General features: G+C 56.2%; 18 protein-coding genes across 18 annotated transcripts; 8 read left to right on the top strand and 10 right to left on the bottom strand.

Moving 5' to 3' along the window:
* Positions 1-312: 312 nt before the first annotated feature.
* LTHEOB_4795 (ABC transporter-like protein) lies at positions 313-4,694 on the bottom strand (the record flags this gene model as incomplete). The annotated part of the gene is made up of 2 exons (XM_035513868.1): positions 313-688; positions 760-4,694. The coding sequence occupies 2 exons, from the start codon at positions 4,692-4,694 to the stop codon at positions 313-315; spliced, it is 4,311 nt and encodes a 1,436-aa protein (XP_035374237.1).
* Positions 4,695-5,943: 1,249 nt separating this feature from the next.
* Positions 5,944-7,123, bottom strand: LTHEOB_4794 (Inosine uridine-preferring nucleoside hydrolase; the record flags this gene model as incomplete). The annotated part of the gene is made up of 4 exons (XM_035513867.1): positions 5,944-6,287; positions 6,342-6,405; positions 6,465-6,596; positions 6,653-7,123. The coding sequence occupies 4 exons, from the start codon at positions 7,121-7,123 to the stop codon at positions 5,944-5,946; spliced, it is 1,011 nt and encodes a 336-aa protein (XP_035374236.1).
* Positions 7,124-8,027: 904 nt separating this feature from the next.
* Positions 8,028-9,198, top strand: LTHEOB_4793 (alcohol dehydrogenase; the record flags this gene model as incomplete). Its single annotated transcript, XM_035513866.1, has 4 exons — positions 8,028-8,206; positions 8,255-8,340; positions 8,391-8,498; positions 8,549-9,198. 4 exons carry the CDS (start codon positions 8,028-8,030, stop codon positions 9,196-9,198), a joined length of 1,023 nt encoding a protein of 340 aa, XP_035374235.1.
* Positions 9,199-9,457: 259 nt separating this feature from the next.
* Positions 9,458-10,270, bottom strand: LTHEOB_4792 (Transmembrane protein; the record flags this gene model as incomplete). Its single annotated transcript, XM_035513865.1, has 1 exon — positions 9,458-10,270. The coding sequence occupies one exon, from the start codon at positions 10,268-10,270 to the stop codon at positions 9,458-9,460; it is 813 nt and encodes a 270-aa protein (XP_035374234.1).
* A 746-nt stretch (positions 10,271-11,016) lies between these two features.
* Positions 11,017-11,958, top strand: LTHEOB_4791 (uncharacterized protein; the record flags this gene model as incomplete). Its single annotated transcript, XM_035513864.1, has 1 exon — positions 11,017-11,958. One exon carries the CDS (start codon positions 11,017-11,019, stop codon positions 11,956-11,958), a length of 942 nt encoding a protein of 313 aa, XP_035374233.1.
* Positions 11,959-13,188: 1,230 nt separating this feature from the next.
* Positions 13,189-15,198, top strand: LTHEOB_4790 (C6 finger domain-containing protein; the record flags this gene model as incomplete). Its single annotated transcript, XM_035513863.1, has 2 exons — positions 13,189-13,248; positions 13,303-15,198. The coding sequence occupies 2 exons, from the start codon at positions 13,189-13,191 to the stop codon at positions 15,196-15,198; spliced, it is 1,956 nt and encodes a 651-aa protein (XP_035374232.1).
* Positions 15,199-15,750: 552 nt separating this feature from the next.
* Positions 15,751-16,786, top strand: LTHEOB_4789 (Het domain-containing protein; the record flags this gene model as incomplete). The annotated part of the gene is made up of 3 exons (XM_035513861.1): positions 15,751-15,825; positions 16,409-16,726; positions 16,769-16,786. 3 exons carry the CDS (start codon positions 15,751-15,753, stop codon positions 16,784-16,786), a joined length of 411 nt encoding a protein of 136 aa, XP_035374231.1.
* Positions 16,787-17,110: 324 nt separating this feature from the next.
* LTHEOB_4788 (BRCT domain-containing protein) lies at positions 17,111-17,817 on the bottom strand (the record flags this gene model as incomplete). Its single annotated transcript, XM_035513860.1, has 2 exons — positions 17,111-17,405; positions 17,762-17,817. 2 exons carry the CDS (start codon positions 17,815-17,817, stop codon positions 17,111-17,113), a joined length of 351 nt encoding a protein of 116 aa, XP_035374230.1.
* A 3,254-nt stretch (positions 17,818-21,071) lies between these two features.
* LTHEOB_4787 (uncharacterized protein) lies at positions 21,072-21,705 on the bottom strand (the record flags this gene model as incomplete). Its single annotated transcript, XM_035513859.1, has 2 exons — positions 21,072-21,109; positions 21,171-21,705. The coding sequence occupies 2 exons, from the start codon at positions 21,703-21,705 to the stop codon at positions 21,072-21,074; spliced, it is 573 nt and encodes a 190-aa protein (XP_035374229.1).
* Positions 21,706-23,243: 1,538 nt separating this feature from the next.
* On the bottom strand, positions 23,244-26,116 carry LTHEOB_4786 (Adenosylmethionine-8-amino-7-oxononanoate aminotransferase; the record flags this gene model as incomplete). The annotated part of the gene is made up of 3 exons (XM_035513858.1): positions 23,244-23,476; positions 23,586-25,547; positions 25,912-26,116. The coding sequence occupies 3 exons, from the start codon at positions 26,114-26,116 to the stop codon at positions 23,244-23,246; spliced, it is 2,400 nt and encodes a 799-aa protein (XP_035374228.1).
* Positions 26,117-26,703: 587 nt separating this feature from the next.
* Positions 26,704-28,347, top strand: LTHEOB_4785 (8-amino-7-oxononanoate synthase; the record flags this gene model as incomplete). Its single annotated transcript, XM_035513857.1, has 3 exons — positions 26,704-27,550; positions 27,673-27,815; positions 27,880-28,347. The coding sequence occupies 3 exons, from the start codon at positions 26,704-26,706 to the stop codon at positions 28,345-28,347; spliced, it is 1,458 nt and encodes a 485-aa protein (XP_035374227.1).
* Positions 28,348-28,655: 308 nt separating this feature from the next.
* Positions 28,656-30,054, bottom strand: LTHEOB_4784 (Biotin synthase; the record flags this gene model as incomplete). Its single annotated transcript, XM_035513856.1, has 2 exons — positions 28,656-29,564; positions 29,704-30,054. 2 exons carry the CDS (start codon positions 30,052-30,054, stop codon positions 28,656-28,658), a joined length of 1,260 nt encoding a protein of 419 aa, XP_035374226.1.
* Positions 30,055-31,011: 957 nt separating this feature from the next.
* On the top strand, positions 31,012-33,133 carry LTHEOB_4783 (Flavin-containing monooxygenase; the record flags this gene model as incomplete). Its single annotated transcript, XM_035513855.1, has 5 exons — positions 31,012-31,323; positions 31,374-31,390; positions 31,441-31,750; positions 31,808-32,564; positions 32,679-33,133. 5 exons carry the CDS (start codon positions 31,012-31,014, stop codon positions 33,131-33,133), a joined length of 1,851 nt encoding a protein of 616 aa, XP_035374225.1.
* A 4,438-nt stretch (positions 33,134-37,571) lies between these two features.
* On the bottom strand, positions 37,572-38,619 carry LTHEOB_4782 (Aldehyde reductase; the record flags this gene model as incomplete). The annotated part of the gene is made up of 2 exons (XM_035513854.1): positions 37,572-38,428; positions 38,499-38,619. The coding sequence occupies 2 exons, from the start codon at positions 38,617-38,619 to the stop codon at positions 37,572-37,574; spliced, it is 978 nt and encodes a 325-aa protein (XP_035374224.1).
* Positions 38,620-39,495: 876 nt separating this feature from the next.
* Positions 39,496-42,215, top strand: LTHEOB_4781 (C6 transcription factor; the record flags this gene model as incomplete). The annotated part of the gene is made up of 4 exons (XM_035513853.1): positions 39,496-39,596; positions 39,654-41,421; positions 41,490-41,991; positions 42,160-42,215. The coding sequence occupies 4 exons, from the start codon at positions 39,496-39,498 to the stop codon at positions 42,213-42,215; spliced, it is 2,427 nt and encodes an 808-aa protein (XP_035374223.1).
* A 541-nt stretch (positions 42,216-42,756) lies between these two features.
* Positions 42,757-44,355, bottom strand: LTHEOB_4780 (Acyl-CoA thioesterase II; the record flags this gene model as incomplete). Its single annotated transcript, XM_035513852.1, has 2 exons — positions 42,757-43,860; positions 44,131-44,355. 2 exons carry the CDS (start codon positions 44,353-44,355, stop codon positions 42,757-42,759), a joined length of 1,329 nt encoding a protein of 442 aa, XP_035374222.1.
* Positions 44,356-48,448: 4,093 nt separating this feature from the next.
* Positions 48,449-48,754, bottom strand: LTHEOB_4779 (uncharacterized protein; the record flags this gene model as incomplete). The annotated part of the gene is made up of 1 exon (XM_035513850.1): positions 48,449-48,754. The coding sequence occupies one exon, from the start codon at positions 48,752-48,754 to the stop codon at positions 48,449-48,451; it is 306 nt and encodes a 101-aa protein (XP_035374221.1).
* Positions 48,755-51,753: 2,999 nt separating this feature from the next.
* LTHEOB_4778 (C2H2 transcription factor) lies at positions 51,754-52,660 on the top strand (the record flags this gene model as incomplete). The annotated part of the gene is made up of 2 exons (XM_035513849.1): positions 51,754-52,530; positions 52,589-52,660. 2 exons carry the CDS (start codon positions 51,754-51,756, stop codon positions 52,658-52,660), a joined length of 849 nt encoding a protein of 282 aa, XP_035374220.1.
* Between the last annotated feature and the right edge of the window lie 1,192 nt (positions 52,661-53,852).

Below are 53,852 nucleotides of genomic sequence, written 5' to 3'. Positions count from 1 at the left end.
TGCATTATAATCTATTCTGTGGTCGCCCCATAATGCCTAATGGCGGCACTTATCTTTTCTCTGTATCTAAAAAAGCACGAGTCCGCTCCACAAGCCCAAGCCCCTCCCTCTATGGCTTTTATAAAAGGTATTTATAAAGAAGAGACAAACCAGCCTCCCGATTCGTTCCAAGCGTAACGAAAAAAAAAAAAGAAGTGAAGAGAAGAAGAAGCAAAACATCCACCACCACGAAGGAGATCCCCTCATTAGTCATTCATAGGCAAATTACTCCCGTCCCCTCCCTCTAAAAATAATTTGAAAGAAGACATCTCTCTACTCTGCCTTCTTGGTCGCCTTCGTCCTCAACTTCATCAACAGGTACACAAGCGCGTAACTGCTGATGGCGAAGATGACGACAATGGCCGAGTCTCTCCAGCCGTAGTAGTAGTCCTTGATGTTCAGCGTGCCCAGATAGTCCGAACCGCTGCGGTACTGGCACACCTGGCAGCCGGATGTAGCATCCGGGTTGACGAGGTGCGATGCGGAGCCCATGCCCTGCTGGTATGCGCCGAGGTATTGCTGGCACGTCTGGTTGGCCGGGGGATCGAAGACGGCGAACTCGGACTTCGAGCACGTCACGTCGGCCTCCCAGGTGGTGAAGGTGAGCAGCGAGCCCATGAGGTAGTTGAATGGGTTAAGCCAGTACATCCTATATTGAAACAAGGAGTTAGAAAATATGTTAAAGGAAGGGGGGATGCATAAGAGGGGGGGGCTACTCACCAGTATTTCCAGAATTCCTGGATCTGGTCGTATGGCACCATGACACCGCAGAAGGACACAAGAGTACCGATGACAACGGGGTTGGCCAGGGATGCGAAGACGGCGTTGGGAGCGTACGCGGCAATCATCTGACCGATACCAGTGTACACGAACTCGTACATGAGCATGACGAAGAAGGTGCTGCCGGCGTATTTGGACGCGGTCGGGAAGCCGCAGGTGTAGTACCAGCAGACGAAGTAGAGGACAGCGCAGATGATCAGGTACGGGATCTCAGAGACGATGAGGCCGGTGACGAAGGGTCCCCAGTGGTACATCTTGCTCTTCTTCTCACGCGTCTCGTAGATGTCGCGACGGTCGATGAAGAGCGGCTGCAACTGTGCGATGACACCAGGAGCGACGAAGATGAAGTTGAAGACGCTGAAGAGCTTGAGCTGCAGGTCGCCGACGCTGTCGCCGATCATCCAGAAAGAGAAGCCGTTGAAAAGAGCTGAGCCGATGTGCAGCGCGAACTTGTTGTTGACATAGTCGGTGTTGCGGTACAGAGAGACGTTCATCCTGTGCGTGACCAGCTTAACCTGCTCCCACATGGGAGCCGCGAACTCGTGTCCGTCATCGACGGTACCCGGAGGCTTGGAAGCGGCTTCGGAGATCATAGCGTCCAGTTCCTTCGTCACCTTCTCGTGCTCGGGCGACTCCAGCCATACCTTGTTCCAATCGCGACCTTGTGAGAGCTGACCAGATACCACGTCGATCATGTGTTCGGCAGGGTTGGCTTCAGGCGGGCAGGGCGCACCGTAGCGGCCAAAGTACTCCTTGATAGTGGCAGCGTTGTCACCGATGTCGCCGAAGTAAACGGTCTTGCCACCCTTCGCCAAGAGAAGCAGCGTGTCGAACTGAGCGAAGAGTTGGGCGGACGGTTGGTGAATGGTGACCAGGACGGCTTGGCCAACCTCGGCCAGCTTGCGCAGGAAACGGACGGTGTTGTACGCGGCTTGGCCATCGAGACCGGAGGTGGGTTCGTCAAGGAAGATCAAAATGCTAGGCTTAGAGACGAGCTCGACGCCGATGGTCAGGCGCTTACGTTGTTCCACGGACAGACCGGCACCGGGGCGACCAATAAGGGTGTGCTCAAGATCGTGGAGCTCGAGGAGGTCGATGATGGTGTCCACATAGCGGAGCTTCTCCTCACGCGGGGTCTCGCGAGACTGGCGGAGCAGGGCGGAGAATTCAAGGGCTTCACGGACGGTGGCAAGAGACTCGTGGACATCGAGCTGCTCGACGTATCCAGCGGACCTCTGGAAGGAGACAGGGAGAGGACGGCCATCGACCATGATGGATCCGTGGATCGTGCCGTCGGTCTTGCGCTGTGCGAGGACATCCAGAAGAGTGGTCTTACCAGCACCCGATGAACCCATCAAGGCACCAAGCATACCCGGCTTCACATAGCCTTGGACGTTATCGAGGAGCACGCGATCGCCAGAAGGAGTCTTGACGGTGTAGGTCAAGTTCTTCCATGTGAAGATGCTGGTGTTGCGGATGAGTTGGTTGTTGAGGGTGTTGTCAGAGTTGTCGGAACTAGATTGGCCAGCAGGCTTCTCGGTAGCCTGCGACTCCTCGTCCTGGGGCTGCAGGTGCTTGACCATGTGCTGCTGCTCGCGAGGAATGAGCAGACTGCGGCCACCCTCACCCATCTGCTTCCACTTTGTGGTGAAGAAAATGGTCAGGCCAGCGAACAAGACCCACCAGGCCCAGGTAATGCCAAAGTTGCGCCAGACATGGCTGTGGCTGTAGGAAAGAGACGCGAGGTAGTCGTCACCAGTGACGCTGGTGGCACCAACCGCGGCACCACCAACGCCGGCGCAGGCCTGGCCGCCTTCACCGGTACCGTATCCAGGTCCTCCAGGTACGATGTTGACACCAACGCATGGAATGATCTGGCCGTGGAATTCGTTTGCCAGGAGGGCCTCGAATCCGTATGCGAGAGGGTCAATCCAGAAGATCCAGACGAACCATGGATGCATGTTGGGCTTGCTGATCATGTAGCCAGTGTACATGATAAGCGCCGAGATGAGGAAGCCAGACACCTTTGAGGCAGCATCGAAATTGGGGAAAGCAGCGCCGATCAGCCGGAAGAGCGCTGTCATCGCCATCGTAACCGCAAAGTTAAGGATCCAGTAGGTAAAGAAGGCATCAGCTGTCGACTTCAGGCCAACCATAAAGTAGACGACAATGCCAAAGTGCGTGATCTGGAAGAGCAATACTGGGATATCGGCTGCGATCTGCGCGATACAGAAGGCCGCTGGGTGGTACAGAGCAAATGAGCGATGCTTGGCCAGAACCGGTCTGCCAGAGAACGAATCCGTGACTTCCGACATGGCGAGCAAAGAGTTGTACAGGAGAGAGAAGAACAGAGCACCGCCTTTGACGAAAAGGCCGGCCGAGTTACCGGGGGCGTCGTAGAAGAGGGAACCAGCGATCAAGGCCTGCAAGAGGGTCGAGACTTGCTTCAAGATGAAGGTTGCCTTGTCACCCCATAGGATCTGGTATTGACGGATGACGCAGGCTTTGACTTGAGTGAGGAAACCAGTGGTCAAGGGTGAGCTCTTGCTCAAGCTCTTGTGCTTGTCCCGGGCCGTCATCTCCTGGAAGTCAACCGTATTCTGCTTGGCGTCCTCAGTCTCTGGGTAGTTGTATTCGGCGATCATCTTCGGTTTAATGGGCGAACGTTCGTAGGCAGCACGGACTTCATCGGCGTTTCGCGGGAATCTGTTCTCGTAACCAGGCGCAATGCGGCGCTCAGTGGGGACGGTGACACCGGTCAGGAAATCGGCCTGGTTGGCAGAGGGGTCGCAGACGAAGCCCAGCTCCTCCATGAAAGGGACAGCTTCCTTCTGCGGGCCGTAGTAAATCTGCTTGCCCTCATCAAGGATGAGGACCTTGTCAAACTGGTTGTAGATACCGTTGCCTGCCTGGTAGAGAGTCACAATGGTGGTAAGTCCGAGGATGTCGGTCATGGCGCGCATAGCTTTCGTCCATTCGAGGGCCGTGCTGGCATCAAGACCACGCGTCGAGTTGTCCCAGCAGAAAACACTGCCACGGGTTGCAAGACACTCAATGATGGAGACACGCTTCCTCTCACCACCGGAAACACCGCGGACGAATTCGTTGCCGACCTTCGTGTCGTGAGTGTGCGAGATGCCCATGGATCTCATCAGGAAGTCCCTGTTGATGGCGGCGTACTCTTCCTTAGTCTTGACCTCGGGCGGGAGGTGGAAAGGAACCTTCATGCGGGTGGCAAAGTCCATGGTTTGGGCGACCGTCAGCGTTGGGAAGAAAATTTCCTCCTCAGTATTCATGACGATTTGGCCACGGTAGGCCTTTGCTTCTTTGTAGTCCATGGTGCCGAATTTAACGTCGCCGGAGATCTCAGCGTAGCCAAGCCTGCGATTCGAAAGCATGCTTAACAAGGTCGTGCATCCCGCGCCGGGGCGTCCGAGCACGAGCAACATCTCTCCGGGCTTGACACAACCGTGCGAGTTGTCGACGATGGTCTTCATGGGAACATTCTTGTCGCTTTTGCCGATGGGGTTGAATTGTGAGAGCACGTTCTCGTTGAAGGTGGCGTCGCTGCTGATGCCCTTGACAGTAAGGTTTTGCCAAGTGACACCAAGCTTTCTTTGTTTCCCTCCGTCTACTTCGTCGCGTCGTCGAATCTCTTGAACTTCTTGCTCCATATGCCATCTGGAATGGTCTTCGTGGCCCTTCTCCTCGGACTTATCATCCGCATCATCGGAGCCGAAGTGCTCACTCCTGGAGTCGGCATCGATGTCCTGCATTTGTCGTTCTCGTCGTGACTCTCCAGATAGAGTTCGGACAATCTCCTCACCAATACCGGCAGGGTAGGAGCCTACCGAGTGGTCCTGATGGTGAACCATGTTGGATGGATTGCCTGCTGAGAGGCGGGGGCCAAAGAGGAGAGCGAGGCTGCCGTATGGGTTGTCGATCAAGGACTTTGGACAAAGAGAAACCCAGCTCGGCGATGGCCTCTTGAAGTTTGGGGTTTGGGGATTGGAGGAGTTGTCACAGTGTGAGAAACAGGGAAGAGGTTAAGTATAATGTAAAGAAATACCAGGTGCGCGTACGGCAACGCCCTGGCCTGATACGGAGATTCCCAGAGAGCCGGAAGGACCCTAGGTCATCGTCCGAAGGCAGCAAAGCCCAAGTCGGAGGAAAATGAGCCCGACTAGCAGTCCGGAGCGGACGCTAGGATGTTCGCAACATTTTCTCATTGAGCTAGGGGCGGGCATGGGGCACCAGATTGGCGGGACCGTTGATACGCAGCGCGGAAATCGGACATTTCGCGCCACGCGCACCTCCGCCCTAACAGGGACGTGGCCAAGGGCTAGACCTCATAGCAAGCACGTATCTCGGCCGATGTGGCTGAGACGTGTTGCATTTTGCGGATGATGGAAGATATCAGTCCCGGCGCGTCCGTCGCAGCGTTGCTGAGCAGTTGCGTGCTCTTCCCTCCCGTTCCGAGCCACCTCGAGACCTCCCAAGCTCAGAAACCGGCCATGTCGAGACGAAAAAGATGACAGCGGTGAGCAATCGTAGCCCCTGGCTACAACGCATCCATTATCTGAAAGGTACACGTTGACCCTGGCGCATTTGCGGCTCTGACTGTTGTAGTGCACCATCTGTGGACCAGATTGATGATATGGGTAAGTACGCCGCATCAGGGGCCAGCATTGGCCAGGCGGCGGAGACATGTTCAAGATACCGCTTCGGCTTCGGCCTCAAAAGGGCGAGCTGACAAAAATCCGGGGCCAGAGGCTCGGTTTGGATGATCATGGAGGCAGCGAATGTTGTGTTGGTGGTGCCGGGGTTTCGGACTTTTCGAAATCACCGACCAAACCCGGAAAGGTCCGCATGTGTCCGGGGTAGACCAGGCGGATCCCAAGTGTTTCCGCCCCGGGTCCGGCTGTTACAGGAAACTGCCGTGAAGTACCGGTTACCGCCGCTAACTGACTCCGGGAAGTGCAGGCATGGTTGCAGATGGCAGCGGGATTGACGTGCGCCCAGCGCCATCTGACGTGTGGGGGCTATGCTCCGCCGTGCTTCACGGGGCTGAAACAGCCGTAGGCGGTGAATGATGGAATATGATTACCCTGATGGTCAGCGACTTTAACTAAGTGCGGAGACAGCTCCCTCTAAGTAAAGACGGTCCAGCTTCCGGGCAACCGTCTCATTATCCACCTTCAATTGCAACCAATGCTGGTTCGTCGCCGTCTCATCGTAGACCCAGTTGTTGCTTCCGTTCGGATGCACGTGGTTGTAGCCGAACTCGTTTGCATACTCGAAGAGGTCGGCCGTCCCTTCACAGGCATAGAGAACGGTAAGAGGATCCCAGCTGAATCGCGAAACATTGTATCCGGTGTACCAGCGGTAAGCGGCGGCAACTGGGTCGCCTGCAGGAGCCTCGACAGTCAGAGAGGCGCCAGACGTCACGTTCCCGCCCAGTTCGCTCCCTGTGGTGGTATGAGCAATGCACAAATGGGGCGACCGTGGCGACAGTGTCCTACCTGAAAACGTCATTTTGCCCGGCCAGTTATTCACCACGTGTGCAGTCAGCGAGCTATTCGAGCCCTGTGTAACCTCCATTCAGCCAGGAATACGCGGATCGAACGGATACCAGTCGGACATACCCAAAAGTTGTATTCATAGCCAGATGGGTATCCGCCGCCCATAATGACGAGCTCCGCAACTTTACTTTGGACGAGTTCGAGACCGGAACTGTTGGAGTACGCGTCGGCGGTGGAGTTCAGCAACCCGGAAAGCTACGGGACAAAGTTAGCAGGCCTATCTGGCACGAGGGTCATGCATTGCCTCGTACGTTGTCGAAGAAACCAATGGACGCAATGGTCACGCTACTGTCTTCTTGTTCGGCCAGGACTTTCCTGTAAAGCGAGACCGGGTCCCAAGCAGAGCCGGCATCACCCCATGACAGCGATCCGCCAGACCAATGGTAAGCGACCTTGCTTGCGTACTCACCCAGCTCAAAGTAGAAGTCGTCGAAGAAGGATTCATTGGTCAGGGGACGCATGACGCCAACGGGAACATCCTCATGGCCGTAGTGGGCGAGGATGGCTGAGGCAGCCAGGGCTGAGTAAGAGCTGGGGTAATTGACATTGACAGCAAGGAGGTTCACTTTGCTGGAGGTAGCGGCCAGGAGAAGCGCGCCGGCATCGTCCACGTCGGAGAACAGATCGGTGTCGATGATCAAGTTCTTCTTGGCTGTCGCGACGGAGGCCAGCGGCACGGAGGCCAGCGCAAAACGCAACAAACCACGGGGCGACACCAACATGGTGAGTAACGAGGGAGTTTTGAGGGCTGCAACACGCGCGCCGCGAAGATTGCGGCGGTCTTGGCGACGCGCCGTATCGCCGGCGAATGGGGGGCCAGCTGCTATTTCGTATGGTTGGCGAGTCGTGCTTTCCCCCCGCCGCGTCCGAGCACTGACATCATAATCCGCTCCGCCCGTACTGTCAGCCTTCCTCCCCGCCCTATTGTCGACAGCACCCCGCATGCAGCTCCGTTCCTACTTCGCGAAAATGTCGCTCACAGTCCACCTCCACCCTCTTTCAAGCAATTCGACCCTGAACCTCCACCGCCCCGACGATGTAGAGAAGCCGCTGGTTTGTGTACGGAGAATTCTCCGTGTTGCCCGTCCTGTATTTGCGTCGATCCACCTAATTCTGCTCGCGGCGGGGCACATTTCCCCGTTCAGGCTTGTCTGCGACATTTGCGGCGTTCTGGAGGATTGCTGACTCGTCAGATGCTGCCGCTTTATTGCTCCAGGCGACTTTTATGTCGGGTACCGACCTTATCTCCGTTCCGTGGTTTCAAGAAGGCACAATGCACAGGACTTTTTCGTGTCCGGTTTACTATTCAGGGTGCATGTGCTAGCTGACAATAACATCCTATGCGTTTAGTCAACATCTGCCCCGCAACCATGGCGTCAAAGAAACAACCTTAATTGGCGCTACCACACCCTTATCACCCCTCAGAGCCTGTTCGAGGCCCTAGCTTGCATAAGGGCCCGGTATTAGCGGCCATGATAGCGCCGTGTCGACGTCAGCCTCAGCCTTGGTGCTGCAGCTCCAGCTGGGAGAGCTCTTTTCTTAAATAGCCCCTCGTTCGAAGCAGAAACCAAAAAGCAGCAGAAACCTCCCCAATTCATGCAGACGATACTGAAGCATATCCCGAAAATGTCGCCCAGTCTCCCCAAAACCTACAAGGCCGCCGTTGTTGAAGAGGCCAATGGCAAGCTGAACGTCAAGGACGTCCCGCTCAAAGAGCCCCAGCATGGTCAAATCTTGGTCAAGGTCAAGGCTTGCGGTGTCTGCCACTCCGACGAGGTTGTGCGTACTGGCGGATTTGGAAACCCGTACGTTGAGTTCCCGCTTGCGCATTTTACCGCTGACATGTTCCACAGGCCTATCGTTCCCGGCCACGAGGTGATTGGCAGCGTTGTTGCCCTTGGCCCCGACGAGAAGAAGTGGAAAGTTGGTGACCTTGTTGGTGAGCTTTGTGTGAATCTGGTCATCTGGCGGTGGCTAACTGGACCAAAGGCGGGCCCTGGCATGGCGGTCATGACGGTCTGTGCAGGCAATGCAACCGCGGTCTCTTCCAGATGTGTGACAACGAGGCCATCAACGGAGTCACCCAGGACGGTGGATGTGAGTGTTCCTTGCGAGCGTTCTCCCAGCTCTGTGCTAACACTGTGCAGACGCCGAGTACGTCCTTCTCCGCACTGAAGCTGCCGTCAGAATCCCCGAAGGCATCGACCCCGTGAAGGCTGCGCCCCTTCTCTGCGCTGGTGTTACAGTCTTCAATGCTATGAGAAACATGAAGGTCACCGCTGGAGGTGTCGTCGCCATTCAGGGCCTCGGAGGTCTGGGACATTTGGCCGTTCAATACTCCAGGAAAATGGGCTACCGCACCGTCGCCCTCTCCCGGGACGGAAGCAAGAGGGATTTTGCCACAAAGCTCGGTGCTACCGACTACGTCGACGGCAGCAAGGAGAACACTGCCGAGGCTCTGCAGAGGATGGGCGGCGCTGACTTGGTTGTTGTGACCGCACCCAACCCCAGCATCATGGGTGATCTGGTAAACGGCTGTGCCGCAGGCGGTCAGGTCGTGATCCTTGCTCCCGTTGGCGAGATCACCGTCAACACCATCCCCATGATATTGAAGGGAATCAGCGTCCGTGGCTGGCCCTCCGGACATGCCCTCGACTGCGAAGAAGCCATTGCGTTTGCACAGACGCATGGCGTAGAGTGCATGGTGGAGCCATTCCCTCTTAGCAAGGCGAATGAGGCGATGGAGCACATGATGAGTGGGAAGGTCAGGTTCAGAGCTGTGCTCACTATGGAGTAGGAAGAAACCTGTTCATGGAAGTTGTAACGAGGGATGATGTGTAAGCAAACCAAAAATTGGCAGGAACCAATCCGAACAATCTCTGGAATTCTTCGCTAAAGTGTGTAAACCAAAAGGGAAACGTGATATCAGAGTTTATTCTTTCATATTCTCTTCTATTTTACTTAACCAACAAACCCAAATTCTAGGAACCAAGCATACATCAAGCGCCGCCATATTAAATGCTGCCATCCACTCTCCTATTTACAGACCTAGCTCTTCAAACCACCATTCCCTTGTTCGACATCTCCGCTGAGCTCTCCCTTCCCCTCTCCTCCTTCTCCACCTTCTTCAACGTCATTCCCACACCCAAAAACATGTACACAATAATCAGCTCCATAATCAAAGCCATGCCCAGCAGGTACCAAGGATCACCCATCACAGGATTGTACTTCGGCCTACCGCCAAACACACTCATTGCCGTATACACGACACGCACCAGCAGGAATGGCGACGTCGCAGCAACGGTGACCAACAACCTCTTCTCGCCAGGCTCAGCATAGTTGATGCTGGGCCATGTCACGACGGTGAAGATGACGATGAAGCCCCAAGACACAATGAACAGAGCGATGGCAACCTTGGTCAGGGACGGGACGGAGACGGTGCCTTCAGGGCTGATGTTCTCGCTGGCCTCGACACCACCGCCGATGGCCAGACCCAGACCTGCCGTGTTGAGCAGCTGCACCAGGCGCACGTGGCGCGGCGTCACGAGGGTCGCCTTGCCGCCCTTGTCGTTGATGCTGGACAGGATGCGCGAGAGGAAGCCGAGCGAGATGAGCTCGAGCGGCGACAGCGCGATGCCCAGCAGCACCCATTCGCCGATGTAGAGGGAGATGTTGGTCGGGTCGGCGATGGTGCGCAGCTGGAAGCACGCGGCGAGGATGCGGGCCAGCGAGAAGGTGAGCAGGAAGCGCCAGCCGGACGAGCGGCCCAGGCCGTGGCGGATGGTGAGGAAGGTCGAGAGGAGGAGCGCCGGCACGTAGAGGATGATGAGGGCGATCGAGATGTTGTTTCGGGCGGTTAGGTGCGTCATCGTGCCTGGTTTTCCTTGGCCCTTTTTTCTACTTTCTTGCCTGGAAGGATGGAGATCGACGGCTTGGCTGTTGGTTCGTGGGGGCCGCTGGGTGCGGACTTGGGGATTGGGTGTTTGGAGTCAGGGTCTTGGTGACCACTGATCGAATAGGAAGGGATGGCCAAGAAAAAGTTCCGTAATGATGCACAGAAGTGTTGGCGAATGCTTAGCAGGTTGGTGAGGTGAGACAACCTTGGCAGTGCGATGTCTGGGAGCTTTATAGTCGATTTCAAGATGAATCTCATGCGGCTGAGTCGCTTATCAGCCTTCCACTTTCAGAAAGGGCGGTCACAGTGGGTATCATGGCTGCGCCTCTTCGCAAGTTGAAGCTGAAGCTGGTGGTTAATGGAATGCAGGAGAGCTCTGCGAGGCCGAGATCTCGCACTGGTGGACAAATGCGGTTAGCAGTGCGAAGCTACTTTCCAATCTTGGCGATAGCGTGGGCCCTCGACATGTCAGCCTTGCCTGGTGGCTATGCTAACACTCATGCGTCCCACGTTTATATCAGCTAAAGGGTACCACTACTGGCCCTGAAGAGTCCCGACCCATCAGCACTATCATCGGACCTGTCAGACCTGGGCCCTTGTTCCTGTCTATCGTTCCATTAAATCCTCTCTACCAGACTATTATCCTCCGGTGCCGTAACCTAAAGTCACCGCCATCACTAGCGCAACCGACGAACGACAACAGACGGACAATAAACAACAATGAACCTCAGCTACCGCGACATCGTCGCCATCCTAGTCATAATCTTCTACACGCCCGCTCTCCTCGCCTCCATCCTCCTCATCTACCGCCACGGCTTCCGGCAATCCTGGGAGTCGTGGTTCGTCCTCGCGACCTTCTCCATCTCGCGCATCCTGTACGGCTCGCTCGAGCTCGCCGCCAGCGCCAACCCGGACGCGTACGGCTACCGCCTCGCCGCCGCGACCTTCGCCGTCGATGGCCTGAGCCCGCTGCTCTTCGCCGCCCTCGGCCTGTTGCGCCGCCTGCGCGACCTCGTCGCCGCCAAGAGGGTGCAGGAGGGCCGCAGTCCGGTGTTGCGCGTTACGTCGCGCCAGATGAACGTGCTCGACCTCGTCATCACGGCGGCGTTTATCTGCGCTAGTATTGCGTATAGGGGCCTCAGCAGGGAGGAGGTGGAGAGTGGTATTCAGCACCATTCGGGCACCGCGCGCGCGGCGGCTATCTTGTATGTTGTCGCTTTTGCGGCTATCGCGGCTGGGGCGGCGGTCATGTTCGTTTGTTATCGGGGGGAGGTGGAGGTGGGAGAGATGAGGGTGCTTGTTGCGCTGGTCGGCAGTCTGCCGTTTTTGTTTGTGAGGTTGTTGTATTTGGTGTTGGATATTTTGGGAGAGGTGGAAAGGTTCAGCGCCATTACGGGAAGTGTGACGATTTTCTTGTGCATGGCTTTGCTGGAGGAGGCAGTGGCTGCGGCGTGGTATCTGGTTGTTGGGTTTACGGTAAGGGTTATTACGCGAGAGGAAACACTGGCGATGAGAGAGGCGGAGAAGAAGGTTGTAGAGGGAAAGACGGAAGAGGTGGGAGATGTTTCGATGTGGGAGAGGTCAAGGATGAAGCTGGATGAGGAGGACAGCAGTGGTAGGGCGGAGCTGGATGATAGAACGAGGAGGGCAGAGTTGGCATGATTGATTCAAAGAGTCTGTTTTCACGAGAGTTTATGTCACGAATAGAATGTATATAAGTTTTGTTGTTATTAGCCCAGATTGAAGCTTTCTATTACATCGCAAGACCTGGTGGAGATGCACTTTTTCGCAACGAACAATTCACCGCAAGCCTTTTGGCAAGAGTATTCATGGACTGGTGTTATCAGTCAGCATCTCATGATCACTCGGGGAATGCCTCGTGTACGAGCAAAATTTTAATGATTATCATCTGGGCACTTCGTGTATAGACTCTGCAGCGCCTTGTGATTACTTGGCCATCGTCAATGCGAGTTGATGAAATGCTTCCAATTGGTTCGCACTGCTTACCCAATTGGAGTGCCCCACGCGAGGATCGGGTAAGCAGTGCGAACTGATCTCCTCTTCACCGACAACGGGGCTTATACCGTGTCAGCATCGATTATCGTCCGGCATTCTTTGACTTCGCAGGAAATATTCTTTCATCTGCGTGCTAACATGAACGCTTACCACCCATTCAAGGCTGTCGATTTCAATAAAGTGAACGTATGTGAATGGGCTTTTGCTGGAGATGCGCTCACATGAATCGCTTACATGGCAACTGACAGCGGCTCAGAACAAACCACCAGATTGGATCAACCTCTATATAATACCTATAGATGAAACCTATGAAAAAGTCACGATATCTAATTCTCGCCGTCATCAAGGTGATTGACGCAACTCCGATTGGCTCGCACTGGTCGCTTGATCGGGAATTGGCGACGCTCGGACGTTTCGGAGGCGCCGACCGCGACACCATCAGCCTTGTGAATCCTTCCAGCCATCATCATCTCAAACCACAGACGTGGGTCGCGCACAGTCTCAGGCTGCGGCACTTAGCCATGGCTGGGCGCCACGTGACAGGCCGTTGGCAAGCGCCCGCTTTCAGCTGCGCCCTCCCGTCCTTCCGCCCGTCAAGCCTCCTCCGCACTGCATTCCTTTTACGGCCACCACTGCGACTCCACTCACTGCGCAACGCCATCTATCTCATCCCGCACGGGCACCGCCATCTCAGCAGCACAGCAGCACCGATCGCCGCCTCAGCCTCGCTCGCGTCGTGTCTGCCCCGCGCAGCCGCTGCACCGCCACGGCTCGCTCAGGCAGCAACCAACAGGTGCCTCCTGATAAACGACAGCCTCGATCCGCGCCCAACCCGGGCCACGCCCGCTGCAAGGGTGAAAATCCTGTCTCTCCCTCATGGTCTACTGTGGACCGCCTAGTCGTGGGTGCGAAACCTGCCGAAAAAGGAAAATCCGCGTGCGTACCAACAACGTACATGACTCCACTAGTTGCATACTGACCCGCGCCTAGTGTGACCAAGTGCCGCTGCCGGACGGCTGCACGCAATGCTCCAAAGCCAGACGTCAGTGTCCGGGCTACCGCGACCTGCAGCAGGTGCTGTTCCGCAATGAGAGCGCCAAGGTCGAGAGGCGGGTCCAGCGCAGCTCTCAAGCAAAGAAAAAGCATGATGCTCGCCAGCAGCCCACTCCGCCCGCCTCTGCTTCTTCGTCTTCTACTTCACCCGTCGTAATCGATAGCTCTCCTGAAAATGGGCCTGTCGAAGAGATCGGCAGCAACAGTAGCAGCAACCTTGTGATTCGGCGGCCCTGTTGGACAGGGAACGCGGGTCCGTCCAGATTAAACGGCCCCAGTTCATTCCTCGTCGACGACAGCGGGCCGAACCCAAACTTTTACGCCCTGCTCCCGTCGGCAGATGATCGGGCCGCCGGCTTCTTTTTCTCCAACTTCTGCAACTATGTCGTCTTTTCCGGCGATGGCGGCGGCTCACTGGCCCAGACCGGCCTGCGCGCAGACCTGTGGCAGAGCTCCATCGATCCCCATCTCTTCACCAGCATGAAGGCTGTCGGCCTGATTGGCCTGTACCGCCACAGCCACAACCCGGAGTTCGAGAAGCTGGCATGGCGCCGGTACCTTGACGCCATCCGCGTGACCAACGAGGCCCTACGCAACCCGGCCGTAGCGACCAAGGATAGCTCTTTGTTGGCTGTAATCATCCTGGGTCTGTTTGAGAGCATCAGCGGGCGCACGCGGCAGTCGCTGGAGGCGTGGGAGAACCACGTCAACGGCGCCGCCGCCCTGATCAGCTTGCGCGGCCGACGCCAGCTCGAGACGGCCGTTGGTCGCCGCATGCTGATGCAGATCACATCGAGCCTGCTCATCAGCTGCTTGCAGCGCGATGTGCCTTTTCCAGAGCCCATCAAGGAGATCATGCTTGACACCACTACCGATAATTTCATCGACCCAACGAACCCGCTATACCTGTTGCGCAAGATCATGGTGTCCGTGGCTGACTTCCGTGCTCAATGGCGCCAGGGCGTAGTGTGGGATTGCCGGGCCATCGTAAAGCGATCGCGAGAGTTGGATAACGAGATGACCACCCTCATCTCAACACTGCCAAAGTCATGGCTGTACAGCGTCGTGCATACGTCTGACGATCCGGAAATCGTTGTCAACGGCTACTACCACATCTACCCTTCATTCTGGCAAGCCCAAGTTTGGAATAGCATGCGCACCTGCCGGCTGCTGCTACTAAGCATGACGCGTAGGGCGCTGCTCGCTGGCTTTGCCCGAACGCCGCCTATTTTCGACCAGCCGCAGGACATGCAGGCCTTCGCCGAATGCACCGCGACGCTTTACCAGCTCCAAGCCGAGGTCCAGGCCAGCGTGCCCCAGCACATTGGATACCTGTCCGCTGTACGCCAGCGCGCACGGTACAGCGGCACCTACCCTTCTTCGCCTGTGACCATCCATGCCGACAACTCCTCCCCCTCCTCCTCATCCTCAGCTTCATCCTCGTCCTCACCCCCCTCTTCCTCATCTTCACCCACCTCCTCCGCAAGCTCGGACGCCCCCTTCACCCGCAAAACAATGATCACCCGCCTCGGTCTCCTCGCCTTCCCGTGGGCCGACTTCGCCTCGTCCCCCACCGACGATCCGGACGACTGGGAGCTCACGTCGACGCACCTGCCCCTCGTGCGCAGCTACGGCTCGTCCGTGCTGCTGTGGACGCTGTTCCTCGTCGGCAATCAGGAACTCACGACGCGCGCGACGCAGAAGTGGGCGGCTGAGACGTGCGCGCATATCGGCGAGGCGATGGGCTTGAGGCAGGCGAATGTGCTGGCTGATATTCTGAAGGAGAAGATGGAGATTGAGGCGAGGGAGGGGGTGGTCAGGGGCGAGGGGTGATTGGGTGGATTGGTCGGTTGGAGTGTTGGTTGTAGGGAAGTGGAGCGTGAGACGACTTGGCTGGGTGACGACGAAGGTAAGCGGATGATGAGAGTGTGTGGTGATGGTGTTTTGGTATCTGGCTGGTTGTCCGTATCCGTGTCCGTACCTCCGCGCGTCTGGGGGATAAATGGAGATGTGTGTGGTGGACTTTACGCCCTCTGTCAGCGCCGAACCACGTTTCCACTGCGATGGGCTCTATCGCAACATTTACAAGGCTAAAAGGGAGACAGAGGCTTTCTTTGAAACGTTAAGGTTTTCTACTGGTAAAGAGTCAAATAGCGCCGGCGTTATCAGATAAAGGAAGGTATGTGTCGTTCTTGAGGATTTTTTTTGCAACGATTTTAGGATACATTATTATTTCTTACTTGTTGTCGATCGCAACTTATGCCGGGGCTAAAGCAATCACTCGCCTCAAAGCCTCAGGGTTCGTCTAATTTTAGAAGAAACGTCAAATGTCTAGCATCTTTTCAGTCGACTGTCTTGCGTCTTTGATCAGAACAGTTCCTGCTAATGTGGGCAGAGTCTCGGCAATTTGTGGAGGTTGTTTGGACCGGCCCCGAAACGATTTACCCATTCAAACTTTGCGTAAGCTAATCATTACAAGGCCTTAAAAGCATGTGGAATGGGCAGAACGCCTCTCTCATCAAAGTGTCGGTCCGAGCCTTTTCGTTCCGCGCCAAAGTCAACTTTAATTCCACGAACAACACATGCGTCACGGACCACCTCTTTGAAGATTATGCATCCGGCAAAAGTGGATGGCAGAAGGGGCACTTCCTCGCTGGCAACCTTCTGCAAGGCCACAGACTGAAAAAGACAGGCTTCCACAGAAATTGGCATCCTGAACGAGCTGTCGCTCTGGAGAGCCAGACTGGGTCGCAAGCAGCTCCACAATGACGACTTAATCGAGAAAAGAGAAGACGGTTCCAGGATCATCTCGTCAAAGAAGCGGGAGAGGCTTACCCGGCGCCGGGGTTACGACCTGAAGAGGCCGCCAAGTGGTGGGAGGGAGAGGCATCCGTTCAGACTTCATGATTAAGGTCATCGTGTCTATCACGGCCTTAGAGACGACACTGGATGACTCTCTGACACACCAGGGAATGTGTGAGAAATTACCTTCTCACATCCCCCACGATTGGGGCCTTCGAGATGTTGACAGCATTGATGGTAGCCGCGCGTGCTCTTCGCCGACAGCAACTACGACTTGGCCGCCGCCGACCGGTTCATGCGCCAGCTAAACAGCATCGGGCTCGACATGATGTCGCCGCGAAACCAGCGCAAAACCGAAGTCATGGACAAAGCTACCGGCGCGACTTCCAACGCAGGAGCCGCCAGCCTCGTCGTCTGGGCCCTCTTGCGCGCCAGACCGAACGACCATGTGCATGTGCTCCTCAACATGATACCGCTCCGGTGCCTGCTCCGCAAGGTGCATTGGCGCATCAACCCGGACACGGTGGATGAGGATGCGGCTATTTCAGTATATAAGCCGGTAAGTTAAACCACACCGGTATGCTAACTACGACCGAATAAGATGGACTGCCTCGGTTAGATGAGAGCCTGAAGATTTACGTAGGGCATCTGAGCTTCCATCCGCCCTCTTGTGGGAAAGAGGACGCAAGTTCGAGTACGGGTTAGGGAAGGCAAAAAAGACGGTCCCAAAGAGTCTTTCTGTCAAAGCACGGGAACCGGGGGCACTCCCCATTAGATCCCACCGCTTTCAGTTTTGCCATTTGTGTCGACGGTCTTTTTTTTCCCCCTTCCTGCCCGTTCTACCGATGAACTCTAGAAGTCGAACCAAATGCTGAAGCAGATTGACTGAGTTTGACGTGCCACCTGCGCCGCACCCCAGGAAGAAGAAGCGCTGTACCGGCACTCAACCATGTCCCTCGTGTGAGAAGGCCGCAAAGCGCCATTTGTGCTCCAAGGGCATCCTCTCAGGATCCAGCGACCCGTAGTTTTCAGGGTCCGCGTATTGGTAGCTCTCCGGCGAAAGCGAAGATCCACGGCTCGTGATGCCTTCCTTTGCGTTGTCCCTCTCGAACCACCACTCCTTCAGCTGTAGGGCCACCTTTCGGTCTTTCGCGTTCCCCTCGAGCTTCTGCATGCCGTACTTGCCGCAGAACAGGTAGCCATTGTAAGCTGCGAAGAGGACCTCATCTTCTTCGTTCCTGATCAAGGCGGGGCGGCCGAGGGGCTCTATGTGCTCTCATGGTGCGCCTTTCTGCGCATAGTTGGCGGGCCAGTTGATGTACATACTTGCCCGCCCGCCCGTGTCCGGACCGCTTCCGCGCGGTGGCTCGAGTGCCTAGCCCGCGCTGCTCGCAGGGCCTGTTGTTTTTAAGGGCCCGAAGATAAATGTGCCCTAGTTCCGCTAGGCGCCGGCGGATATCCACGTCTCGGAGATGGAAGACTAGGCGGTGGCGGAGTGCGTCGATAATCTGGCCGGAGCGGGCGGTAAAAGCGAGGGGCGCGGAAGATGCTAATAGTGGCGGTGCCTGGTGAGAAGGGCGGGGCCGTCAAGGACGCGCTGAAGAGGTCGTCGCAGGGCGCCTTGCGCCTGGAGAAGCTGGGCTTCATCATCATGAGAGCGGGTGGGAGCAGATGCGCATGGTTGACCAGACGGGGTCCTACTGTGATGTCGTGCTTGACTAGAGCACTGCTGTTGAGAGGAATGCCGGATGGTTCACGGACGGAGAAGACGGCCGCGTTGCTGCGAGATGTGTTCGGATTGAAGCATGTTTGCACGGGTGTTTTCCTCTGTAGGGCTTGGGTTAGTGTAAAAGGGAACGCTGAATTTGACACTCGAAAGGCTGTGAGGGGTAATAGGGTGCAAGACGATCGTGTATGAATGGTATCGTTGCGCTAATGTACTTGTAAGTACCAATCCAAGATCTGCGTGGGCTTCCAGTTTAATTACTAATTGCACAAAAAATATATTGACAAACAATGTGACTTTCATCATTTCTACGGTTTGCCTTGCATATGCGTTTTGATTTGAACGCTTTCAGGGTACCAAAAAACAAACTTGCTCCAAGTATCCGATTCAGGAAGAACGTTGCTATGTTGATTGAAATCAACTCAGACTAAGTTGAAAGTTTGAGACTCGAAATATCCGTCCCTCCACATGTTTACAGCTTCTCCTTGCATGATACCGTGCACATAACAGGATCCACATAGCCTGTAGATTGATTCGCTCGCGGATGGTAGCTGGTGAACAACGAATGGAGTCTGGCCCCCAAAGAAAATGCATACTTCATCCCCAACAGAGGACACTTCAGGGCCTACGCCAACCCATCCCCGCTCTGTGACAAAGAAGCATCGGTTAAAGCATGCATAGTTGGCTGCGAAAAGACCCCGATTTTCATTCAATTCAGAGAGGTTGAAACCAGAAAGATCCATACCCATCTCAAAAGCATACATCAGAAAAGATGAAATCAGTCTCTGATGAAGTTCGATGTCTGGGCTCTCAAACGAAAGGAACGTGACTTGCGGAGAACATAATGAGATAACGATGGCTTCAACCACACTTTTTGAGATGTTATCTCCAAAATATCCCCAGATCTGACTTAATGGGTGGGGGTTGTGGTTCAAAAAAGCTTGCGATGGGTTATTTGGTATAGAATTCCGGCGGAAAGTATCCGAGGTCCAGGTTATCTTGTCAAACCGAAAGCCTCGAGGGCTGAGGGCCAAGCCATCGAAGGAGACTTTTTGCGAGGCCCCTCCCGCTTTGAAAAACCTGGAGTGTCCATAGCCAGATGTTAGGAGCACTGGAAACTGGTCTATATCCCAGCGTGGAACCCAGGAGGGACAGTCGAGGTCACCGAATGAACTTAAGTCATGCATGACATATAGGAGCATATAGAGTGGGTCCTGGCTGAAAATCCTAACCATCATTCGGGCGACCTTGAGATAAAGCTCTTTATGAGGTATCGTGTAATCTACGGGCAGACAGTATTCGGATTTGGGGTTTGCGAAGGTGTTCCGGAAAGCCGGATGCCCCAAGAAGCCATATATTCGGTCCCTTGGGTCGGAGCACTCTTGAGGTGCACCCAAGCGAAGGACACTGAAAGTAACACTGGAGTCCCTGTTTTTGTTTTTGAAGTCTAATCTCGCGACTCTTGCAATATCCCAGACATAAGCGAGAAGCTCGTAGTCGAGACGCCCTTGCTGCTCCTCCTTGAGGAAATCACAGAACGCCACAAAATGTGTCCAACACAAAACTTTTGATCCGCAATGCATAGTCGCGTGAGTTGCAAGACCAATTTCCTGGAGTATCCAGAGCCTTTTGAACCAGGGGAGTCGAGTTACTTTACGAAAATGTTGCCAAAAGTAATCGGTAAGTTTTTGAAATATACGTTGTACAATTACTTCTTGATCGACCAGTCGTGACATAGAGATTCTTCTTACAGATTCGAAGACAGTGTTGACGTCAATTCCGTGGTCTTTTCCAAGCCATACAAGCACAGTCTGGGCCCGCTCGAAGACTTGGCCCATCATCTGGACCTGATGAGCCTTTTCTTGGTCGTCGTCCTGATCGATACACACGGCGTCTGCCCAAAGTATTCTTGCTCTTTTTCTCTTGCGAAACCTCTGCAGAGCGTGCATCAAATTTCGAGGGACATTCAGTAATTTCCCTTCACAAAGAATATCGCCACGGTCATCCGGGCTGCCCCAGGTGTATGAAATTGCCTGGTAAGGTCGGGTACGGCGAATAGGTTGAATGTGGAGGTTGCACTGGATGGCATCTTCTGGCTCTCCAGGAAGAAGTTCGAGAAGTCGAATACTTTTTTCGTCATTGAAGTAGTAGTATCTGTATTCTTCCCACTCGTACAGAAAGAGAGAGGCGTGTGGGATCCTTGGTGGCAGACCGCATCCTTCTGTATGTTTGTGTAGAGAGCGGTGATGATGTTTACCGCCATTGCGGCCGTTTCCGGGTCGGCAATGCGTTTTGGGGTCCCCATAGTGGCCGCAGTGTGAACAGCGCCGCATCTTGGTCGGAATGGCTCCTCGTGACGAGTCGTCAAGGCCTTGGGCAGGACGTCGGTCCACGACAGGAAGACGGGACGAGGCAGGAGCCGGGGTGCCTGTCAGCCTGTTGCATTGGGCACAGCCTCACTTTAAAGGGTTCGACAGCCCTGCGTGTGAGTAAGCGCTACAAAGCGAGGTGGCTGCTCCCTGGTCGATTACGACCAATAAACAACAGTCAGACCCCACTCAATGAAGCTTGGCTGCCTAGCCTGATGCTGGTGCCTTGATCGAAGAGATGCCATGCCACAGATCCCTACTTTAAAAACCAAACAAGGCTGTAACCCACACAATGTCGAGTTTTATACAGTCCCCTCTTGCAGCCGATGGCTAGCGTGGATTTATTTTTTTACTCATGCCATGGGTAGTTGAAGCTATCGTCCGGACGAGAGTGTCGAATTTTTAATTCTACATATATGTCCGGACGATAGCTTCAGCTACCCACATGTTTTTTTTTTTCTAAGGCGGTGCTGGGGATCCTTGCTATTCTTCAATGCTATCTCCCCGTTTCTCCGTGATAGTTGTTAGTGTCCAGCTCTTGAAGTGCAGGCTGCTGGGAGGATGCAGCTTCGTATATCGGCTCCGGCGCGTCTTTCCCGGGGCGATCCTCCATCTCAAGTATCCCATCGCTCGCGTGAAGCGGTGCTCTCTGCGAATGCTTAGAGTCTACTTCAACATCTCCGCGAGCTCTCCGTTGCGACCGAAGCAAGAAGAAGGCTGCTACCACAATCACTAAGGCCCCGCCCACGCCTCCAATCACTCCACCAACTATCGCGCCTGTGCCGGAAGAGCTCGAATCGGAACTGCTGCTATTCGAAGAAGCCGAGGCTGATAGAGTGACAAAGACCTGTCAGTCCACGAAATTCCCGCATACAAGACCAGGACATCTCCTCTCACTGAACACTTACCCTTCGACTCCGCCACCACCACCGTCGACGCCGCCGCCAAACTGGTCGGCCTCGTCGTTACCACCTGGCGCTCAGCATTGATCCACTTGCCTTGGCCGCGGTTGCAGCAATCGGCAGCGTTCCTGCCAGTGCCGTCGTAGTCACAGCACCAGCTCTTGTCGGCGCACTGCACGACCCGCACGTCGTCGGCCGCGAAAGAGTCGTCGACGACGCACAGTTGGAGACATTCCTTCGCCTTCCACGTGCGGTCGGTGCACGACTCACGCCAGGTGATGTTGCCCACCTGGCACAGACCGTCGGCGCGGCAGTCGTCCCAGTCGCGCGTGCGGCAGCACATGGATGCTGCTGTCTCTTCGCCGGTCGAGGAGGAGGGGGATGAGACGGTGCATGGGCGGTAGGGCTTCGAGCTTTCTTGGGCATTGCGGTCGGTGCCGTTGGGGTAGTAGCATGCTGCCTGCGCGGCAACCGCGGCGGGGAGGGTGAGGAGGATGGCGGCGATGATGATGCACGTGATGGGACGAGGTTGTGGAGCCATGGCGTTGTCAGGGTTTGATGGAGAATTTAGTGTGCAACGAGGGATCGAGATCTGCAGGCCGCAATGGAAGCTCCAGTAGCAATAGTAACTATTTTGTACGTCTCGCGGTTGAAGGAAGGGATAGGGTCTCTAATTATAGCCATGCGGCTGAACAGAGCTTGAACAAATCCGGACATAAAGAGGTAGGTAAGCGAAGCCAAGGTAGACCTACTTTTGCCTTGCCATACAGATTAGTTGTAGCTTGTTAAGAGCTGGACGTCAAGAACTTGAGTAGTTCCTTCTGGAGGACTATTATTAGACTGTAGTACTGGATCTCCGGAACTTTCCGCTGATGATAGAGAACTTAGCTGGAAGCGAAGAAGAACCAAATAGACTATTTGAAGGCTTATGACAGGAATTTGATAGATACGCTACACTCCTTGAGGCATAGGCACGGAAATGTTGACAGCACGATGAAAATATCTAGGTTGGCGGTGTCAGAAGTCACTCCGTCCACATCTTCCGCGGCCTATTTATATAAAGGTCATGCAGAGGCTTTGAACGTGATGGCTCTGATTTAAATTAGACCCTGCCCACATCTCCTCCCTTTGAGCATGCGGAACGTCCGGAGATGAGACTTGAAAGGGAAGAACCCACCAGAATCAGGCTCGAACTCGTTTCCTGCCTTCCTGCGGCCAATTTCAACATCCACTACTCCCACGAGCTGGAACAATCTTCGGCATCTCCCGCAACTGCGCCCCATCATCAACATCACAAAATGGAGAAACCTACCTCGATCAGCAGACTATACAAATCAGCAGCATAGTATAACTTTAAGGGCCCATGGAATTCCAAGGACAGACTAAGTTATACCAGCACGAACCTCATGATCCGCACGAGGCGAGCAAGTACCTCGGTGATGTGCAGCTCTCCAGCTGCAGCCATCATGATTGATCAAATCGGAAGATTGACTCCCAGCGCTTAAAATACCCTCTAGATACGTCGTGCACATGCAACGTACTCAGACACATGCACCCACCCCAGCCACCTGCCCACTACCTTAGCAGTCGCGTGGTATACACTCTTTCGGAGTCAGGTGGCGGAATTAAGCCAACGGTACACACGAGGGACGATTGTCATCTGCACACGACGCGTATCTGTCTGTGCTCCATAGCCTGTTGATGACCGACTTGACAGCTGCGGGCGAGTAAAGGCAATTCTCACCTATTTCAATGCTATTCCTGTTGACAGTTCCTCCAGCACGGCTATAAGAACTGGAAGTTCTATTGACCTTGTATCACGAATGTTTGACTGCGTCCGTCTCCCGTCCCTCTCACATGCACCACTTACGTATCGCCGACCATCACTCCAGCCTCAAATCGCATCACCAACCAACAATAATGCTCCACCCCATCAAACGTATCACGCTGCACCTCATCACTACAATACTAATGGACATCCAACCCAATCATTACATCCATTTTATCATACACCTATTTTCCCAACGAAAATTTTCTTCCGCCCGAACCACATACTCTCTTCCTCACTGTCTCTCCTAATCACCGCAGGGCGTCCGCCTCTAACAACCACGACTCTATACCCCTGATCGTCTCCGGGGTCGACGTTTGCGACGCCATGAGATACAGCACATTGCCCAAGACGCGCGAATGCACGTTCGACACATCTACAGCCTCATGGGCTCGTTGCCCCCGAATTTCGGGCCCGAATGATCGAAGGCCCGCGCCCTCCAAGAGCTCGGCCTGCAGAGCACGTGAAGCGTTGGACTTGTATCCTGTTTTGATTCGTACGAGCACGTCGGTTAGTCACGCTTGTTTCTTTTTTTCACACACCAGAGAGTGGTGGGACGGAGAGGGGAGGGGGGGAAGATGAGTGAAGCTTACCAGAGCCAGAATCGTCCTTGAAGTGAATAGCCAGCACGCTTCCCAGTGCCCAAATGCCCTCAATCCTGTTGACCCTTCTCGACAACTCCTCAACAAACTGCTGGTGCCACACGCTCCACGCAGTAACCTCAACCTTATAGTCTTCCTTGGCGACAGCCATCTCCCAACTTTCTTTGAACGTATCCCACGCGCCCTCCTTCTCCATCTTCTGCATCTCGCTCACGCTCGCCACCCCGACTTGGCAGCCGACGGCGTGTGCGGTGTAGCTATGGCCATGCAGAAGCGCCTCGCTCTTGTCGTCGCTCTCAAAGGACTTGAAGATGTGCTCGCTCGCCATCGTCGTCGCCAAGGGCACGAGGCCGCCGGTCAGCAGCTTGGCGTTGACGCTGATGTCCGGATGAACACCCAGCAGGGACGCGGCGGTGAAGTGGCCGAGGCGGTACAGCCCGGTGAATACCTCGTCGAAAACAACAGGAAGGCCGGACCAGTTGTTCTCGTCCTTAGGAATTTCGGTGTTCTCAGGCTTGGTGGAGTCAGTGGCGAAGAGGTGCGGCGAGCGACGCACGACTTCGATGAGCGTGCGCTGGAAGAGCGGATCCGCGAGTTGCATACCACCCGCACCGAGAACCATGGGTTCGAGCATCAGCGCGCCAAACTTGCGGCCCTGCTTCTGCAGGTCCGTAAGAGTGCGGCTGATGAACTCTTGGTACTTCTTGCTGAGTGTGCTGTTATCCCGATTCTTGAAGTCGAAGATCTCTTCCAAATTCTCGAAGGTGGCCGGCTTCGCACCGATTTCTTCTGGGACCTGGACTGTCCACTTTCCATTGGTCATTTTGACGGTAGGGAAGTCAAACCAGTATCCTTTGCCGCGGTACCATTCGATCTTCTCGTTGTACGTGCCTGGCTCGGAGCAGTCCATTGCGCCCATCGTGTCGCCGTGATAGCTGCCCCGCAACCCGAGAATATTCAAGTCATCATTGGCACTCCAGCCATACCGTAACCGGGCTGCACGGAGGGCCATCTTGACGGAAACTTCAGTTCCGGTGGAGCCATTGTCAGAGTAGAAGACGCGAGAGAGACGGGGGTTGTTAGATCCCTTGAGGAGCATCTGGGCGAGCTGAAGAGCTGGTTTGTGCACGGCTTCGGCGAACATAACGTGCCCATAGCGGCCGGCGGCGTACGCGGCGGCGAGGGTGAGCTGTGGGTTTGCATGACCAAGGCCTTGTGTCCACCAAGAAGCAGAGCCATCGAAGGAAGGACGAAGGTTCGACGGTTGAGGGAAGGGCCAAGCGGCCTTTCTCTTTTCCTCCCTGACAAGGCTATATTTTCGCCTCCGTTCAAACTTGCCTAGCTCGCCCATACTCTTGGTCATAATCTCCAAGTCCTCTTCGTTAGCAGGAGGTTCATTAGCCTGTGCATCAGCAAGGGGCTTGTTGGGGGGATTGGCAGAGAAAGTCTGAAAGTAGTCGCCATATGCCGAATCAATAGCCGTGATCTTGTCCGAAGATAAGAGCTTTTGCTGCGTGAAAGGGTACCAGATGGTTTTGTGGGCTTCCGTTGACATAGTCTCCAGGCTTTTGAAACGCTCTTCGTGACGCCGGCTCAGAAGCTTGAGGACGTCCTGAATAAGGTTGGACCGGGCCATCGCGCTGTAATAGTGCATAAGCATTCTTTTATCCTTTTTCGGATCCGGGTCGCGTTCAGGTGGAGGCGGGATAGCGGCGCAAGGAATGTCGAACTTCTGGAAATAAGTGGTGAGGTACTCGTGGTTCTGGTACGTCTCATCCTTGAACAGGAAGACGGATTCGACATCGTAGCCCCGGATGCGGAGAGATTCAAATGCACTGATAGTTGCGGAGATTCCACCAAGTTTTGAGTCGCCAATGAGGATGGCCGGAAGTCTTAATGGGCGATAGAGGTCGGCCTGAGAGGTTCCGGAGGGGCCAGGAGAATGGACGCCGCCTGCAGTCTCACAAAACAGCCATCCAGACTGTTTTGATGCTACGGAGACATATTTGTGGACCTTAGACAGCAATTCGGGGTCGGAAACGACATCCTTTGGGAGTTAGAGTAGTGCTAGAGTGATTCAGGTAATAATCCTACCTGGGTAGAGTTGGCAGCAGCGATATTAGGGCTAACGGGTTGCTCATATTGATAGAGGCAGGTGCTATTCATGTGAAGCGAACCTCTGTCGCCATGCACTCCGTTCATAACTTTCCTGACATATCTGAGAGAAGTCAAATCAGCAGGAAGTTGGGCACGAGGGCTTCGCAATCATCTGCAGACAGCATGAGCTTAAGTAAGATAGTTGTTTCAATAAACGCACACTTATCATCAGCGTCATCAAGAGGACCGGTAGACACAGGCTTAAGATAGTAGATTTCGGTGTCTACCCATCGGTTGCCGCGTATGCTTGAGCGGGCGGCGGAGCACAAGATGGAAGAGAAGACAGTTTTGCCGACATCTGTGTTAGCGCCCCAGATCTGGTAGGGGCGCAGCGACCGCCAGAGCAGCCCACCAACGGGCGCCATGGGGCGAAGCAGCAAGGAATGCGAAGAAGAACGTGAGGCTCCGCGGGCGGGTCAACAGTGGGAGAGAGGACTGGGAGGATGAGAGGGTGGAGCGGAGCTCGGCGGACGTGATCGGCGGGTGAGTCAGACCCGGAGAAATGGGTTGAGAGCCCTGGCGATTGGCGTTGCGGGGCAGTGGTTGTTGAGCTGCTGCGTCGCGTCGCGACGAGGTTGATGTTGCCGCCACCGCGTCCGGGCCGTGGTTTCCACTCGCAAAGGCTGAGGTTGTGCCGCGGGTTCCTGCGCCAACCGAGCCGGGCCCGACAGCGTCCTCAACCATCTCGTCGTCATCTGTCAACAGCCCTAATCCACTCATCCCAGCCTCAATGGCTCTGCAAATTTGACAGCTATCTCCGTCGCAAAGTCCGATCCATCTGCATATCTGCAAGAGCTAGGAATCGTCGGGGTCGCACGTGTTCCTGACAGCTGTACCATCCGCCTTGCCCCGCAAAAAAATTCGCCGAACCTTCCACCGCGTACTTTCCCTTTCGGGACACTCCGACCTTCCAGTCAATCTATTCTGCCCTGCGGTAATCCAACAGCCCACGATGACCGACAGAAAGCCCCTCACAAATCTCGAAACCACCTTCTCGCATCTGCTCGCTCGCCGGCACTCCCGCTCTCTTCTCCGCCGCCTTACCATTGCTCCTCCTGGCACTGTCGACTTCTCCTCCAACGACTATCTCTCCTTGTCAACGCATCCCGAGATCCGTTCCACATTCCTCTCTCTTCTCCAGGCCCCTCAACCCATCACTCCACCACCCTCTATCACTGGCACCTCCAATCCCAATGCCCCCTCCCAGCCACCACCAATCGGATCCCGCGGCTCCCGTCTCCTCGACGGCAACCATCCTCTCACCGTCTCCCTCGAATCTCTGATTTCCACTCACCACCGCTCTCCCTCCGGCCTGCTCTTCAACTCCGGCTTCGATGCCAACGTCGGGCTCTTCTCGACGCTGCCGCAGCCCTCCGACGTCATCGTCTACGACGAGCTGATCCATGCGAGCGTGCACGACGGGATGCGGCTATCGCGTGTAGCTGCACCTCGCCGGCTGGCCTTCGCGCACAACGATGTAGGCGGGCTGCGGCGAGTGTTGGAAGGCATTGTTGGTGATCGTGAAGTAGGAGAGAAGGTTCGCGCAGGCAAGGCCAACGTCTTCGTTGCGGTAGAGGCGGTGTATAGTATGGATGGAGACGTGGCGCCTCTGCGAGCGATGCTGGACTTGGTTGATGAGATGCTACCGAAGGGCAACGGCTATGTCATTGTAGACGAGGCGCACGCGACGGGGGTGTTTGGCGGAGCGGGAGGGCGGGGATTGACGTGCGAGTTGGGAGTGGAAGACAGGGTATTTGCGCGTGTTGTTACGTTTGGGAAGGCACTGGGTAGCCAGGGTGGTGAGTCTGCTTCATTTCCTTGCCTTCCTTACCATTTTTTCACCATTGCGCGTCTCCCCTCTTGAACGCCGTCTTCCCACGAACACATGCGTGCAGTCAGCTAACTTGGAAAAACAACACAGCAATCGTCCTCTGCAGCCCCATCACCCGTTCCTACCTCATCAACTACGCCCGCACCCTCATCTACACGACCGCCCTATCCCACCCCTCCCTAGCCAGCATCGCCGCCACCTACGACTTCCTCATCGCCGGCAAAACCACTCCAGTAAGTCCTCCCCCCCCCCCCTCCCCACGAACCTCCCTCACTAACGCCAAACCCACCGCAACAGCTCCTCACCCACCTCCACACCCTCATCCGCACAACCCACGCCCTCCTAACCGCCCTCATCGCCCGCCTACCCCCCAACACCACCACCACTCCTCTCCTCTCCCTCGCCCCCTTGCCCGCCAACCCCTCCCCCATCGTCCCCCTCTTCACGCCCCACCCGCGCGCCCTCGCCGCGCACTGCCAGGCGGCGGGCTACACGGTGCGGGCGATCGTGGCGCCGACGGTGCCGCACGGGGCGGAGCGGGTGCGCGTGTGCCTGCATGCGGGCAACACGGTCGAAGAGGTCAGGGGGCTAGTTAGGGCCGTGGAGGGCTGGGTGGAGGCGAGGTTGAAGGAGGAAGGGGGGGTCGGAGGAGGAGGGGTCTTGTTGCCGTCGTCGTCGTCGTTGTCGTCGGAAGAGGAGAGGGTTGGAGGAGGAGGAGGGTCGGTAGTGGCAGGTAGGGCGGTTCTGGAGAAGGCGAGGTTGTGAGGGAGGGAGGGAGGCGGCAAATTACGATTGGATGAAGATGATTGTGGCTCTTTTTAGCTGTGAATAGATGGAAGGAAAGACTGCGAGAAAGAAAAGTACTCGTCCTTTTCTGTATATTTCACTAGCTCCATAGAATTGTGGAAGATACGAATTTTCCAACTTCGGATATCCGAGCGACAAGTGCGATATGTGAACCAATCTATTCATCTCTTTTCATTCCCTCTACGGGCTTCTGGGTGATCATAATCTTGTACATGTCGTTCTCATGGTAGCTCAAAATCCAACTCATCCACTTCGATTTAACCACACTACTGGATTTCAGGCGCCGGCTGAGGGCTCTTCTCGAAACTCTTCATGGGCACCAGGCCCCAGCGGCCGAACATCTGGCTATCCTCGTCCCAGCCGTTGCACTCGGTGGTCAGCATCTTCTCGCCAGTGAAGATGGCGTTGGCGCCAGCCATGAAGCATAGAGCCTGCTTCTCCTCGCTCATCGTCTTCCTACCGGCGGCGATACGGATAATGGTGGCCGGCATGATGATGCGGGCAGTGGCGATAGTGCGCAGCATGGAAGTGAACTCGAGCGGCTTCTTATCGCCGAGCGGCGTGCCCTTGATGGGGACGAGGGCGTTGACGGGGAAGCTCTCCGGGTGCGATGGCATGTTAGAGACGGTGTACAGCAGACCAATATGGTCCTTGGACTTCTCGCCCAGGCCGAGGATGCCGCCGGAGCAGACGTTGATGCCGGCGTCGCGGACGTGCGACAGCGTCTTGAGGCGCTCGTCGTAGGTGCGGGTGCTGATGACGGAGGGGTAAAACTCGCGGCTCGTGTCGACGTTGTGGTTGTAGGCCGTCAGGCCGGCGTCCTTGAGCTCCTTGGCCTGGTGCTCGTCGATCATGCCCAGCGTCACGCAGCACTCCATGCCCATGCCGCGCACGCCCTCGACCATCAGCTTGATGTTCTTCAGCGAGTTCTTGCGCCCGCGCATGTCGCGCCAGGCCGCGCCCATGCAGAAGCGCGTGCTGCCGTTCGCCTTTGCCGTGCGCGCCGCCTCCAGCACCGCCTCGACCGGCTCGACGCGCTGCGCCTGCACGCCCGTCTGGTAGCGCGTCGACTGCGCGCAGTAGCTGCAGTCCTCGGTGCAGCCACCCGTCTTGATGTTCATCAGCGTGCAAAGCTGGACTTCGGCGGGGTCGTGGAAGCGGCGGTGGACGAGTCCCTGGCGATTCGAAGGCATTAGCATGCAATGGTAATCAGACGTCGCTCAGCCGTCTCATGGTGAAGGAGGGTTGCCAATGGCTTGCATGTGGCTAGAAAACATCGGGTTGGGTGATCGAACGAGCTGGGGTGGAACTCACAGCTTTGAAAGCGAGATCCATCAGCGGGGTGTAGTAGATAGCGGCGATTTCCTCTTTCGTCCAGTTGTTCCGTGGGGCCGTGGCATTGACGGCTCTCTTGAGGATTTCGCGCGCATTGGCTGCTCTCTCAGCCTCGACAGAGGCAGGGGCAGCTGCAGGCGGAGGCGGGGGCGGCGAGGGTGTGTTTCCCAGATCCTCGACAACAGTCGACATGTGGGCGCGGCCGCTTAGAGCGCGCCATGACCGGACGGAACCGAGGACGGGCGCGACGGGCCGGCGGGAGGATGCGAGACCGGTTCTGCGGGCAGAGGAGAGCGCCAGGCGCGCTGCTGATGCGGCGGGAGATTTCATGGTGGTGTGGTGTGAGATGAAGGGAATGTGGGAGGAGTTGTCTGCTCTTGAGCTGTGACTGGCGCGCTCGCCAATCGGCGTGAGGCAGTTTACAGCGGGACAGCACGGTCCTTGCTGGTGGCGCAGATCCAGCCGCCGGAAGGCGGGGTACCTGATTGTTGAGAGAGCTAGCACACCCGTGGGCCCTCCTGCGTCACCACCGAAGTCATCGCTGGCCGGCCTCGGAGTTTTGGGAGTTACGCATCAGTGTCTGTTGAGTCACCGACCTGCTCATATCTCTGCCATTGCCCGTCTGCCAGCGCATCGCTAGTCGCATCGCTTCCAAGTTGCTGTCACAGTCCGCTGTCAGGCGAGAGTCAGGCTGTGGGCCCAAAGCTTTCGACCTCGGCCGCCGGACCCCTCAACACCATGCCCGGCCCGTCTCCGTCCTCTCCGCCGTGATGTGACACGGCAACGCGTCGCAGTCGCGTGTTCAAAGGCCAGGAACGATGCGCGAATATGCCGCGCGTGCACGAGACTGCCATGCGACCGGCAGCTGAGCTTTATGCCGACCGCAGGCCCACCGCGTCGCTGTCGCCATCCAACCCCGCGATGAAGAATCCCCTTTCTCCGGCCGCAGTCCCTGCAGCTCGCCATCCAGAAAGACTCGCGACTCGGGTCGTGGCTCACCTCACATGCTTATCGCACACGCTAAAGTGAGCATCATCGAGGCCCGCGATCACATCATCCGCCCATTGCGACTGTTTCCCCACGACAACCCCAGCCTGCGCTCAATGTAATTCGTCCACTCTCCCCATGACTGCCGATGCCTTGTCAATTGTGTGCCTCTGGTTTGCGCACCACTCTTGAAGCTATGGCCACTTGAACCTCTCCCTGTGCTGTATATAGCGCCTCTGTTCGCCGCGGCCCCGCCTAGCCTGCCCGCAAAAAAAATTGAGACTGCTCTTCTTTGCCACCATGGCCACCGAAATCTACGTGCCAGACGCCCGTGATGGCCATTTACCCGTTGAGCCTAAGTCTGCATACGCAACTACGGTTGAAGAGGTGCCTGCAGCAACACCAAACGGCACCTATTTGCCCTACCCCAAGCTCAAGAGGGCAGACGGCACTATTTCCGATTTCCAGCTCGAAGATCGCCCAATCGATGAGATAAAGAAGCTCAAGGTCGCAATTATCGGAACCGGTCTGTCTGGTGTAACTGCTGGCGCTCTTTTGCCCGTCAAAGTCCCTGGCATTGATCTTACTCTGTTTGAGAAGAATCCCGATGTGGTATGCCAAAACCTCTTACTCCGCACATGCTCGTTCCATAGTTCTAATAGTTCCAGGGCGGTACATGGTGCGAATAAAGTCCTTCCCTAACAACACAGGCGACTAACATCCCCCAAGGTTCGAGAATACATACCCCGGCGTTCGCTGCGACGTGCCTTCGACGGTATACCAGAGCACATTCGAGCCGAAGAGTGACTGGTCCGAGGAGTTTGCAAGAGGAGATGAGATCAGAGATTACTGGCAAGACATCGCGAGGAAGTATGGCGTCTACGAAAAGACTCAGTTCAAGACGAAAGTGCAGCGTGCCGACTGGGACACTACGCGAAGCCAATGGAAGTTGACCCTGGAAAAATTGGACACGAATGAAGTCAGGGAAGAATTCTTTGATTTCCTGATCCCTGCCATTGGTCACTTCAACGCATGGAAGGTAAGCTTGAGGGGCGCGCTTTTTGTCGTCCGGACTCTCCCCTAACCTCAACTTCAGATTCCAGACTATCCCGGTGTTAAAGATTACAAGGGCGTCCTTCGCCACTCCTCGAACTGGGACCCCTCCGTTGACCTCACCAACAAGCGCGTAGCCGTCATCGGCAACGGTGCCTCAGGAATCCAAGTCGTCCCGGAACTCCAGAAGATTGCCGCACACCTCGACCACTATGCTCGCTCCCCCACCTGGATTGCCGGCTCTCTCGGTGGACGTGATCGCCAGGCGGAGCCCATGCCCTTCTCACCCGAGCAACTCGAGGAGTTCAAGGACCCGCACAAATTCCTCGCCTACCGCAAAGCACTCGAAGAGACCTACTGGCGGCGCTTCGGTTCCGTCTTCAAGGATGGCGAGGAATCAAAGAACGCGCGGGAGAAATTCATCGACCTGATGGCCAAGCGCCTAACAAACAAGCCCGAGCTGCTCGACCAGATTGTGCCCGCCTTCAGCCCGCACTGCCGGCGACTGACGCCCGGACCAGGATATCTAGAGGCTCTGACACAGCCCAACGTCTCTTTCATCCGCACGCCTATCGCCCGCTTCACCGAGACTGGCATCGTGACGGAGGACGGCGTGCACCGTGAGGTTGACGCCGTTATCTGCTCGACTGGCGCAAACGTCTCCTTCGCGCCCCCTTTCCCCATCACCAGCGGGGAATACGACCTCAGCAGGGATTGGCAGCACGATGGCAAATTCGGCTTCCCCTACAGCTATTTCGGCCTCGGTGTTCCTGGGTTTCCGAACTTGCTGTTCCTCTACGGTATGATTTTTCAGCCTCCTTTGCTCCGCCCCCACTCGTACTTTTTAAAGGGGATAGCAATAAATGAAAAACTAAAAGAAAAAGAGTGAGAGCTGACCAAACTCGACCCCACAGGACCCAACTCCGGCGCCGTCGCCGGCACCATCCCCATGGCCGCCGAGGCGCAGACGACCTACATCTCGCGCTTACTCCGCAAGGTGTCGCGGCAGCACATCCAAACAGCCGCTCCCTCGCGCGCCGCGGCCGACGACTTCATCGCCTACTGCGACGCCTTCTTCCCCAAAACCGTCTTCTCCGAGAACTGCAAGAGCTGGTACAACGGCGGCCGCGCCGGCGCCCGCGTCCACGGCGTCTGGCCCGGCAGCGGCGCCCACGTCAACTTCATCCGCCAGGAGCCGCGCTGGGAGGACTGGGAGTGGGGCTACGAGCAGGGCAAGAGCAGGTTTAGTTATTGGGGCAACGGCAGGACGGCGAAGGAACAGGATCCGGAAAGCGATTTGTTGAGCTGGTTGAAGGTGCCGGCGGAGGTGGATTTGAAGGATTTGCATGAGAAGTGGTATGAGGTGTAGAGGGAGCTCGAGGAGCCCGGTCTGGTTGTGATGCGAAAAGATATTTGGATGAGGCAAGAGCATGTATTGCCGGCGTGCATAGAGATCTGGCTCGTAGATTGGGTGCGATTGCATATTCGGCATGTGATCCGAGACCTCGTTGCTATTGAGGCACGTGTGCCGCCGAAAATGAACGCTTTCAGCTGATTCCAGCAAAATTTTACATCTTAGCATCTTCTGGACCATTATTTATACCACGCATAAGCTCACTCGATTGGGTTTCATCATCACCACAACCCGGTGTACAGAACAAGCGATTTAGCTTGCATGTGTATATTGAACAACTTGTTTGGGGTCCACTTCTGGATCTTTCCGCTTGGTGTTCAACACTGCTCTAAAGAATTAGAGCCGATGTTCATATTATCCATTCTTATTCTAATGAATTGATGAAGAGCCGTCAACTAACGATACTGAAGTGGCTCTTCAGCAACGTCTATTCGTGAACTTCGGCATTTCATGAAGACTGTTAGGGAAAATAAATGGATCATCTGTTTCCTTGAACTTATTTGGCACAACAGTGGAATGGCGATGCATTGTAAAGCAGACTCCCGAAGACAAGTTTTGTTGGGCTATTTCCGTGATCCAAAAGGAGTCAGCCATTGCCGTGGCCCTGAGTACTCCCAAGTCTTTTTCCTGCTCCTCAACGAGTGAGAGGAGTTATGGACCCAGTGCTTCTTAAAAAGGACGTGGATTGCTAGAACTTTTTATCACATGATTTCCTCTGGTATTGTTTGATCACTGGTGCCGTGATTGTCATGTGGGACCAAGGCTCAATCACGGATCTAGAATCTATTATCCGGCCAGGGTCATGCGCCGTCAGCATCAAAACAAAGTAGCAGTTGATCATGCTTAGCCATTCGGAGTACTTGAGCGAAGCCCTTTTATATGCCGCATAGAGCCGACCAGGCTCCCACCGTACCCAGCGATGTGTATGCTCGAATGTGTGAGTAACAATCTGACCCAGACGTTCACTGGCATAGGTCATATGATTGACGACTTCCGCTGGGTCTCCTGGTTTCTCTTCTTCTTGCTCAAGGTACGCTGCATGCGAAAGAAAGCCAACAGCTGCTGAGAGCGACTGGAAACTTTCCTCAATTTGAGGCGATTTCCAGCTCCATTATTGCGGAATTTTGATGGCGATCATCATGAGTGACATCTCATGAGTTGACGCTTTTGAAGCCTTGGTTGGCCCGTTGCATGGCAGCGAGCAAGTCCACATGGAGTTGGGCTCCAGCCGGGCACTTCAAAGATGAACAAACAGCAGCAAACAACAGTACGTGCATCCGCAGGGTAGATTTGCCGCCCATTGCTGCTGCGATTGGGTTGATACAAAATCCAAAGGAGAGGCCGGGGCGGCCCAGTTTAAACAGGCGACAAACATGCGAACGTAACAACGCACGGGAGCCTTGGTTACCCCAATCATCTCGTGAAATTTCGACGTTATTGACATCATGCGGTGATGGCCAGATGGTGCGGTTCGCCGTACGACGCATGGGGAGCGAAGATAAAAAAAAAAAACTCATACTACAGCGCCATCTGAACTTCTATTCCTGCCCCAACACCTCCACTTGTGTTTACAGCGGATACACAGCAAGTCCTATAACTTGCTGTAAGCGAAATGCCGAAGTATACGAACACCTCACTGAGTGGAAGATATGTCTCTTCTGTGCCCGGAAGACGCCGCGCTGCGTCAAAAGCACAAATAATACTGCACATGACTCAACGATGACCTACAATATCAGAAATATTCATTGATGCAGTACAGCAGCCGCGTACAATAGTATATGGGAAAGCATCATACCATCACCCGTAGCTATCCTGGAGCTAAATGCAATTTTCTCTCTCAATCTCCCCAAGTTCCATCCTTAAAAATCTTCGCTCAAAAGTCCCTTTCCAATCGGCTAGAGTTATTACAGGGTTGCTTCCGTATTCAAAATCTGGCCTTCCAGGCATCACATAAATAGCGGCTCAGACCCAGTTTTATGTCACGCGCCCGGTATGGGTTCCAGCACGCTCTCCGCCTCTGTCAGCGCTGCGAACATATGTATAAAGCTCACCTACCCTCTCCCTCCCCACAGCTACTACCAGTAACAAGTCAACGGAGGGCCTCTCTCACTGAATATTGGCACCAGGACTCAACCAAACCAGAAAATGCAACTACCGTCCTTCCCTCTCGCTCCGGGTTTCCTTGCGAGTTCCTCCCTCTCGTTAATATATAAACAGCGATATAGATGATCCGAGCAATTAACTATCATTGCAAAGTCATTCCGATGAATGCCATCAGCTTTTCTCGCGAATACGCATCACCATCGCATGCCCAACCTTTTCGGTGCCTCGAGTGGAACTTCCTGCACGTGTAAGAAAGAACTGAGGCCGAAAAAGAAATCATGTGCTCAGCAATCGCTTTTCCGTTGCTGAAACCAGTCAAGCAGATAATACATTTCCTTTGTTACAGAGCATCTCTCTCACCGCATCGACTTAAGTATCGGGGTGATCGTACTCAGACATACCAGTGAGAAAATATCAAGTGACCAGGGCGATGAAAACCCAGCACATGCATCCATTTGGTCTCATGCGCAATTTCTTTCCTCATCTCACCAACTATCATCTCCGGGCTTGTGTATTTCCGCTGCCCAGACGATCTGGCGAATCGATACATCTCTCACAACGATGAAACTCAGTAAGCCTTTACCGGCGTCCCGAGCCGAATGAAAATTGCTGCACTACTTTCACACATCCAGAATTTCACGATATCAGAATTTGTGGTTTTCTGCTACTTAGTGATTGAAAATTTGCCTTTAAACAAATCATGTCATTCGCATCAGGACTGCTGCTGGACAGTCAAGATCTCCTCTTACTATCTCTTCTTTGCATAGCGTTCTAAATCTCCTCTGATTCTAAAGTCGGGGGGTACTTCCAGATGTTCAACTCTAAATTAAAGCCGAGTCAGCACTCCGCCCCAAACAGCTTTCAGAGGTGCTGTTGAGACCCAATTCTCCTCATTGTACCGTATTAGTATAAGCCAATCCCGCTCGTTATCGACAATCCAGAGGGTTATCCCGTCAACTTCCACATGGAGAATGGTATGGTTTTCGCTTGTCCGGCATCTGGCCTCGCTGTTGTTCAATCTGTCATTAACTGACAATTTCAATGAGCTTTCAAGGTGAGAAATGGGAAATGATAGATGCGTCCTCTCTGACTTTGGATCAATTGTGTCTCGGCCTTTCAGCCAGTCTCTGAGGGTGACATATGACATCGATGTCCATGGCATCTTGTGTTGATTTATGGTCTTGGTAGGCTGCCTCTGTAAAGATCTGATGATATTCCAATTCCTCCAGTTTGGCTAGCCGGGTCCTCGCTGCTACTAACTCCTGTTCAACCTGTGCATTCTTTGCCTGGAGCTGTCCAACTGCGTCTTCAGATGGGTCTTGCGACCCATAGCCGCAGGGCAGTTGGTACCATTCTCTTCAGACATGAGCATCTCCGCCTGGCGTACTGTCCGGTCATCGAGAATCCATGCAGGGAGCTTCCACCTGGGAATGAAATCTTGCAGGATTTTGCCCTCCATTCTCTGGAACGCAGCATCTTCTTTGGCGGCAGGTGTCATTAAGACGTCGAGACGAGATTGCTTTGTGCTCACGACTTTCTGGCTTTCCGCAATCTCTTGCCGTAGTAGGTTCCAGTTGGTTCTCCTGCGAGTGCTGTCGTCGGAAAAACGGCAAATTAATCGCTTGCCTTGATGTGAGTGAGTCTGGGGCCTTAGAAATCGACATACGGATAGTTGTCAGCTCGTGGTTGAGATCGGACGCTGCTCTGGAAGGCATTATTTAACGAACGATAGCTGTAGAAGGCGAAGGAATGGTTCGGGATAATTTGCGTGGGGAGGGAAAGTGGGCTGGGTACGCCAATCACAGGCATGGACCAGCAAGTGAGTTGACCGTTGTCCTTCTGCAAGTCACGAATCTCTCGCATTAGACACCCCGCTTCAACTTCTGCCTTCCTCTAATCAAAGTCGGATTGTTCAACAGCTTCCATCACAACTGTGACTTCAGCGTTAGTGAGTTTTATCGAGCCGAGCGCCAGTTTCCTGTTCCATTCTTCTAAGGGATGTCAGTGCCTCGTCTTGTTCGTGCGTTGTGATGGCCATTTGGCGCGAAAGGTTCTGGCAGAGCTTCTCCAGAGTCTCAATCTTTTGTTCTTGATCAATATAAAGTAGAGGCAAAGATTTTTGTGGATTGGGTTCTACATCTATGTACCCTTTTTGATGTTCTATTGGAATAACATGGTATCAAGTGAAGTGTGAACAGAGTTGGAGACCCTGGACGCACTCACAGTCTCGTCAGGGTTAGTACCGCTGACTCAGACGGCTGTGCTTCCAGGAACAGCCTTGGCGAAGCTTCTACACGGTGAACTTGGTCTTGTTCTCCTCGCCGAAGCTCTCAGCACTCTGCTTGACCTTCTGGGCATCGCCAACCTCCTCGAAGATGTCGTAACCCCACCGCAGACCGGGGAAGTTGAAGCGCTTGTGCCTCTCCAATGCGTTCAGGCCCTGATAGGCCTCCTCAGGCAGCTCTTTCACCTTGAGGTTGGATGCGATCCTGTGCGGCGTCACGCTCTTGGGCAGGACCACGGTTCCGCGCTGGACGCCCCAGCTGCCAAGCAGCACACCCGGGTCAACACCAAGGGTCTTGGCGATCTCGTGCACCTTGGGGTCATCGACGGTGCGCGGCTCGCCGGTCTGGTTGTTACCGAGCGGCGAGTAGGCCTCAATGAGGATGCCCTTGCTCTTGCAGAAGGCGGTGAGGTCGTGCTGCGCCAGGTACGGGTGGGCCTCGATCTGGTTCACGGCGGGCACGACAGTCGTCTTGGAAAGCAGATCTTCGAGGCGACGGATGTTGAAGTTGGAGACGCCGATAGCCTTGACCTTGCCCGTCTGCAGCAGCTTCTCCATGGCCTTGTAGGTTTCGGCAGGATCGACGTCATCGAGCTTGAAGACGCCGCGCTCGTCGAGCGGGAACCACTTGTCGCCGGGCGCAAAGGCGCAGGGCCAGTGCATCAGGTACAGGTCGACATAGTCGGTGCCGAGATCAGCGAGGGTCTTGTTGAGGGCGGGCTCGACGTCCTCGGGCCTGTGCTTTGTGTTCCAGAGCTTGGAGGTGATGAAAATTTGGTCGCGAGGCACGCCGGACTGGCGGATGCCCGCTCCAACCTCGGTTTCGTTGCGGTAGATGGCTGCGCAGTCAATGTGCCTGTACCCTGCTCACACGAAAACACCCGAACGTCAGCGGACCCACTGGCAGGAGGAATACGCGCGTTTCATGCTGACCTTCGCGCAGGGCAATCTCGACCGCTTTTTCGACTTCGTGCGGTGCGGCCTGCCAGGTGCCGAAGCCCACGGCGGGGATCTTGGCGCCGGTGTTCAGCGTGAAGTGAGTCGGGAGAGGCATTGTGTGTCAATTGGAGGCTGGAGAGCAGGATGAGAGACAGAAGCGGGAGTGAATGGCAACATTGCGGCGGGCAGCTGGGTGATTAATGGCTGCTGCTGGTGTGGAGCACATGTCGGAAGCGCTGGCGGATAACTGCGCTCGGTTTCGGTGATGCGGCGGATGCCCGGCGGAAAACGGGTGGAGCACACGCTCGGTGGGGCGGGCGATGCAGCATCGCCAGCCCCAGCCGTCGCATTCTGCAGCGCGCGCTCTTGTGGCCGTCGCGACGGTGTTGCTGCCGGGTGTTGGTAGTGGTGATGATGGCGACGGCGACTGGGGTGCTTACAGTCCTCTCGCAGCCGATGGCTAGCGTGGGTAGATGAAGCTACCGTCCGGACGAGAACGTCGAATTAAAAATTCTACATACACGTCCGGACGATAGCTCCATCTACCCACATATGTTCTTTTTCCAAGGAAGAGCTGGGGCATAGTTACGCTATGTTCTAAAACCCTGCTGAGGGGTATCGCAGCCGAAGGCTAGCGCGAAGAATACACAGCAGGGGGTAACTACGACCGTCAGGATAAACATTTAGCACTTATGTGGGTAGCTGAAGCTATCGTCCGGACGCAAATGTTGAATTAAAAATTCGACATTCACGTCCGGATGATAACTTCACAGCTCCCCATCACATGAGCGAGAACAAATCAGGGCTGCAGTAGGTCGGACGGATGAGCCGAGGAGGCGCGGGCGGTCGGAGTGGTTTGGTCGCGGTGGTGCCAGGATTAGCAGATCTGGGGCTCCCGCGCCCCGCACGCAGAGGCTCGCTTTTTGTCGGAACTACTAAAGCCGCACCCTCCCAGCTGTTCCGCCGCGTCCGCAATCTTTTCCGCGCCCAAATGGCTGCTGCTGTGTCGCCGTTGTCCGCCTCGTCCACCACCCAAGCCCAGCATCCCGAAAAGCGCAGGAAGATCACCCGCGCATGTGACGCCTGCAAAGCGTACGCACATCCCCCGCCGTCCCCCATGCCCCACGCCCCACTGACTGCCATGCCCAGGAAGAAGAAACGCTGTACCGGCACTCAACCATGTCCCTCGTGTGAGAAGGCCGCAAAGCCCTGCACCTACCTAGCCAGTTACACCCGCGGCCGTTTCTCGACGCCGCCGCCGTCGCGCGGCCTCGATGCTCTGGTCCTCGCCGCCGAGTCCCACGATGTGCATTTCGCTGCCGAACGAGACCGCCGCCCGTCGTCTACCCGCACTTCGGATGCCGCCAATGTCCCGTCTCCGCCCCTCAACCGAGGCCTGCCTTCCCCTGAGGTTGCCGCCCAAAGACACCATTCCATGAGTGCTGCCTACGGCATGCCAGTCCAGTCGCCCGGCCACACTTTCTCCCAGACGCAGCAGCCTCCGTCCTTCTTACCCCCGCTTCCGACTTTTCAGCAACCCCAACCGAATGGTGCGACGGTAGAACAGCGGCCGTTGCTATCCGCTGCTGACCAATGGCGTCCTCCGGCCGTGCATGACCCGACCAGCAAAGACCCCTCCCGACGCCCCTCCCCGGAGCCCGACGGAAACTTTGATGGTCACTATCTTGGCCCAAGCTCCAGTGTCGCCTGGCTGCGAAGAGCTCTGAGGAAGTTGGGCCAGGCCCGCGCCCTCAAAGAAAAGCTGCACGACGATTCGAACCATGCGAGCCCCAAAGACGCCACCATCTTCAACTACGGAGACAAGGATGCGCCGCCGACCTTGGGCCCGGGCCTGTCTCTCCCTTCCGCAGATCGTACCGAGTACCTCCTTACCCGATATTTTGAGTTTGCTGCTCCGACGTACAGGTTCCTCCACCGCCCTACCGTCGAGGGTTGGCTTGCTGCAATGCATGATCCGCACAATTCCCTACACCCAGCGAAGAAGGCCGTGGTCCTGGTAGTCCTCTCAATAGCCACCTTGTATTGCCTCAGCCAGATCAAGGACCCTGAGCTAGATATTCGCCGAGAAAGCGAGATGTACTATCGGGAAGCGCAGTCTTTGTTATCCAAGGAGACTGGCCCCGCCACTCTGGAGTCAGTCCAGGCCAGATTTGCGTTAGTCCACTACCTGCTCAGCACAGCAAGGTCGAACCAAGCTTGGTTCACATTTGGTACTACGGTGCAACTGGCCATGGCCCTTGGTCTGCACCGTAGACGCAGCTTGGGCGACAGGAGCGAGTCGCTTATCGTCCGCGAGTCCCAAAGACGTCTGTTCTGGTCAATGTACACTACAGACCGTTACATGTCAGTCATGTTCGGCAGGCCAAGGTGGATTCAAGACGACGACATCAGCCAAGAGTATCCTCTGTCAGTCAATGACGAAGATCTCAAAGCTACCGAGATTATTTCGCCCGGGCAGAATGACTGCCTTGAGGATGCTGCCATCTTCCACTCCAAATTGACCAGGATAGTCGGAAGAGCTGCCAAAGAGCAGTACACCATGCCTTCCAGGACAGAATCGGAGCGCCTAGCATCGGCATCGAAACACAACAAAGACCTGCGGAACTGGAAAGCCGAGCTACCCGCCTATCTTTCAGGGGCAATCAGGCCGTCGAGTCTGATACCTATATTCCGCCGCCAGTCGACAGTACTAAAACTAGCGTATGCACATGCTGTCATGCTTGTCAACCGGCCCTTCTTACTTAATCTTTCAAAATATGGATATCATTCCATGTCTCCGAATCCCGCCACACGGGACTGTGTCGAGGAATGTCTTGCCGCCGCACGCACTGCAATCGAGATGGTCCTCAACTACATTACCGAAGGTCAACCATTTTCGTCCTTCTGGTTCACTCAGGTTCGTATCTACTCCCACTGGCAATCCCCACGAAAGGCTGTTCATGCTAACCGCCCTTGCACATGCAGTACGTCGCCTTCAACGCCCTTGCCATCACCTACCTCTACCTTCTCCACCACCGCCGCCAGGGCATCGACATCCTGTTCCAACACCGCGACCTCCTGTCCCTCGCCGACACCTGCCAGCAGTACCTGGTCGACGTCACCGAGGCCAACGCTCCCAGCATGCGCTACAGCATTATCCTTGAGGAACTCCGCGAAGAGCTCAGCCGCCAGCAGGCCTCTTCGGCCTCCAGCACCAACGCCAACGGCACCGCCGCCGGGTCCAACGGCTCGTCGGCGTCGCTCTCGCAAGCGAACGGCCCTGATGGCTTGCATCCGTCGGACGGCGTCAACGGCGTCAACCCCGTCCTCAGCCCTCGCGCGCTGCCTAGCGATAGCGCCATCTTGCTTGCTGGTGGCGGCGGGGATTCCGAACCGCAGGTCGACGGCGATGGGAGCAGTGTGGGAGATTTGCAGCAGCTGGACTGGGATCTGGATTTTTGGCCGCAGCTGGATTCGCTGCCGATGTGTGAGTTTTTAGTCCCCCTTGTTCTTTCTGGGTAGATGGAGCTGTCGTCCGGATGCGAATGTCTAATTATTAAATCGACATTTACGTCCGGATGACAGCTTCAGCTACCTATAACATGAGCGAAAAACAAATACCAAAGTTCGAGAGTGCTGATGCGGATTTGAACAGCGTATTCGAATTGGGGCGAGTCGATGGCGGAGTTGGGGGTTGTACCAACTGCGTGAGGTGAATGAGGACAGTGGGTTGTAATACGATGTTTTGATGCGAGGCGCATGGAACTGTAACGATGGGAAAAAAACGGTCAATGTTGGTATTGATTTTGATTTCATGAGGGGAAAAGCGGGCGTTGGTCTGCTGCTCGGTTTAAGGGGTCTGTCTATGCTGGTGGATCAGCCGACACTTTTGTCAAATATAACCTTTAATGAAAAATGTAAAATTGTAGTTTCGAGGCGAGGACATGGTGGACGAAATAGTGTGCTGATCAATTTTCGCTGCGGGATGGCGGCGGTGGTCATCTACATGCATAGTGAAGCGCGTACGTCTTGAGATGCGGCGCGGTACTGGTAGCTGGTATAAGGATACACATCCGGAGGAGATATGTTTTAGTACTTGACCATTAGTCTCGCTATTATTCGTGCTCGACGCCACGTGTGATTCCTGAAAGTGGAGAACTGCACGACTAATCAAGAGGGTACACCAATAACCAAAATCTTTGCCTCTACTTTATATACACACTCTAGCAGGCAATCATCCGTCTCCCCTCTACTACATCTTCGCCTTCTCCACCAGCCGCCGCCTCTCCTCCGCCCCAACCCCCCTCCCCAACGCCTCCCTCGCCCTCTCCATTCCCTCCTCCTCCCCGCCAAAATCCACCTTCAGTATCCCATCCTGCATCGTGCTCGCCACATGGCGGCCGGTATCGACGTCGAAGATGCGGCCGTGCACCAGCACCCGCCCGTCCGCCCACCGATCCGTCCGCACCTCCTGGCAGAACCACCTCTCCCGCTCGTCTCCCACCTTGTCCGCGTCCGGAAAAACCACGCCGTCGCCCATGTCGTGCAGCACGACGCTGTGGCTGATGCTGGCGAGGGCGTTGCGCGCGCCGCCAGCCATGACGGCCTCGCGCACGCCCAGCGAGCGCGTGACTAGGTACAGCGATTCGCGGTCGCTGGCGTAGAGGTGCGCGCAGATGGAGAGGTTGATGTGGCGCCATTTGCTGTTGCTGCCACTGCTGTTGCTGTTGCTATCGCTGTCCGTGCCCTCTCCATCCTGGCCTCCGCCCGTCCGGCGCGATCCACCACCACTCACGGACCCCTTGACCGTGTAGAGATTCGCCATCATCCGCGCCGCCGGCCGGGCGTCTTGCAGGGATGACCACTCTTTCTGCTTCGTCCCATCTTGTTGCTCCTTCTGCTGATCCGGGGACGCGTCGTACGGCAGCAGCGCCCACCATATGCCCGGCACGCTGGCTGAGCGAAACGCGTGAGGCGGGCGGAACGTCAGCACGGCCGAGAGGTCGTCGAAGCGCTTGACGGGAAGGCTGCGCGGGTGTGGTGGGTAAGGGTGGCGGTGGGAGGAGGAGTCGCCATCACTGCCATGGCGCAGGAGGTCGGCGACGGGGGTCAGGGGCCCGCCGTCGTTGGGGAGGGGAGGGTCTTGGTAGTTGAGCGCGATGGGGGAGGAAGCGGGTTCGGGGCGTTTGAAGGAGACGGTGGCCGTGAAGCAGCAGGAATCAGGCGATAAGGGAGACGTGGGTTGGGTGACGGTGACGAGGACGGTGAGGAAGGATTTGCCGGCGCGCAGATGCGTGACCGTGTATTGGAAGGCGTGTTTGGAGAGGCCGGCGGCGACGAAGTAGCCGGATGTGTTCTAGAGTATGTGTGAGCTTGGAGTCACAAAAATATTGCATGAAGCAAACATCTAGATAGATGTGGATTTTAACATTGGACAAATAAGTCCGGACGAATGATCCAACTACCCGCATGAGAAGGGATACTATTTCCGATGAGACAGGTCCGGAAAACACCATTTTCTTTTTTTGTTTTCAAAACGCTGTGGAAGTGTAACAGAGAGGATTGCATTTTCCGGATGAAGCATAGGGAAAAAGAGGAATGGAACAATAAAGCAAAGAGCACATACATGGATTACGAAACCATCCGGCACCGTCTGCGCGGCCGCCCACGCCGCCTGCGCGTACACATGACCGCCAAAGGTCGAAATGTACAGTTTACCGTCAAAGATCCTGGGCCCACCGGGACATGGCATGGAAGCGGATTTGAACGTGTTCTCGCCAATCTTCTCCAGCGCCATCAGCTCCGCGAAGTCTTGGCCGTCAGGCGGCAGCGGGATTCTTGGCAATTTCATGTCGAAAGCGGATATGGGTGGTTCCACCACTGATGCTGTCCTCGATGATGCGTACTGGTGGCGGTGTTGATTCCCGAGGATGTGGTTTTGCAGCTGGACGTGCACGAGCGCTTAGGTGGCGACGTATCAGGCTGCAGCGTGATGGCAACGAGACCAGAGTTGCAGAAGCGTGGTCAAGGAGTCTGCGACAGAGTGGCCTGAGGACACGAAGAGCTTTGCTTATCGCTTGAGCAGTGGAGTAACATATTGATCTTGGCGCGTCATTAGCAAGTCGCTCGTCGTAGGCCGAGGTACATTCTGGTGATCAGCGTGGGGGTCGCGATCTTCCCATATGGACGCCTTAATTGCGCCATTTCCGCTTGAATTTGCCGTCTATTCGTCCGAGAGAGGAAAGTGCGCTGAAGATTATCCGTTAGTCGTCAACCTCATGTCTTCTTGTGTCGCCCTGGTTTTTGGGCCGTGGGAACCGACGGAGACAGCTGATGGCGTTGAGATGGGTAGCGAGGGCGCAGGGATTACGATCCGTCTCGTTTTGTTCCGTGTTCCCCCCTGCATGATGCATAAGTGGTTGCCGGCGCGTGGAAGTGGCAGGTACGCGGGGGCTGTTGCGAGCCTCTCTTCGGTTGCAGCGAATGGAGTGAAGGGCGAGTTGCAACCTGGACGGAAAAAATTTCAGACCGGGAATAAAGACTGTTTGGTGTAACATGTGTCGTGAACCCCTGGTGATCGACCACTCACAGCTCGTTCAGTGACTGCGCAGGGTACATGCGGGAGGCGGCTGAGCTTCCGGTGAACTCTCTTCAGACCCTCAGAATGATTCATCACTCAACGCCGCACATGCGAACAACTTGTCGATCTCAGCACATGCTCCGTGTAGCAGATCGGACAGCCGTATGTCTCTCCAAGGAAACCAAGCCCGGGGCGTTAAAGCGGTGTGTATAGGGTTGCATGTTGAGCAGAATTGCCTTATTTGGAAACGGAGTATTCCTTTATTTCCATCATCCACAGTGACGTGGAGGCGGCGCACCGTACACATCCATTGCCAAACAAAAAGCCACGCTGAAATTCGGAGTGTGGATTCAAGAAAGCTGGAGAGGCATGACGACGAACGCAAAAGCAAACCCATGCGGCGCAGAGGCGGCGATCCAGACCTGGCCATTTCTCGCTTCCTGAGTCTCGGCCAATCAAGCAGGCCGCTTTCTCTTCCGACCCAGTTGATTCGGATTGCACCCCATTTTGGCCGCACGCCTGTAAGGCGATGATGTGAAGTGTGGATTTGCACCGCCGCCGACGACCCGTCCCGCGTCTCTTGTCTGCCGTCCGCCCTGTGCTGATGGCGCCCGCTTCCTTCCGACGTCAATGGCGCAGGAGACCAAAAAAAAAACATAACCAAAGAATAAAGAAAATTATGTCAACCGCAAAACTTGATTTTCCCCTGCGTCTGGACATGAAACCCAAACATCAGACAACCGATCGGCATGACTCGATGATTTTTGCCCGTTTGAGCTCGCCCACGTTCAGGTCGGCGGGGTCTGGACCATGCGCCGCGTGCGCCAAGGTCTCTGCTAAATCCAGGAATACACATGATACACGCCAAACGCCAAGCATCGTGACGACAAGAGTGGATATACCCACATAAGATGAAAAAAATAAAAAAGAAACAGAGCCCATCTTCAGCGCGCTCCCCTGCGCACAGTGTGATCGCCCACTGTTTTTGTGATCGCCCGCTGCAAGGGATTCAGGGTGCGTATCGCGCTGCAGGGCAACGTGGGCATGACGGTGCGGCGCTTTCCACACCGGTCCAGACCGATTCCATGGAAGTGTACATGACTCTCCAAATTGCCCCATACGAGTGGACGCATATGTAAAGATGGTCAGCGCCAACATCCGACGGGGCGGCCGCCGCTTCATTGTTTTTTGAGTCAGTGTACGATAATGGCAAGTATGTGGGCAACGTGGCTCTCGCGACGAAAGAGGAGGACGTCTCTCGAGGCGGTGCGGGTGATGATCTCCCGGGGTGTCACTGACAATCTTTTGCTCCCAGCGAAACGTCCGCGTTGGAAAGCGACAATCGCTGTTGATCTTCCCGGGGGATCTGGATCTTGGCTCCCCGAGTCCATGCAGCAGTGCGCAATCGCGGCCCCCACAACCCAGAAGAGCCGTGGCTCGCGCTTAGCACGGGCGGCAGATGGCGCCATCCTTTGGGGCGCGGGCGGGCGGGAACGATCAGGAGGAGTGGGGAATGGGATCGCATGTTTGATGCGCCCGACCGACCCGCAGGGCGCGTGTTCAGAACGCGCGTGCGTGACGGCCGAGCGAGATCTAGCTTCCCGGACCCTTGGGAATCCTCTGGGGTTCCCCGTTCGTGTTCGTGCGTAATGCTTTGTCTATGCGACGCGGCTTGCGGTTGAAATACACCTTGCTAGCCCTGTCAGCTACTCACTGGCTCTTCCGCCCTGCATTAGCTCCCGCCGCCAGGTCAGTGTCCATCCATTTCCCCCTTTGGTCGCTTTACTTTCACGTCGGGCGCGCGTGCGCTGCTGCCGTCGTCGGGAAGTCTTCCCTCAGGCTCGCATTCGCCACAATTATGGAGACGGCACTGTGCCGTTCTTGCCGACGCGGGGAGGATCGCTCTGGTGGCTCCGGACCTCGGTGCTCGTTAATCGGAGAGGGAAAAGCAGAGACTGCCAAAGCGACAATGCTAACTTAACGCGTCTACTATTAAGTGGAGCTCTTCGCGCGCGCGAACGCGCCTTCTCGGCGCGGACCGACCCGGGACTTGTCGGCAGTTTGCGCAATTGGGGAAAGTTTGGCCCACAACAACACTTGCCTGGGGACTACTCTTTGCGCTGTCGAGAGTTGTTTTCTTTCCAGCGAATTGGTTAAGCTTACCCGCCGCGCTGGGCGTGCGGCGCTGGAAGGATCATTGTGGTTGAGACACTGCAATTGAACAGGTGAACAACATTATTTTTGATTTGCTTTCGCGCGCCCCCACGGAGATCCCCCCTAAAATCATGGGGTACTCGAGTAAGGTGAGTTCTTGTCATTTCTTGAGAATACGAAAATGCATCGCTGCGGTTGGGCATGGCGCAGAAAAATCGCACTGACTACTCGCAGAAGTGGATCCCCTTACGCGTCTCCCCCCAGCGCACGTTCTCCAAAGTTGGGACACAAGTCCGAACTCGCCATGGTCGAGAACCTTTGAGAATGGCGACTTCTTTCAGCTGGCATTGATCACCTGGCGTGCTGAGGCGTGGGGTTAGTGCGGCGGCGCCTGCGTTGGCAGCAGCCAGTGGTTTTCCTCATGCACCATCTTCCCTTTTCGGAGCGACGTCCGGGGGGCGAGCCAGACGACCACACCAGCGACGAAAGCGATTGTCAACGCATGCAGGGGCGTGAAGAACAGGGAGGGGACAACAACCCGTAGTCGTACAAGATAATGCCGTGCGACTGGGCAAATGCTTGCCGCCACTGGTTGACAGCTGCGGTTGGTCAGCGTGGCCCCACGTTTTTGCATGCCGAACGAAAACCATCGAAGCTGACGTCTGCAGATGATAGGCACGGGATCGACCTCGACCCGCATGCAAATACGAAGCCGCCCACCGATCAGATTTACCAGCGATCCATGTGGGTCACGGCAACGTGCAAGGTCACCGGACGCTGCAGCGGCACGCGCGAGGTGGTGGATCTGAGCTGAGCAAAATGTGATATGATTCTAATCATAGCCGAAAGTATACTATCGAGTCGGGGAAAAGGTGATCTCGCTTAGAGATCTCGATGGATGGCTGCATTGCATTGCATGCGATGACGTGCAGATTGTGGTCTCGGAATCGATCCGACTGGGCTAGAGAAAAAGCAAAACACCAGGAAAAGTGAATCCCACCCCCCGACACCTGGTACGAAGGTATTAGGTAAATGGATGAAGTGTCTGTGAGAGCAGGAAATCAGAGAAGAGGAAACGAGTGAATGCGGTCAAACCCTCTCTAACGCCAGAGGCAAATCCATTGCCAGAACTAGTCCGAAAAAGGAAATAGGAGACCGCCAACAAGCCTGCCCAACGGTCCAAACCGCCAACCACTGAAGCATTCGGGCATCAGATCTGCGTGCCTGGCTTCTCGTCCTTCCAGATCAGCTCCCTGTTGAATTTGGCTGGATCCCTTGCTTGCTCTTCGCGGCAGCGGGCGCAGAAGCCCGGCTGCAGGATGCGGACATCCTCGATGTAGGCGCACGCCCCGCGCATCTGGATCTGTCTGGGCGTGAGTCCGGCGCGAATTCTCGGGTCTTGGCGTTCGAGGTCGTTAAGGTTGAGCTGGCCAACAGTGCAGAGTTGAAGCAGCGGGGCCTCTTGAGGGCAGGGGCCGTGGTCGCACTGCCACACCTTGGTCCATTCGTAGCACATGGTGATCGTAGGCTTCGCTGAAATTGAGGGAGAAAGTGGGCTCGAGATTCTGAGGCGTGCTCCGGGGTCAAGGGAAGAGTTTTATGGAAAGAGAAAAGCAACTTTTGATGACGGCAGAAGTGGATTTTTCCCAGATTCCTTGAAAGATTCAGATATACCTCGAAGGACTGTTGCTCTGGATGATCAGATGGATCTGACTTCACTTTTACATTATATACCTCCCACAACCAGGCCTCTGCGTGTGACTTCGGGTCGAAAGCCTCCTATGAAAGCCTCAGAATCTGGATACATGGACTACGTAGAGCGCACTGCATCCCCACGAGGCGAATAGAGGAAGGAGGATACGGCTGAGCGAATGCAAGGCGATTCCGTGGAGGGCACGTCACGACCACAGTGGATCTCCACATGCGCAGCTTGCTAGATTGGCGAGCGCCCATCCCGCTGTGGATCGATGGGTTGCCATGAGCCGCAGCGGTAGAGATCTTGGTGTAACCACATTGACCGGGTCGGCGGGCCATCAGGGTCTCATGGCGCGCTTGGACTCGAGCAGAGCGGCAGGTACGCGAGACAAGTCAGCTGGGTATATTCCTTTGTCTCTGGGGGGCGACTGGCCAGACCGCGGATGGCTTGCTGGCACGGGGCAATTTGGAATTGTTGCAAGCTGGCCGTTGCGAGTAGACGATTGGAGATGCGTGCCCACCAGGCATTATCGTCGTCTGGCGCAAGGGGTCGGCGAAAGTGGCCGGAGATTTCTGGCAGCACCGGAGAGGAGTTCATGATAATCACGCATTTCGCCGTGCTCCAATGATGACGTCTGTTCGCACATGGCGGTCAATATGGGTGGGTGCCCCGTGCAGGGACAACGCGCGTATTCTGGCACAGGGAGCAGTGGCTGTCTCCGGATCGCCGGTGGGAGTACGGACGTTGCAGCGGCAGCGAGGGGGGGCAATAGCAGCGGGAGTCCCGGAGCGCAGAGCCGTGGAGAGCGTGCGATACGGGCGAATGAGGAGGGGCAGCATTACTAGCCGTCTGGCTCGGCTGCGGTCCGCGCGGGCGTGACGGCAGCGGGTGCTTGGTGCTGGAGCATTACTCGCCTACGTGAAACCGGCAAGAGGGAGCTGAAAAATGACGATGCTCGCGAGCAGATCTTGTCTGGAAGCAGGGCGGGCTGGCGGGCTCGCCAACGGCTGCTGGAGGGGGCATGGCGCAGTTGGCGCTTCGAGAAGCGGAAAGCTCCTCTGGCTCTGAGTCGTGACCGGACGGGCGAACAACAGCAAGCAACGCGGGGTCGTCGGCGGCGGTGGCAGTGGCGCCCACAGCTGAGCGCAGGCAGAAGAGGCAACCGCAGGCGCGTGGTACAAGCGCGCCGGCGCAGGATCGCGTACCACCCACCGTCGCCGGTGGTGTTCGTCTTCTTCAGCCGCAGAGGGCTCCGCGGCTCCGCTGACCTACGTAGGCCAAGGCTTCATTTCTTGCGAGCAGTGACACGAGCTTGCAGATGATCCCCGTGCGGCTGCCGCGCTGGGCTAGGTGCGCCGGCAGCTGCCAGCGTGCCAGCGCCGTCAGATCTGCCTCGCGCTCGCATTATTTCGGCCGGGGAATTGCTCGGCGGCCGAGTCGCGCGCGGTGTTTGGCGCGCTTCAGGGTCAGCGGCCGGTGGTTCGTGCAGCTGCTGGGGGCGGTGGGCGAGGGCGGACGCGGATTGCGCGCGCTGGCCAGGCGTGCAGCGGGCGGAAGCATCAACGGCGGAGACTGGGCGCGGCGGCGGCTATCGCCAGCGCAGTCGTATCGCGTAGGTCGCCGGCCGTTATGAGGCTCTGCGCGGAAGGGTCCAAGCAAGGCGTGCAGCTGCAGGAGAGGATCCGGTCCAAGGGCTCGCGCAGCGCGTGCTTAGTCAGTGTTGCCTGAGGCGCCCGCCCGCGCCCACGCGCACGTCGCGCTCCTTCCAGGATTCCGCCGCGGCTCACCTGCCTTTGTTACGCTGGCCTCGACGACGGCGGCCCTCTTGTGTCGCCCCACCGCGCCGGCCACACCGCCGATGTGCCTGTCAGACGTTGCGCGCGCCCACCAGACACGTGCGCGCTGCGGATCATACCCCGAGCGCCGCCCGCCACGAGCGTCGCCGCCCCAGCAGGCATCGCCCGGCTTCTCCACGACCAGCGTCGGGCTCTCTGCGGACGACCGCCTGCGACGAGAGCCGCCGACAACGCGCCTTCCAGCACCAGCACGTTGGGCGGCAGCACGCGCCACCCCTCAGGCCCAAGCCCGCGCGGTTTGCGCCCGCACCCCGATCGAATCGCGCGCATCGCATTGATGGGATGGGCGGCGTGCGCGAGTGCTGCCCGGCGCCACCTGCCCGCCCGCCTCCGCGCGCCGACTCAGCGCCCGTCTGGGTCGCATCTTGCGCTTGCTCATGTTTCTATGAAACGCCATGTCCCGCCCAAGCTTACGCCATTGCCGTCCGTTGGCGTGGGCCCCCTGGGCAATCCCGCCGCGCCAGACTCATGGCCGCTGCGCATCCATGATTCCTGCCATCTTACCGCAACCGGCAAGACGCACCTGGTCAGACCATCCGAGGGCGGTCACCGCTGAGCCCCAGAGATAGCCGGGGAGCTTGATTCAGACGCCTTGCAATTTGTGCTGTGCGTGACTTCTAAGCCGTTTCAGCTTCTATATTCGTAAATTCGGGGTTGGCCAATCACCTACCCTGACCAGGAACAACGAGGCTCCGCCACGTCGAGCTGCGTACCTCTCCTCAGCCTTATATCCTGCAGCTCCCTGGTGCACCGTTCTGGCCCCTCGACCTCGCAGACCGAGTCTCTCCTCTCACCAGACCACCGCCCACGCCAGTCACTCGTTCCAACGACCTCTTAAAGATCGTCCACGCCCACCCCAACCAACCACTCACTGGCCCTTTCCTCCTTCTCCAACCCGTCTTGATCCAGCATCTCCTCGCCGCCGCCGCAGCCTCGCTGGTACAAGACTATCACCTCACCCTCATGCCCTCGAGAATGTCCACTGGCTACTACTACAACGAGGCGGACCTCGCCATGATGGACATGTTCCCCGGAAGCACCTGCCAGCCCACGTCGTCCGCCATGTACGCCCCTTGCCAGATGCAGCAGATGGCTCCCCGCCAATTGCTCGACGCCCGGCCGCACCCCATCGCCATGAACGGATACGTCCCCCACCAGCAGTCGCCCGCCCTTCCCGCCCACGGTTCGTTCCCGCAGCAGGAGTACTGGACCCCGCAGCACTCGATGGCTCCGCAACCGTCACTGGCCGTTCCTTCGTTACCCCCGTACGCCACGCCCACCATGGCTTACGCCCAGCCCCAAGCCATGACGCCGGAGAGCACCCTCCCCTCGAGCTACACGCTGGTCCCGCGCGGCTCGAGATCGCCGTCCGCGTCCACCGGCGCCTTCTCTCCGCAGCCTTCCGTGGACGGCAGCGTTGCCGAGTACTCGCGCTCCATCTCGCCCAGCGCCAACTCGGCGGACCTGCGTGCATACGGCTACCTGAACAAGAACGGCACGTGGACGTGCGCTTACCCCGGCTGCACCTCCAAGGCCGTCTTCACCCGCGGCTGCGACCTCAGGAAGCACCACAAGCGCCACACCAAGTCCTTCTTCTGCAGGCACGAGGGCTGCCCGCAGGCCACCGGCGGAGGATTTTCCAGCAAAAAGGACCTGGCGCGGCACGAAGCGAAGCACAACCCCGGCGTCGTGTGCGAGTGGGACGGGTGCGAGAGGATCTTCAGCAGAGTGGACAACATGGTAAATTGGAGCGCCAATCCCGATTTAAAAATTGCTATTTCTCTAACTTCGGCTGCAGAGGGACCACGTCAAGCGCATACATCTCAAGGGCGCCCGGCCAGTGCCCGGCAAGCGCACCACGACTGCGTAATTGCATTGCCCCGGTCGATCGCTTGACTTCTTCCATTTCTATTTTCTTCATGATTTCGAGCAGGCCCTCGAGACCGTCGGGTAATGGCAGATGAAATCATATGGCGATCGTCGTGGCGTCACGACTGTAATGACTAGGAAGACCGACGCATCATCTCAGGGATTTGGCCGCTCGACGGAAAAGCACGTCACGGCAAAAGAAGACTCAGCATTAGCCGCAGCGCGGGCAGGCGGGACGAAAATAGCGCGCAGGCGCAAGTTCCAAGTTCTTTTTTGCTTGCATGAGTCGCCAACGCGGACATTACGGGCATAGAGGGGATAGACAGGTCGGAGCAGGGCACGGCATTGGCATTGTACAAGGTTGTTTTGGTGTGGAGGCGTCACAGGCGTTTTTTTCCTTTGGGCGCAGATGCATACCCCAGGCAGCATAGCATCGGGAGAAAAGCCGCGGACTTTTCGAGTCAACAGCCGCATGGATGCACGGGATAGGGTAGTCTAAAGTTGCAACAGCCGCAGTTATAGTGGGTCAGACGGCCGCTGCTACGCATTGAAAAAATGATCAATACGACAAGTAGACGATTGAAAAATACTACAGATTAAATGCTTGAATCAGGGCGCCATGCCATTCTCGTCAGCGTCTGATCGGATCACCCGACGTGCGGGCTCATCCCGTGCCCAGCGAGGGCGGCGCATGTGTGTGCGACGGTTGCACTTTCTGCCTGGCGTGCTGGTAGCTTTCGTTGGCTGGTGCTGCGCCGAGGTGGTCAGAGGGGAGGGGGGGAAAAAGGAAGAATACTCAGGGCCGCTCCTGCTGCAACGCCGTCCAGACACGCCCAAGCGGCGGCCCCCATCACCTGGCGGTCTCCCGTCGATTCCAAGCCGCAGGATGCTGACCCTGGCGGCGGACTGTCGATCGGCGTTTCTGCGCTCGAGCTCGAGCAGGCGATTGGTGAAACGGGGGGTGGGTGGCTGGAACATGGGTTAGTGGGAGGCCTGATATTGCAGGGCTGCTGCGTGCAACCCCAGAGGGCCGGCTGCGGGAGCTGGTCGCCCTCTCAGCAGCAGGGCCGACGGAGCGGGAGGCGTCGGAGCGGCGGGCGGCGGACGAGACGGGATGCTTGGTGCGAGTCCCCAGGGCTGCGCGTGGGTGTGGTGCACGCCAGCGTATGGGGGGGGGGGGGGGGGGGGGGGGC

The sequence above is a fragment of the Lasiodiplodia theobromae genome (assembly GCF_012971845.1).
Source record: "Lasiodiplodia theobromae strain AM2As chromosome Unknown scaffold_13, whole genome shotgun sequence".
Lineage (NCBI taxonomy): Eukaryota > Fungi > Ascomycota > Dothideomycetes > Botryosphaeriales > Botryosphaeriaceae > Lasiodiplodia > Lasiodiplodia theobromae.
The sequence above is the reverse complement of the archived record's forward strand: the minus strand, read 5'-3'. Positions and strand labels throughout refer to the sequence as shown.